This window comes from Lycium ferocissimum, chromosome 10, assembly GCF_029784015.1.
Source record: "Lycium ferocissimum isolate CSIRO_LF1 chromosome 10, AGI_CSIRO_Lferr_CH_V1, whole genome shotgun sequence".
NCBI classification, from domain to species: Eukaryota; Viridiplantae; Streptophyta; class Magnoliopsida; order Solanales; family Solanaceae; genus Lycium; species Lycium ferocissimum.
Window position 1 is genome coordinate 47642566 of NC_081351.1, and position 72089 is coordinate 47714654.

The window sequence follows — 72089 nt, forward strand, 5'->3', positions numbered from 1 at the left end:
AATGGTTGGGGTTTTTCGTAGAGTTGATGTAATTGTAGTGATTTAGATTGTTATAGCCTCAGACACTTTTTAAGTAATATGAACACACAAACATGCAAACACTATACAGTTGACTGTTGACAAACCCATAAGCTAGTTGGAGATTATTCGATTCAATCACTATATATGTAACATAAATCACATTTTAGAATTATCAGTTAGAAATCAGCCTAAATCAACAAATTCTTAATACCACCTCAACCTTCAGAGATCTGGTTTTGACTCCTCTCTGTAGCCAAAATTTCATGTCGGACAATGTTGACCATATCTATTCTCTGTCTTCCTAATACTTCTACGTCCTATACTGAACCACTCAGATGGTGATCCCCAACCAACCACTACTTAGATTCACATTTGTCTTTCCATTTTAACACAAAAAGAGGACCACCACCTTGTGTGATGACATCTAAACTTGACATGCATAGATAATACCAATATGCTTGCTTATAAATCAGTAACAACATAGAAAAAAGAAATGCAACAATAGAGTAGTGGATAAATAAAAGCTTCTCCTCAGTAAAAAACAAGCATGCCTTCGGCCACAATTATGTAGGATGATACACTGCAAAAGTATCAACTTATCATAATGTATAACACCCAACGGAGGAGAAATTACCAGACCCACCTTTCTAACAGTAAGAGAGTTGCGGTTGTGGTGTTTGTTTTTCCAAGATGATGGTGAGAGTTAAAGTGAGGAAGTAGCGTCCTCCGACGATGTAATACCAGCATTGCAGTGTTATGCTGTTTACAACACTGCCTGTGCTGCATTATTCCTCCAGAGAAGAAACTATTTGCACTCGCTGAATGGTGGAAGACATTGCGTTCTGTGTGCCGAATCTGCGTACCAAGTCCTTTATACGCCTCACTGAGGCCAGAAACTAACTGAAGCACGAGTCGGCTGTTGGTGACTGGGGCGCCGACTTGCTTCAGCTGGTCGGAGAGGCTTTTCAGACGCTGACAATAGGCAGAACCATTCGAAAAATCCTCCAGACGGGTATGAGTGAATTCTTGTTCAAGAAGTACCGCGCGAGAATTCTGATGATCCTGAAATATGTCCCGTAAACAATTCCATGCCTCCATTGCTGTGGCTTCCGGTTCAAGAATAGTGTTCAGGAGGTCCGTGGATATGGTGGAATAAATCCACTGTAGAACAGATGCGTCAAGGGTGGACCAAAGTTCGATCTCAACATCGGTTTTAGGAGCCGGCTTCTCCTTCCCTGGAGGTGGAGGGATGATATGATGGAGCACCTAAGAAATGTGAGCGAGTCATGGATTTTGACAAATCCGCCCACGTCCTCAAACAAACAATTTTCCATTTCGAGACACGATGGAGAATAAAATGGATATTCGAAACCATTAGAGCCGGATGGAAGGAAGAACCACCAGTGGACTGGCCATCAGAGTTGCCGTCAGACATGGTAACTTAGAGAAGAAGATGACGGAGGGAGAAGAAGAGGCAGTTAGGGCACAGCGGAAGAAGAGGAAGAAAACCCTAGCTCTCTGATACCATGAAAGAATTATATTCCGTGTCTCTTTCATTAGCTGAGGTATCCATATATACAAGAGATCCAACCTAATTCTAATTAGCCAATTACGGCTAATTATGCTAACAATATTTTACTAATTATGCTAACAAATCATTTACATTATTTTACACCTAAGGAATATATTTACATATATTCTAACAATAACCATGAAAATAATTCCAATTCATAGCATCAAGACAGCATACATAGCTAAATGGAAGTTTATAGATTTTAGACTTCTTCCATGTTTTTATAGTAATGGAGAGATGATGTAGAGCTTAAAAAAAAAAGAGCTGAACAGATGAGATAACCTGGTATCGCACCAATAGTGTTTTTGACTATTTCCAAAAGGGATAGAGCAAAAGTCGAGCAGCAGTGAAGATGCACACAAGCAGTACCAAAAGTAGCATCAAGCGCATTCAAAAAGCCAACCATATTGCAAAACAAGTAGTATTTACTGGCAATAAATCGAGAAATAGTAGTTGGTTAACATGTCTATAGATAGAAAAAAAACACACTTTAGTTGTAAAAGTTTTTGAGCAGGTAGTCATTTAAGTATGAAAGTAATGTTGTAAATTCTAGCTACAAACAAATTACAAAGGTACACAGAGAAACATCCACCGAAGCTTAGAAGCAATATGAAATTTTGCTAAGTTCCCCAACGGTAATTATAATTGGAGATAACTATATCCTTGAGTATACTAAATTAAAAATGTGTTTCTGTGATATTTAAGCTCATGCTGACTTACAGCAGAGAGGAAGAGAAGCGGCGACCAACCAACAAACGAAAGGATTTCAATACCTTTTAGTCCCTTTTCAGGGACTTCAATCGCATGCTCTATTTCTGATCGGAAGTATTGTCTTTCCTGGATGTGGTTCCTTCCTTCATGGCAAGTTGGTGAAGCTTGCGTTTGCTGCTTTCTGTAAGAGTCCATACCAGTAGTTGACAACGGTGGATTGTTTATTCTCTCTTTGTCCCTGAGTGACAAAATAAACAACTTTCCTGGAACGGTGTCTTGATTTCTCACAAATGATCTCTTCATTTGGATATTGAATGTGATGCCCATAAGTTTATTTCGCACATTTGTCAGGGGCAACCTTTGCTTCTGGAAGAGTAAAAATGCTAGTTATCCATCACAAATAAGAGGCAGTGCAACAAACAAATAAAGGATGAAATGTACATGATCTTACAACACAAGCAAGGGATGTAGAATACAAAAAGATCACACAAGCTAATGCAGAAAATATGTTTCAGTAAGTAGACAACAATCAGTTTTATGTTTTTAAGGCAGTAAATTAAGATAGGGCTTGATTAAAGAAAAGGATCTATATAGGTGACAACAATTAGTTGGGATATGTGTTACAGTGTTAGTCATGTTAGTACGTTTGCTTTCAGAGCTATGCATTTTAGGTGTCTTTTATCCCTTATAGAGTTGTTTATGATGAACTTAAATGTAGAAACATGGTCAACAAGGATTCACATAGTCAACCCCGACTTGTTTGGGGCTGAAGCTTTATTGTTATTGCACTCGTTATCACATCATAATCTCATTCCACAATTCTTGGTGCTTACACCAATGCCACATAAGTTCTTAAATTGACAGTATACTAAGGCTCCTTTTAGAACACTGCATGTTAATGCCTTTAAGTTTATAGCAAATGACAGTTACATATCCCTGATAATAGAGAGCTTTGTTAAGTGTACATATAGATCTTAACTTTCATGGTCTAGTGGAATTAAGCACCATATCAATTAGTAAGGTGCACAGTACTACCCTATACTACAATCATCTCCTCGGGATAGAGGAAAAAACTTATCAAGTGATAACAGGAGCAGGTATGATGGACAAACATGGCAGTCAGTATAAAAGACAGGCAAGTGACATGAGCTAAAATGAATATCCCTGAGTTGAGTCACTGTTTTGGAAAAACTAAGGGAAAAAAGGAATTGCATAATATATTTTTTTAAAGTGAGGAATAATGCGTACCTTGGCACAGCGTATGTCGTAGATTTCCTCTGGAGTGAGAGACAGCAGTTCTTCTCCAGTTTTATCCGAAATAATTGTTGTTGTAGACCCAGTGTTGTCGGTGATAGTGACTTCAAATTGGGATCTGGTATAATGCAAAACAACTGCTCAGATTGAGAAATAAATGGATAGTTTTACATTGTAAATAGTAGTTTGATAGAATACTGTGCAAATACCTAGGTGTAAGACGTGGTGTTTGATGGCAAGTTGTGCAGTAAAAAACTCTTTGTGAAAAATGCCTTGGGAACAATTTTTTACAGCTAGAGCAGGCTAAGATGCAGAATCGTTGATCCTCATTGTGTAGTGACAATCCAGCTTCCACGTAGAATATTTGATCCTTAAAAAGTTGAAGAATGCACTATATAAAACTACTGATATGTAGAATATGTTACATTAGAGCGTGTACAGCGACGATTATTGACAAGCAGTTATATTTTAACCTAAAGTAAGCAAGAATTGTCACAACCTGGCAGTGAAGTTCATAAAGTGGGTTAATACCGAGGTTAAAGTTTTAATAGCGATAATCTGGAAGATTAGAGAGGATTTGGGGTGGTTTTAGCTGAAAATAAGGGGGTAGCCCTTTATATAACGGTCCGGTGTTCGCCACTGGACCGACTTAAAAATTGCTCGGCGCGATCGCGCTGCACGCGCGCGCGTTCGCGGCTGAGTTGCGGTCTTGCCCTACGCGTTCGCGCGTGGTTAATTTCTGTACGATAGCCGATCTTAAAACGCGCATAACGTGTGATTCCGATATCATATGAGAGCCCACGACCTATGGTTGGAAAGCTATTTCAATTATCTACAACTTTCATTGTTGGTATTTTTCCAAATTCAAAAACTTATAATGGCGCTTTGGCCTCTTCAAGTCAGATCGTCCGAAAACATCTCCTTAAATCATCCTTTTGGAGGGCTTATGCCCATATTTGGCTTAAGGGTCCTTCTTAAGACTTGCTCAACTTCCCATGTACTACTCATATAATTTTTCATATGTCCTTTATAAAATCCCGGCGTGTGGGCCCCACTTAGCTTACAGTAACGAGGGCTTTTCATCAAGTAATGCATGAACTGATTCACCCCATATGGTCTCCAAATGTCATACATATTTATATATTCTTATACTCGGACCATAAAATCTTCATCCCTAATCCTTGTATGACTTTACTCTTCTCTGAGCTCGTAATAAGCCGTCTACAATCTTGGTAGCGCAAAATTTTCCGGGGTGTAACATCCTTCCTTCCTTAAAACATTTGTGCCAACCCACGACACCATCTTTGATTCCTTAGAACGGTTATTCTTCCTTTAGGGTCTGATTACCATGTACTTGGGTTATACATTGGATTGGTCCCTCCTCGCTCTCTCTCAACTTTTTCGTTGGACTCCTCTAGGCTTTCCATCACCTCTTTGTTTTTAAGTACATCATCAGGTATCAACTAGTATCTCGCTCTCGTTCTGTCTCCATTATTGTAGTCTTGACTTGCCGTACCATAACTATTTATCGTCCTGTAAGTACTCCCTTTTCCTCGCTCCTTGTTTCCCTGTTAGTGGGCAACTACCTCTCTCATATACGGCGCCCTCTTTGCGTTTACTCCTTCGGTGCCATTTGGGCTATCCTTTTTATACCCGTTGATCTTAGATATACACTGTACCGACTCCTTGTAGTTTATTTGTAGTTTATTAGTCAGGCTCTCTAATCCTTTACATTCTTATCACTATCTCTCTTACCTTTACATTCCAAACGCTTATCCAACGTTACTTTGTCGCTAGTGAGCATAATGGATATGTTCCTTAAGCTATTCTCCCCAGTTCCTTTCCAAGACCAGTTATATCAATCCAAAGTACGTATATACATAATGCTTCCACACCAACGCTTGGGGCAATCTATACCTTGACGTTCAAACTAATTTCATAGCTCACAACATCTTTGAGCTCCTGCCACAACTTTTTCTTTAACTTTCTTCCCTCACATCTCGCGATACAATCCCAGAAGCATAGGACTACGGCAATTCTTACTCCATTATGACTCTCTTGCAACGTAGGTATATTTATCTTCAATTTCCTTGTACCGGCGATCACTTCGTCAGTCGTTATTCCTTGTTGGCTTTCCGGTGTGGCCTTCTTGCAATTGTAGTTGAGCATAACTATACGTTGATGGTTCATATAATTCCATAGTATATGCTCTCATGTTCAGTATAATTAGTGATCCGTGAGATTTTTTTTTTTTTTTTTTAAATATCCGGTGGTACGGCTCTCTTTCCATTCATAAGAGCAGCGTTCTTCCTCTCTTCAGAAATTGCCAAACTACCAATCGTTGTTCCTTTTGTTACAATTGTCATCCCTTCCGGCGCTAAAATTCCCTTTTTGTTGTGATCCCAAATGTCTGTTGGATTCGTCATCCTCTCCATCATCCTTTGTGAATTTAGCTTGGAGACCTTTCTTACTCTCTTTATTACCCTTTAGGACATGTCGCTGCATACTTAGGTACGGCGTAATTTTTCCCGATACGAGGGATTCAAACCATGGTCTAGAAATGTCGTAGCTCATGTCGGCGTGAAGCGCTCTCTTGAGTTGTTTTCCATACTTCTTCCTATACCTGCCTCATGGCTTACTTATTTTCAATTCGTTTTACCTTCTTTACGATACCTTCTTGATATGTCAATACGCCTCGAGCTAATAAATTTCTTCTTCTGAAGCTTGGGAACTTCATAATTCCCTTCAAGTCTAATATGCTCTTCCCCCCTTTTTAAGAAGGTCCTTATACACCAATAGCCTTCGAGTATCCATCGTCTTTGATAATTATCTGCCGCTCTTCACGATTTTCTTAAGGCCGGAGTTCCTTTATCGTATGGTTTGACTTATCTATCTTTTTGCTAGTTACAATCTTGTATTCAATCGGAATACTTATAAGGGTCAGATCCAATTCCGATGCCTTCTTTTCCGTCTTTCCATACCTTTGTATTTTATGACTAATGATTTCCTGGACCGATAAGTTAACGGGGACGTCGGGATTCACTGCATCCTTTATGAAGTGTTCAATTATACCCTACTCTTCCTTTTTTTTCGTCTCTTTTTCCCGACTTTGCTTATAACATCTCTAAAGCTCCTCTTACCCTGCAGTTGCCAATTTCAAAAAAAAAAAAAAAGTTCCTCTTACCCTAAGTTCTCCTTCCATTTATGTCTATACCATACCATTTTATCAATATTCCACACCCTTCCATCCACTATCAATCCTTCCACCCATTTAGTTCATTTACTCGTAATTCTTCTTAACTACGCGTTTGTGTTGCAGCTGTGCATCAAGTTTTCCTAGTGTCTTGCTACTTCTTGCTCTTAGCACGGAATTCTTACAATTTACACTTTCTCCCTTCTTTGTTCATCGAGCCTTTATCCGTCTTTCTGACGTTACGGCCGGGCTATCCTCCATACCCATTCCTTACATTCCATTCTATTTCCTCTATGATCGAATCTCTCGGTCTTTACAGGAATTCTTGTTCCATGTCATTAATTTTCTAATCAATTGTGTCGACCCATCATCCTCGTTCTTATCTCGATGATTGATCGGTTTCCTACAGCCAAATCGTTAAAGTATCCTTCTTACTCCCGTGGTTAAAGATTTCCAGTTACTCTACTCCTAAGTGCTCTCCTCTTCCTTCGATCAGCCCATTAGTATACCTTCCCTACTTTCATCCTTAACCTTCCTTGGGTTCCTTCCTCCTCGAGCGCCCTTCTCCTCTTGTTATTTACAGTATCGACCCTGAGGTTCATAGAATATCCTTTTAGAGTTGCAGATCCGTTTTATTTCCAAATCACCTTTTAGGAGAGCTTTCTCCCTTTCCAAGGTGATTATGTCTGCTTGGCCGTGCCTTTATTTCTCCGATTGCCTCTCAAGAATTGGGAATCCCTTAACATCGTTACTGGGGGGGGGGGGGGGGGGGGGGGGGGGGGGGGGGGGGAACCTGCTTATTCTTCCTTATTTCCCCTTCTTATTCGTGGTTACTTCCCTTCAGTCCCATATTTACCAATATTTGTTCTTCTAATCCTGCACGTCCATCTCTTGTCCGTGCTACCATACCCTATTCCTTTCACGTACCTACTTTCAAATTTTATCCAAATAGTACCTTGCCTTGCCCGTCATCCCTCCTGGAAGCTTCACTCACTTACGACATTTTGATCTCCTTACTTCTTTTTTTTTTTTTAAGACATTTTAATCTCTTTACTTTCTATATACTCACTTTCTTCCTTTCCCTGATGTTATCGCATTAGGACTTTTCAACTCCAGCCTGTAGTAAAAATAACATCGACTTACCTTGTAACATTTGTACCACTGTTGTTTGAACTTCATTACCTTGTTCGATTAATGCCTTCAGTATATAGCAACATCGGTTGCTGGGACACATATATCGGTTGGCGCAGCCACATATGGAACGTCATACACTTATATACATATTTACTAACGCCTCGCTTACAAAGTATTTCCAAATACTATTCGAACTTATCCTAATTCTAGAGCTGTGATGCGCCTTCCTTCTCTTTAACGGGGTTTCTAACCACTCCGCATACTCCAATTTCCCTTAAGCTACTCCAGCTTCTCATCTGTCTCTTATGCCCGCATTTGTGGAACTCTTAGTACACTTCCCAAGGGGTCACCCATCCTTATATTTCTCTCACCCCAGCACGCTTAACCTTGAAACTCTGATGAAATCAAATGTGTTAGTGCTGGTATGATCGCATACACCTCACCGCATGACCTTCATCACATAACCTAGAGCAAGTTGAAGTTTTTGACAGATTCCAAAACATTCTCGTAATGCATCTCCCTCCGAATTAGAAAAGATCTCTTATTCTTCCGACTACACAAATACTATTTTTCCCTTTTTAATCCTCAATATTCACCTTTCATCTGTATGTATGACTACTTTTCATCCCAAATTTCAAGATTCCCAATGGTGGCGAAAACACCTTGATCGTAGTTACTTATAAATACTTGGTTATCGGTCCCTTTAGGATTTTCGCTCGCCGCTATTAAGTAATAATCTACAGCAAATGCACATACATAAAAAATTCCAATAGCCGATCGGTCCTCAGCCTGATCCGGCGGATTATAAAGTGAAGTGTGCTCTCCGTCATTGTCTACCCACCATCTGCTCGTCTAGCCTTCATCATCCCTCTCATCTGAGTCCGAGGGATATGGATAATTTCACGACCCAACCCCGTAGGCCATGACTAGTGCCCGAGCTGGACACTCGTACACACCCATTAATCAGAATCAACATACAAATACTCATATATAGACAAAGGTCATACGTAGTCTCAGCTGTCGCATACACAAATATACATCACAGAAGCCAGCAAGGCTATCATAAGGCGCAACGTCCCAGAATATATATACAAACGCAAGCCGACAAGGCTGCCACGGCGAATGGGACCGCCCAAAACATAAGACATACGAACACAACTGAACAGTAATATTCACAACCCACATATATGTCTAGAGACCTCTAAGAGTAACAACAGAATCATATGACGGGACAGGGCCCCGCCATACCCCTGAATAAACATATACATATGCAACGGAGGAGTCTGTACCAAAATATAGGCTCCGGAACAAAGGAGCACTCCAAGACAGCAGAGTAGGTGTCCTAAGCTGGCGGATCACCAAAGTGGGCGTCTGTACCTGCGGGCATGAAACGCAGCCCCCGAAGAAAGGGGGTCAGTACGGAATATGTACTGAGTATGCAAAGCATGAAATACAGTAAACAGGATCATAACCGGAACAAGAAGTACAGTAAATAAGTACAATATGCAAAATACCAAAATATTTAGTTTCGAAACACAAATCATGCATGGGGCTCAGGGAACATGGTCGCCACCCCGTCATTTGGCGCCATAACACATCATACTCCAGAAGATTTCATATCTCCGTAACCCGGCACATCACATAACACATCATAACGCCATACACATCATAACACCAGAATATATACGGAACTCGGCCCTCTAGCGAGGGACTCGGTGAACCATAACACATCATACTCCGGAATATAGCATAGTGCGCACGATAACATAACCGGCCCGGGACTCGGCGAAAGATATATCAACCATATGCACGAGCAGAGTCGTGAGTAACCATATGCATAAAAATCATCATTATAGACTCAAAAGATAAGTAAGTAATCGACGCTCGAGGGTTAAGACGATAGTCACATTAAGTTCTTTCAGAAAGTCGTTAGAACCAAACATAGAAAAGTCTCGGGGGCCCACGGACCAGTATTCAACCAATCCGAGCCCGCCTATGAAAGTTGGAGATATTATTCGTTATAAAATCTTCCACGAACGTTTCGAAGCGATCCGAGCCCGTCTATGAAAGTTACGGTCGTTCGTAGATACAGAATCCTTTAAGAGCAAAATTCTTTACGCAACATTTATTATCCAATCATACAAAAGACTTAAGGACCATAGTTTGACCATATTAAGAATGCGAAAGTCAAGAAGTGAATAAGTATCGTAGACATGCTCGGATCGTAAGAATAGAGTTACCCCGAGGCTCGTATCACAGCCTACTTACAACTAAGACATGCCAAAAGAAAGAAAGGTTAGGCTTTACATACCTCGTCCGCTTCCTAAGCTAATCCAACTTAAGCCTCGGGCTTCCCAAGATCTACAATAACGTCATTAGATACTAACATTAGTTATAGGCACTTAGGAATTCAATCCCAAGTTAGCACTTTATCTACGAAATTTGGGCAAAAGCATTCCCCTATAAATTCAACATCCCCGAGAATTCAACTCGGCCAAATCATCAACAACAATACCAACAATCATATTAGCAACATCAACAATCAATTCAAAACGCATTCTAACGTTAGTAACTCTTTTCTACATAATTCGACAACATTCCATTTTCATTCAATTCAACTACATACTTTCAAGCCAACATCAACGCTCACATGTTCAAGTACTAATCCGAGATCATTCAAACAAGATTCAAGAACATTTCAAACAATCCGCACAATATTCAAAACAACCCAACCAATATACAACTTCACCCGAAACCTCCCCAAACCCGAGAACAACAACAACAACACCTTCCTCTCTTCCAAATTCATGAATTACACCAACAACCCACACGTTAACAATGTCATTCTCATAAATATATAAACTACATTCAAATTACGTGAACTTCCAAAACAGCCCACAACAATTACAACTTCAACTTGAATCATTAAACTTTCATTATCATCACAAAATCCACAACAACAACAACCCAAAATACTAAATAAAATTAGTTCATTCCTTGCCATACACAATAACCCATATTCGGCCACCACCCCCAACACACAACTTTCATGATTTTCATCCATTTCCACACACTACAACATGTACAAATCATTCATAACATATGAAAAAGAAGATTAAACCTTACCTTTTCCACTTAACTCCACAAGTTGGCTAGGGTTGTAAATGGCACAAACAAATGATTTGTTGACTCCAACAACTACTCCACGTTAATAAGGACCTTCTAATTGGTTGAATTGCTAGAGGAAAATATTTTTTTGATCAAGATTTGAGGGCTTCAATTTTTGCTAGCTATGGCCGAATGGCTTCTCCTTTTTTTTCTCCAAGTTTCTCCAAACTTCTTAAGGGTGAAGATGATGAATATAATTAATTTGGTCATCTAATATACACATATATTATGCATCCATGTGGACCATGGCCCACCCACCTTGGACGGCCACTTGGCCCTTTTGTTTCATGATTTATTAACTTCCTTTAATTCACTTTTAACCCCAAATTTTCCTTGATATTCCATTCCAATAAAATCATAAGCAACTTATGCCTTAAAACAAATAAAAGTCTCTACCTCGTATCCCGGAATAGTCTTGTCCTTAACTTGTCATGGTTAGCTCGGATTGTCCCAATGTACAAAATACGGGATATAACATCCTCCCCCCCTTTAGAACATTCGTCCTCGAATGTTAAACTAGTCCTACGGGGTCTTATAAGCATTTTCGGGGGAGTTTCTTTTATAGCTATCACATACAATTCATTCATCAATCAACATAACCAATTAAGGAATTTAGATTACCTGTAGGCATAGGAAATAAGTGGGGATACTTCTTCTTCATCTCCTCCTCAGCTTCCCAGGTCATCTCCTCCCTGTTATTATTCCGCCACAACACCTTAACGGAAGCCACATCTTTATTACGCAACCTTCTCACCTGACGATCCAGTATGGCTATAGGCTGCTCCTCGTAGGATAACTCCTCTGTCACCTGGATATCCTCTACGGAAAATATTCTGGAAGGGTCACCAATGTATTTGCGAAGCATAGACACGTGGAATACTGGATGCACTGCTCCTAAATCAGCTGGTAGATCCAATTCATAGGCAACCTTGCCTATCTTACGGACAATCTGATAAGGCTCAATATATCTCGGACTGAGCTTTCCCTTTTTACCGAATCTCATAACACCTTTCGTGGGCGACACTTTCAGGAATACCCAATCGCCAATCTGGAACTCTAAATGTCGACGTCGATTATCTGCATATGATTTTTGTCGACTACGGCTGCTAATAACCTTTCCCGAATGAGTTTCACTTTATCAACTGCTTTCGGATCATATCTGGGCCAATTAACTTAGTTTCACCAACATCAAACCAGCCAATCGGTGACCTGCATTTCCTGCCATACAGAGCCTCATACGGTGCCATCTGGATGCTAGAATGGTAGCTATTATTATAAGCAAACTCAACAAGTGGCAAATGATCATCTCGGCTACCTACGAAATCAATAACACGGAGCCCGCAACATATCTTCCTAGCGTCGAATAGTACGCTCGGCTTTGTCCGTCGGAGGACCGAGGGTGAAATGCGTACTAGGACTCACCTGAGTCCCCAATCCTTCACGAAATGATCTCCAGAAGTTAGCTGTAAACTGGGCACCTCTGTCGGAAATAATAGATATGGGAACTCCGTGAAGTCTTACTATCTCCTTAATATATAACATGGCATAGTCCTCGGTGAATAAGTAGTCATTTGACGGAAGGAAATGGGTGATTTTGTCGGCCTATCAACGATAACCCATATGGAGTCATACTTCCGTGGAGTGCGAGGTAAGCCTGTAATGAAGTCCATATTAATTATTTCCCACTTCCAAGTCGGAATCTCCATCTCCTGTAACAATCCACCCGGCTTCTGGTGCTCGATCTTAACCTGTTGGCAATTCGGGCACTGAGCAACAAATTCGGCTATGTCCCTCTTCATACCATCCCACCAGTACAAGCATCTGAGGTCATGATACATCTTTGTCGATCTCAGATGAACAGAATAACGGGCATAATGTGCCTCGCCCATAACCTGTCGCCGCAGCCCGCAACCTCAGGTACACATAATCTGCCCCTGTGTAGTAGTACTCCGTCAGGTGTAATCTCGAACGGGGTCTTCTCCTTTTCAAGGGCTGCATCTCTGTACTGTGCCAGAACAGGGTCCTCATACTGACGTCGCTTTACCTCTTCCATAATAGAGGACTCAGTAACGGCTCGGACAGAAACCCCAGTATCTCCAGAATCGGCTAGACGGACTCCAAGATTAGCTAGCTGATGAATCTCACGAACCATTTCTTTCTTTTCTAGTGACACGTCCGTCAAGCTACCCACAGACTTACGGCTGAGTGCATCTGCTACAACATTGGCTTTCCCAGGATGATATAAAATGTCAACATCATAGTCTTTCAGCAACTCTAGCCACCTTCTCTGCCGCAAATTCGACTCATGCTTAAAGATATCTTTGGAGGCTTTTGTGATCCGTATAAATATCAACATGGACGCCATATAGATAGTGTCTCCATATCTTCAAAGCATGAATTACGCTGCTAGCTCCAGATCATGAGTAGGATAATTTCTTTCGTGCTTTTACGAGTCGGGAGGCATAGGCTATAACTCTGCCATGCTGCATTAATACACACCCTAATCCAACAACCGAAGCATCACAATAAATAACATAACCATCTGATCCCTCGGGAAGAGTCAGAACTGGGGCCGTGGTCAGCTTTTCCTTCAGCAACTGGAAGCTTCGTTCGCAAGCATCAGTCCACTGGAACTTAGCTGCCTTCTGAGTTAGCCTCGTTAAAGGCGCTGAAATCGAAGCAAACTTCTCCACAAATCTCCTGTAATATCCTGCTAATCCTAGAAAGCTACGTACCTCAGTAGGTGTCGTAGGTCTAGGCCAATTCTTTACGGCCTCAATCTTCTGTGTATCCACCCGGATGCCATCAGCTCCAATAATATGCCCCAAGAATGCTACCGAAGTCAATCAGAATTCACATTTAGAGAACTTAGCATATAATTTCTGGTGCCGGAGCACCCCAAGTACCGCCCTCAGATGATCTGCATGTTCCTCTTCTGACCGTGAATAAACCAGGATATCATCAATAAATACAATCACGAACATATCCGGGAATGGCTTGAATACTCGGTTCATCGATCCATAAACAACTTTGGAGCATTAGTCGCCCAAAAGACATCACTCGAACTTATAATGCCCATATCGGGTCTGAATGCTTTGTCTTTGGAATATCTCTCTCTTACCCGCACTTTGGTGGTAGCGACCGCGAGGTCTATTTTCGAGAAACACCTAGCACCTTAACCGGTCAAACAAATCATCAATCCTGGGGAGGGGATATTTATTCTTTATGGTTACCTTATTCGGTGCCTATAATCAATACACATCCGCGGCGACCCGTCTTTCTTTCTCATGAACAATACGGCGCTCCCCAAGGTGATGTGCTGGGCCGATGAAGCCCTTCTCCAATAAATCCCTCGGTTGCTCCTTTAATTCTTTCAATTGCAGTGCCGTTACGTACGGAGGAATAGATATAGGCCGAGTGTGCGGCAACACATCTATAGTGAACTCTATCTCCCGCTCGGGAGGAAGACACCGGAAGTTCATACGGAAATACATACGAAAATTCATTAACCACTGGGACTGACTGAAGAGTCGGTGCCTCTGCTTTCAAGTCATGCACACGAACCAGATGATAAATATAGCCCTTTCTAACCATCTTCCTCGCCTTGAGGTATGAAATAAACTTACCCCTCGGCGATCTTTTGTATTTCCGTCCACTCTATAACGGGTTCCCCTGGGAATTGGAAGCGGACTACCTTCTTCTGACAGTCAACATTGGCATAACAAGAAGCTAGCCAATCCATACCCATAATAACATCGAACTCAATCATATCTAGCTCTATCAGATCTGCTTTAGTGCAACGACCACATATAATCACCGAACAATCTCTATATACCTGCCTGGCTATAACAGAATCTCCTACCGGTGTAGCTACCTCGAATGGTTCTATCGGTTCGGGTTTTATCCCAATTCTACTAGCAACAAGGGGAGAAATATACGATAAAGTAGAGCCTGGGTCTATCAATGCATATACATCTCGGGAGAAGATCAATAATATACCTGTAACCATATTAGGTGACGCTCCGATCTCGTCGGCGGCTAGCGAAGGCTTATATGCGGTTCGAGGGACCGCTAGAACCGGAAGCTCCGCCACGACCTCTACCACGGCTGCGCCGTGTCGGCATACCCCCGCCCGCGGGCGCGTAGCTACGAAGAGGACGATGAACCGACAAGCGACCCGATGAGGGCCGAGCCGCACCACACGGACTACCCCTCGGCGGACAATCTCTCATAAGATGGCCCCGACGGCCACAAGTAAAACAAGCACCCGTGGCACGATAACACTCTCCGGGTGATATCTCCCACGGTGAGAACACCGAGGTATGGGTGGCCTCGGCCCGACGGAACCTCGTCCTACTCGCGAACCCGAAGCCCCGGGAGCTCGACTAGCTCCCGAATACCCCGCACTATCGGTCCTCCCGCCCGTGAAGCGAGGGGTGTACTCGTCGGCCGGGGAAGGATATCTACTATCTTCCGCCGCCGAGACTGCCTGCCTCGAGACTCCCCGGAATAACTAGCTGATCTAGCCCTCTTGGGCTAGCCCCTATCATAATCTATGTCGGGCTGACGCCCACTATGTCGGTCCTCCATACCCTGGGCATGTGCTTATACTCGAGCAATATCCAGGGTTTGGGAAGCTATCACCATACATTGCTATCAACCAAGTAACGATCCGGCCCATCACGTATCGATGCATCCTATCGGTCATATCCTTACAATAGTGGGTGCGTATACGCCAGTGAGTCGAACTCTAGACTATACTCTCGAACACTCCTGCCCTCTGCCTCTAACGCGGGGAAGATCAACTACGGCCCGCCTCGTCTCGGAGGTAGAAAGTGGCCAAGAAAGGCCTCGTAAACTCATCCCCGTGGCCCGGAGGAGCATATAGACACTCCCAGGACTCATACCAATTAGCCGCCACATCATGCAACCGATATGAAGCCAGCTCGACAGACTCAGTCTCGGAAGCCTTAATTAGCCGCAACGTACGCTGCATCTGCCGAATAAACTCCTGGGGATCCTCCGCGGGCTTTGACCCGAAGAACTCTGGAGGATTACAAGTCAAGAAATCACGAGCCCTCAAACTATCATGCCTGTGTGCCTGATCACCTCCCAATCCGTGACGCGAAGCACCGCCCCCGCCACCAACGGTCGATTTGGATCGCATCTCTCTGTAGCCCTATCCTCGCCCCTGGTGAGGAGCTAGGCTCGCTTCGGCAGGGAACCCGGGAGTCGGCGGTGGAGCCGCCCACGATGCGTTGTTGCCTTATGCTCCTCGGTAGCGGCGGTGTAGCGAGCTCGCGTTCGGGAGCACAACCTCGGGCTCGGGGCGAGTACGGGCCTAGTAACTCTCACGGCTGGTCTCTCCGCTTTGTCGACTTGCCCACGGGCGCGTCGCTTTCCTTGGAGGCATCGCTGAAAACATAACAAGTCGTTAGGGAGGAGTCATCTGATAAGACGGCTACTATCGCACGATCTAGGATAAAAAGGAAAAGGTAACATCCTAAATGTCGTAGCTTCACTTTTTTATAGATGTGGTGCACAACACACCGATAAACAAGACTCTACTAGACACGGTCTGTAGACACTCCGAGGACGAACCGCTCTGATACCACTTTTGTCACGACCCAACCCCGTAGGCCGTGACTAGTGCCCGAGCTGGACACTCGTACACACCCATTAATCAGAATCAGCATACAAATACTCATATATAGACAAAGGTCATACGTAGTCTCAGCTGTCGCATACACAAATATACATCACAGAAGCCAGCAAGGCTATCATAAGGCGCAACGTCCCAGAATATATATACAAACGCAAGCCGACAAAGGCGCCACGGCGAATGGGACCGCCAAAACATAAACATACGAACACAACTGAACAGTAATATTCCCAACCCACATATATGTCTACGGACCTCTAAGAGTAACAACGAGAATCATATGACGGGACAGGGCCCCGCCGTACCCCTGAATAAACATATACATATACAACGGAAGTACATGTACCAAAATATAGGCTCGGAACAAAGGAGCACTCCAGAGATGCGAGTAGGTGTCCTAAGGCTGGCGGATCACCAAAGTGGGCGTACGTACTTGCGGGCATGAAACGCGGCCCCGAAGAAAGGGGTCGAGTGCGGAATACACCGAGTATATAAAGCATGAAATACAGTAAACAGGATCATAACCGGAACAAGAAGTACAGAAAATAAGTACAATATGCAAAATACCAAAATATTTAGTTTTGAAACACAAATCATGCATGGGGCTCAGGGAACATGGTCGCCACCCCGTCATTTGGCGCCATAACACATCATACTCCGGAAGATTTAATATCTCCGTAACCCGGCACATCACATTCATATAACACATCATAACACCGAATATAAATACGGTACCGGCCCTACAGCAGGGGACTCACATAACACATCATACTCGAATATAGCATAGTGCGCACGATAACATAACCGGCCGGGACTCGGCGAAAGATATATCAACCATATGCACGAACAGAGTCGTGAGTAACCATATGTATAAAAATCATCATTATAGACTCAAAAGATAAGTAAGTAATCAACGCTCGAGGGTTAAGACGATAGTCACATTAAGTTCTTCCAGAAAGTCGTTAGAACCAAACATAGAAAAGTCTCGGGGACCACGGACAAGTATCAAACCAATCCGAGCCCGTCTATGAAAGTTGGAGATATTATTCGTTATAAAATCTTCCACGAACGTTTCGAAGCAATCCGAGCCCGTCTATGAAAGTTACGGTCGTTCGTAGATACGAAGAATCCTTTAAGAGCAAAATTCTTTATGCAACATTTATTATCCAATCATACAAAAGACTTAAGGACCATAGTTTGACCATATTAAGAATGCGAAAGTCAAGAAGTGAATAAGTATCGTAGACATGCTCGGATCGTAAGAATAGAGTTACCGAGGCTCGTATCACAGCCTACTTACAACTAAGACATGCCAAAAGAAAGAAAGGTTAGGCTTTACATACCTCGTCCGCTTCCTAAGCTAATCCAACTTAAGCCTCGGGCTTCCCAAGATCTACAATAACGTCATTAGATACTAACATTAGTTATAGGCACTTAGGAATTCAATCCCAAGTTAGCACTTTATCTACGAAATTTGGGCGACATTTCTCCTATAAATTCAACATCCCGAGAATTCAACTTGGCCAAATCATCACCAACAATCCAACAATCATATTAGCAACATCAACAATCAATTCAAAATGCATTCTAACGTTAGTAACTCTTTTCTACATAAGTTCAACAACATTCCATATTCATTCAATTCAACTACATACTTTCAAGCCAACATCAACGCTCACATGTTCAAGTACTAATCCGAGATCATTCAAACAAGATTCAAGAACATTTCAAACAATCCGCACAATATTCAAAACAACCCACCAATAACAACTTCACCGAAACCTCCCCAAACGAGAACAACAACAACAACACATTCCTCTCTCCAAATTCATGAATTACACCAACAACCCACACGTTAACAATGTCATTCTCATAAATATAAAACTACATTCAAATCACGTGAACTTCCAAAACAGCCCACAACAATTACAACTTCAACTTGAATCATTAAACTTTCATTATCATCACAAAATCACAACAACAACAACCCAAAAATACTAAATAAAATTAGTTCATTCTTTGCCATACACAATAACCCATATTCGGCCACCACCCCCAACACACAATTTCATGATTTTCATCCATTTCACACACTACAACATGTACAAATCATTCATAACATATGAAAAAGAAGATTAAACCTTACCTTTTCCACTTAACTCCACAAGTTGGCTAGGGTTGTAAATGGCACAAACAAATGATTTGTTGACTCCAACAACTACTCCACGTTAATAAGGACTTTCTAATTGGTTGAATTGCTAGAGGAAAATTTATTTTTGATCAAGATTTGAGGGCTTCAATTTTTGCTAGCTATGGCCGAATAGCTTCTCCTCTTTTTCTCCAAGTTTCTTAAGGGGTGAAGATGATAAATATAATTAATTTGGTCATCTAATATACACATATATTATGCATCCATGTGGACCATGTCCCACCCACCTTGGACGGCCACTTGGCCCTTTTGTTTCATGATTTATTAACTTTCTTTAATTCACTTTTAACCCCAAATTTTCCTTGATATTCCATTCCAATAAAATCATAAGCAACTTATGCCTTAAAGCAAATAAAAGTCTCTACCTCGTATCCCCGAATAGTCTTGTCCTTAACTTGTCAAGGTTAGCTCGGATTGTCCCAATGTACAAAATACGGGATATAACAGATAATCGGAAAACTCCTGGTTTACCGACGGTCAGGATAGAGGGCTAGAGCAATCCGTAACACTCACCGGGGTAGCTGGTCTGACGTAGTGCTCTGCCACAGGAGCAGCTAGTACGGCCTCGGGGATCTCCTCCTCCGGTGTCCGGACGAACCCTCGAGGGACGGGTCCGTGTCATAATCGTCCCCCTAAGGGGTCCTCCTCCCCGGAAGTCAAAACTCGGAGGAATCGTCGGCCGGGTCCTCCGAGGGATCGATCTCAATGGAATAACCGAGGCTCCTCCCGTCGGCCCCGGAGCACCGAGTCCTGGATCTACTTTGGCGGCCTTCTTAGCACCCCCATTGCCCAAGGCTGATCTCTTCATCTTTCGTCAGTCTGCACTTACCTACAGGAAAAAGGTGTCAGAAGCGATCTTTCCTAGACTCTGGCTCTATCGCACAATCTAAGACAGAAGGAAAGGTCAATGATTCCTAAATGCCCTGCAGCCTCTTGTTTATAAGTGTGGCCGACTTCACACCCATACACAAGACTCTACCGGACACAACCGTAGGACAATTCAGGGGACGAATCAGCTTCGATACCACTTTTGTCACGACCCAAACCGATGAGCCGTGACGAGTGCCCGACCACTACTGGCCAAGCGCTCCTGTACTTGCTTTTACTTCTTACTGACTATCCTGGGCCCATACACAACTTGTAACTGAGCTATATTGTCTCCCGAACAATCAACACGAGAGACCGTATCGGGAAATCATGGACAACACATACATATAAATATAAATACTGAGAGTAACAGCGCAAACCGATTTGGCCGCTATATATATACTGTACAACAAAATAAGCGCCGACGAGGCTGCATAACATCACGGCTACATATCACTGTCTACAGACCTCTATGGAAAACAAACTGTAGAAAGGACAGGACAAGGCCCTGCCATACCCATATATGTACATAACAAGATAGCATACCAAAAGGGCTGCAGCTCCGGATCAATGGAGCGACCGAATGCCGCCGAGGGGAGGTCCTACCGACGTGGATCGTCCGTCCGGCTACCCGATCCCGCGCATGAACGCGCCGTCCACAAGAAGCGGACGCGGTATGAACGGAGTAGTACTGAGTATGTAAGGCATGAATAATAACATGTGATGGAAATATAAAGCATATCATGAGATAAAAGAGTAACCTGTACATCTGAGTGCCTTTTAAGGCAGATACCATGCATGCTTAGCTTTTCATAAAATCTCTCTCATGCATATGTATCATGATAGTGCTGCGGAACGTGCAGCCCTATCCATGTATATAATATATATATAATAGTGCCGAGGAACGAACGGCCCGATCCATTTAACCATATATCTCGCGTCCGGGACGATATCATAATATACGAACTGATCAGGTGGCCATGCGTCTATAACGCCTCACCTTTCCCCATATCCCTTTTATATATATATACACACACACACACGCATATATATATACGTATATATGTATATATATGTATATATATGTATATATATATATATATATATATATATATATATATATATATATATAATAAAAGTACGATGAGAGCCCAAAGAATGCTATGACTCTATCGAGTGACATAAGGTCGGTATCCTCCGATTATATTATAGAACAATCATGATCGTCATGTCTCACCTCGAAAGAACTAGCATTATGAGGCGAGGTTATCAATGAAGAATAACATTAAGGGAAAGCATAGAATAAGATCATAAATCTCACAAAGCGTCAGTTCATATACTTTGGAATCTTTAGAAATAGAGTTATCATCCAGGAATAGAATTTAGAAATCAAGAAATAGCTCAACATTCTCATATTCACATTGAAACCATAAGCTTGGAACCTTTAAACATGAAATCATTCTCATCATAATCATCATTGAAATATCCTCATCTTTGGCATCATCGTCATTATGATAAAAACATGTCCATCATTGTCGTCATAAGAGCTTGCAAAATCACAAATCTCTGGTTTGGAAAAACACGAAAAATTTTGGAAAACATTTATGGATTATCAGAAAGGGAGTCATGCCTTTGAATCATGAACTTCTAACTTGAAGACAAGGAGACTATGGAAGCATTTATGGAATCATAACATAGGAATCATGCCTGTGAAAGGAAGGGACGAGCCTTAACATACCTGTTCAACCTCCAACTACCTACGCTTATCCGTCCGATCAAGTCTACATTTACATATAAGACCATTCATACTATGTTTATATACCTAGCCCAAAATTATAATTCAACAACAAACAGCAACAACAACAATGCCAACATTACCCATAATATTCTCAATACCAAAATACTTCATAGACATCCCGTATGGTGTTTGTCCCATATTTCCACCACATAATTATTTTATAACTATTTAATAGCTCCATCTCCGTAAATAAACCAAGATTAACGTTAATAACAAGAGATTCATACCTTTCTCTCGATAATATCGCTATATCTTCACTTCTCCACCTTGAGCATAAGCCACAATGCGCCGCTATACGATTTTGAAGTCGCAACTATACGCCATCTGGACCGGAATTTGGGAATTAATTTAGGCTAAAAAGTGGGTGTTGGAAGTTTGGAGAAATTTCTGGAAGATTAGAGAGGATTTGGGGTGGTTTTGAGCTGAAAAATAAAGGGGTAGCCCCTTTGCATAACGGTCTAGTAAAGGGGATTGCGCTGCCACATGGCGCATTCGCGGCGAGTTGCAGGGTCTTGCCCTGCCCGTTCGCGCCACCTTCTGGCGCGTTCGCGCAGGGTTAATTTCCTGCCCTGATAGCCGATCTTAAAATGCGCATAACGTGTGATTCCGATATTGTATAAGGGCCCACGACCTATGGTTGGAAAGCTATTTCAATTATCTACAACTTTCATTTTTGGTATTTTTCAAATTCGAAACTTATAATGGCGCTTTGGCCTCTTCAAGTCGATCCGAAAACATCTCCTTTTTTTTTTTTTTTTTTTTTTTTTTGAAAACATCTCCTTAAATCATCCTTTGGAGGGCTTATGCCCATATTCGAACCGAGACCTTGAAAGGGAGCACCCCAAGGGCTTAAGGGTTCCTCTTCCTTAAGACTTGCTCAACTTCCCATGTACTACTCATATAATTTTTCATATGTCCTTTATAAAACCCCAGCGTGTGGGCCCCACTTAGCTTACAGTGACGAGGGCTTTTCATCAAGTAATGTATGAACTGATTCACCCCATATGGTCTCCAAATGTCATATGTATTTATATGTTCTTATACTCAGATCATAAAATCTTCATCCCCAATCCTTGTATGACTTTACACTTCTCTGAGCTCGTAATAAGCCATCTACAATCTTAGTAGCGCAAAATTTTCCGAGGTGTAACAATAATTCTAAAGAGATGGAAGTGGAATTCTTTTGGAAAAAAAGTTCTTTCGCTAGTCATTTCTGATTCGAAACATCTCAAGTATAAACTGAGATATGTGAAGACGACAACATGTCTCTTTATACCTTTCTCTAGGATCATGAACACAAGAAGCTGATAAGAGTCTTTCGAAAATACAACACAACACTAGGGAGGCTATACGCCTCTAAGACAAGCTCTAGTCGATAATCTCGCTTTAAGAAGTTCGTTAAGCTCTTACTTTATAAAGTCTCACTGACCATAAGGCCAGACAAATCTGTCTCACTGACCCGTAGGCCAAGCATATTTGTCTCTCTGACCAAATGTTCAGGCTAAAGGAAATATATGTATATCATGCTGTATATCACGTGTAAACTGAAATATTTGAAGACGTCAACTTGTTTCTTTCTGAATCTTCTATGAAGAGTGAACTAAAAAGCAGATAGAAACCCCTCGGTAGATACAATACCACTTCTAGAAACCTTACACCTCTATGACAGCTCTAAACAATAGTTCTCTTGCTTTAAAATTCGATAAAGGCTTACTATATACGGGGTCATGCCAAGAAAAGAAAGGATAGTCATTAAATACCTCACGTCGTCCAAGCAACTCAACCACAAACTTCCCACAATTAATGTGCCAATCCTATAACAATGGAATACATATATGACTTTAGACGGCTTTCGTATATCATGTATATCGATCGATAACTTGATCCTAAAACGAAACGGGCAGCATCTCCCCTATAACACTGGTTTCTCCCAATTATCTATATCACAACAACAACCCAAAACAACAACACAAATATCAACAACAAGACATATATATCACTAACAACTTCATAATGAAGCGACAAACTCGAATTGAGACTCGTATAACCCACATCATCTTTTATAGCTTCCTTTCTTAACTTAACAACATCCTTAACATGATAACGAAATCATTTACTACTGATTCCAGCCTTATACCATATAACCAGATCAAGAAAACAGCCCACAAACTCAACTCTTTCCAAATGACAACTCTATTTGCAAGTTCATGTTTATTTCATCAATTCGCCTTAACCAACATCAAAATAATCATAAGCACAACCAGGGACATAACATAGTCACCTTATACAGTAGCCTCAAGTCGAGTTCCAAGCTTCTCCTAGCTAGTGTTCACCCTTATTAACAATACAATACGATAGAAGTGATTTCCTTTCACTTAAGTTGATTCCCAAGGTGAAACTTGCATCAAATCTTTATGTTTGGTTCTTGAATGACTATGAACTGTTGGGGAGGGTTTTAAGGAGCCTTAGGACGAGTTTTGGTTGAAGAATAATGAAAAAATGAGGCTGGAAACGAATATATTGTAAAGCAAAGTCGGCCACCACCTCAAGTGGGTCCCAACGAGGCTGATTGCGTAGTCTCGCGAAAACGCGAATATCTCTCTATTCCGACGTCGTATGAATGAACGGTTTAATGTGTTGAAAACTAGACTCATAGACCTTCGATATGGTGGGTGGATCACCCCGCAACTACAAGTACATTGGGAGAAAAGCTCGGTGACATTAGACCCAAATTTCAGTAAAATTATAAACGTAACTTGCGAAAACTTTTGCCGACTTTTGTTTTACAACTCGCTTGCCTTCAAAAAATAACATATGACAATTAAACACTTCAAAAACCTTACAATATGACCTCCTTAGAATATTAAGTACTCCTAGTTTTCATCCCGAAAGTACGGGTTATAACACTGATTCGCTTAACCCCGAAACCTTATGGCACATGCTTAACAATTGTTAAAAGTCTTTCTTAAACTTATAGGGGTTCCATGGCCTCTCCGGGCTTATGTTAGTTTACTTATGACACAAATGGCACAAAAATTTACGAGGTGTAATAGTTGTACTGAGACTTGGCACAGTTGGGTTTAGATGCTATAGCATAGGTGATGACTTCTTGTTATATGATTATGATGTACTGATTCAGAGTGGCTATTGTTGGTTTCAGTTGCTATAACCATAGGTCATGAACTTGAATCACTTATATTTGGCACTAGATGGACCTGTTGTAATGGTTAGGTTTCTTAAATTGGGGGCGAGAGATGAATACTAGAACGATAGAGAACTTTCCTTAAAAACAAGAGTGAAAATTTGTAATGGTAGTTGACTGGTGATACTTAAGCATAATTGTCTATTGTTTGTTAAATGAGCTATAAGGTGAGTGGTAATGTAGTTAAGCAATGGATCTCTAAGGAAGAGTTAATGTAATAAGAACCTTATATTTGTTGAGGCGAGCGGTAGGTGATGTGTACTGTTGACTTAGTTTTGCCTACCATGCTTATTTGTAAATTCTATTGCCGTTATGTTATTTTAACCGTTGTCAGCCTATGATGCTTACCAGTACTAGCGTTGTACTGATACTAATCTTGCTACATCCCTTTCGGGGTGTAGAGTTTTTCAAGATATTAGTTGATTGGAGTTTTCCAGAAGATGCACGGTGCCTATCTTGAAGGCCTCCATCATTCTCATTCATAGATGGAGGTTGAGTCTTTATATTCATTATTGTATTTAGTCTTCGATCTTAGTCGCTCTTGTACTAGTCTAGACTAGGTCATGGGAAAGAAGTCGGATTTATTAAATTGTTGTAAACATTTCCGCTACTTTATTTATATATATTGGTTTGATTTTCGCACTTTGATTATGTTATGTTTGAAGATTAATGACTCTCGATCTTTACTTGCAAATAATTCTTGTTTGGGGTTACGGGTTCACCTACTGAGGTCGGAATGGTAGGTGCCCACGCGATCCTAAAATGGGTCATGACAAGTTCTACAGTGCTTTATTCCGAAATTCAAGTTTCGAAACTTGTTCCTTGACTTGAATATACCAAGAATATTGACTTTCGGGTTAAAAAAATAATACGAAAACAACCCTTTTGGAATGTGGGACCTCGGGTTTTAGGTGTTAATGGTGTAAATAGTATTAAAAAAGGTGGGGGACTGATGGTGGGGAAGAGACAATCAGCCACTTTATTAAACCCCTATTGCGCACAAAATTAGTGCGCAATGGGACTTAACGGTGACCGTCACGGTTAACTCCTACTGCGCATTAATTTTGTGCGCAAAAGGCACTTTTGTAACTTCTCTTTTTTTTGTGGATTATTTTGGATCAAAATCCCACTTTTGGGATCATTTAAGTTGCGGACTTAAACTAGAACTATAGTGCCAGTGGCATTGCTAATCATTTATCAAACATCCACTCACACCAGCCTAAGTTTCATATACTTCCAAACATTTTAAATCAAGAAGCTGAACAAAAGGAGCGGCACACAAGCATACCAGCACTACAAATGCTAAGAAATCGAGAATTGAATTCATATAAAAAATGAAGAATAGCTAAAATTTGACGAGCTTCTATACAACTCTGCAAGTTTTGCATGTTAATAATTGGATCAAAGATAGAATAATTGCATAGTCGAAATGAAGAAAAGGATTGCACAGGATGTACAAATACAACTAAAAAGATGCAAGATTGTGATAAGATCATGATGGAACTTCAAAAAACCCTGCTCAACGAACAAGTAGTTGTTCAAGAATTTAATGGTAAAAAAGTTCTTCAAAACTCACTTGGTTTATCAACCCTCATAATTATTCATATAATGAATATTATTCATATTGTATGCATAAAACAACAGCAACATACCCAGTGAAATCCCACAATATGGATTGTATGCATATACTAATAAGTAATAAAATTAGTATCTTTTTTCTCCTAAAAATTAAGTTACTCCAATCAACTTCATATAAATGAGCACTTGAAAGTTCAATTTTCAAGAGGAAATATTGCAATTAGGAGGACCCAAATCACTCACATATTAGAATTCAACACATAACTTACGAAAATACCCAAAAGAAAACCAAAATTTGCAACCTAAATTATCCTAATTCTGAATGGAGAAGAGGACTCAATAATAGTAAAGGATGGAGTGTTTGTCTTCAAAATACACTGAGTCTATTGATGTTCCAACACGATAAACAAAGTTTCATGTTAATTTCAGTAGAGCGGGACCAGGGCAAAGAACAGGTAACGGAAAAACGCAAATCAGCAGAAAAAACAAATTTAAAACCCACATGCTACGATTTAGTTATGATAATTCTACTCCCATTACCTAACCAACCAAGATCCCCTGCAAAAAGTACATTTGATATTTGTATTCTTTTAATATTTTTATTATATCTGCATTTATCACCGACGAATATAGACCCTTACCGATATGTGTGGGCCTTCTTTGATAGGCTTTTCCATGTGTCGTCTTTCCTACTCCTCCAATACCCCAGATACCAACAATTCGAATATCATTAATTTTCATCCACAAGAGAAGCTTGCATAATGAAGAAATTTGGCCAAAAATCCACTTAATGCTCTTTGATTTAACCCTACAACAATAAGAAAATTGTTGACACAAATGAGATGACAAGAATTAGAAGTATTTTCGTATTACTGGTGTGCATATGAATATGATAAAAGGAGAAAGTCATTGATGAATTAAACTGAATGATTTCCAGTTGAGAAGACACATACAACTTTTCTATTTTAAAATACAAAATAATAAAATAAGCATATCTTACATCACATAATGAGTTGATTTTGTGCTGATTTGGCAATTGTGTTATACGATAGACTGAACTGGGGTTTGAGTTGCTACATTGAGAGAGAGATCAATGGTGATGATGAGTATATATGCACTGAGGTTTAAATGACTATAATACCCTGTAATTCACTTGCCTAAAATCCACTATAATATGTACGCAATGGACAGCTAAAGGTACAAGCTAATGAAGCTACTGAAATTTTCCTACTGATTGAATTTTGTTTCTATTTCTGTTTTTCTATTGTGGTTGAAGTATGGTGTTTGGTCATGCGATTTGTAATCATGATTTCATATTTTGATTCAAAATAGCATTTGTTTATGCTTCAACTTCATATCATTTCAAATTTCAAATCTTCTAAAAAATAGGATTTGCGATTCCAAAACATGCCCAATTTTTAAAAATATAAAACTTGAATTATAAGTTCATATTTTGTAAAAAAAAAAAAAAAATTCATGAGTTGGTTAATAAATTTTTAAAATGTAAAACTTGACTCAAAGTAACAATATTGGTTTATCTTCTCGATCATCTGATCGGAAATGCACGCTTGATGTGAAAAGATTATCTGTACAATGTTGGAGAAATATATATTAAAAAGTAGTTACACTACAACTCACGTTTAATTTTTCTTTTTATTGAACTAAAGTTCAATCAATAAATGTTGTATCTTTTAGAAATGTCTTATAGTAGCGTATTAACTTTGTTATGAACTATGGTTTACTCATTTGTTAAGATTGTATAAGAATTGTGAAAGTTTTGATAGTTTTCACAACTTGTAGGATTTTCATGTTTATAAGAAAAAAATACAACTTAAGAAATTCAAATTGCGTATCCAAATAAAACTTTAACTTCAAATCAACCTGATTTCATATCATGTCCAAACGGAGCCTAAATATCAAAAAGTAATTCTACAAAATAAAAAATTAACTAAACTTTACCCAACACAAAGTTGGAGATGGTAAAATATGTATGAAAATATTAGGAAAAGTGATATTTGATTAATTTCTTTATTAGTGACAACAGCTGCACGACAACTTGACTTCATTGTACTTGAAAATAACAATCAAAAATCACTTAAATCTTGCTCTTTCCTTCACTTTACATAAAGAGTGGACCTCTTCCCTATTATGTTAAAATCTTTTTGCATCATTTTCATTATCTCACTTTTAAGCGGAAACAACTTTGAAGTGGTGTTGAATTAGTTGAATTTATGTACAGCAAAAAAATTAGACTTGTTACTTCTCTAAATGTTGGAATTTTATAGGTGAAAGAAATTGCTTTCAAATTGACTTCGGGCAGTATTCTAATGAAAGTAGTAAATAAGTGACGAGGAAAAAAAAAAACTGTGGTTTCAAATTATGTCCATTGTTCAATAAATCATAGTAATAACCAAAAGTGTTGCAAATTAGATGTCCATTGTTCAATAAATCCTAATAATTGAATTAGATTTAAATAGGTTTGCATATGTGAAGAAAAAGACATGTTGTTGGAACGTTGTCATGACTAGAAAGAAGAATGCTCGAACCCAACTTTGATATCGAGCATCCGGAGCGCGAACCACCTGCCGAATTGAAGAAGTCAAACTAGTACTGAATGTCAAAAAAAAAACACATGTTTGACATCCTCCATATCTTTCAAAAATACTTGGACGTTGAAGATGAGACGACCAAAAAAAAAAAAAAAAAGACTTACTTTAACGGTTAAAATGTGAATTCCAACCCGTTTACCTTCTCTTTAGTATATTTTTCTTCAAAAAGATTCATTACCGGCTGAACATTGCCTTGTACTGATTCAAACAAGGCGTCTTGTATTATTTCAACTCTAAGAAAACCCATCTCTCTTAAATGGAGGAGAAAAATAAATATTCTTGGATTGGTACTTTGTAACTGTTTAATCTGAACGAAAGTGAAAGAGACAAGTCCTTGTGGGAATGATATACTCTTTATTACTTGTCAGACCACGTATACCTACATGTGCGTTTGGACCAACCACTCCATAGGGTAAAATAAAACCGCTTTGGATAGATAGTGATAGCTATCTAATTGAAGTTATTGTTAAGATACAATACTCGGATGTTAGAAAGGGCAAAATAAATGCAAGCAGGATCTGCTATTGAATCTGGTCTTAGATTGTTGGATTTTCTGCACTTTCCAACAGCTAATGAAAGCTTCCTTCAAGCTACAAGGCATAACCCACATCAGACCAGAAAGGGGTAAGAACATATTCCAGATGTCTCTAGCTAATCTACTGGACAATGCACGAACAAGTTGTTGGAATTCACAGTCTGAACGGCATACATGACACCTGTTGCAAAGTAAAAACAACTTTTAATTTGCATAAAACAGAACCAAGCAATCTCGACAAAGATGAACAACAATTCTGACTCCCAAAGAAATGAGCAAAAGGAGTATAATCGAGGGAGCAATAGTATTGCAAGAAGCAAGAATTTCCTTGTGTCATAATACCGCACTTTGTTTTTCTTATCAAAATAAAAAAAAATAAAAAAATATTGTATTATGTTTTTGTGCTCTTAACGAAGCAATCTCCTGAACAAAGGAACAGGGGAAAAGGTAAATGAATGAAACAAGAAACAATCAACTATAGCATGGTACAAATATTTAAGGTTGCATTAGTTTTAAAAGGAATTTTGAACCTTGTGTAGAAGGAAAAGAAACCTTAAGGCCAAGATGAAAGGTAAGTATGTTTAGTTATTAAATTGACATTTGAAGTGCACTCGAAAATTGTTTATCCTCTAATTTAAGTTTCACATGAAAATAGTTTCTTCATTGAGTAATGCCATTTTCACCCATAAGAGCCCAGATGAATCATATATGCCCAGCAAGAATACTTTGTTTTTAATCATTTTAGCTGTCTAGAATCAGATATGGAAAATGCAAATGTGTGGGACCTGCCTATCCCCTTCATTTTCTCCTCCTTTACCTCCACTCTTCAGTTCGACCTGTGCTAGTTTTTGCACCAACAGTGTTATTCACATTGTTATATACTAAATATTTAGCCTACCGTTGTGCCTTTCATCCAGCAAGGGTACCTCGACTTTAAACTTACACGATGAAAAATTTAGCTTAAAAAAAGTAAATAACGGTTATTTGGGCAAAAGCCAAAATAAGGGAAGCACCAGTCACAATAATGACTTTCCTTAATATGTCACAGTAACAACCGAAAAGTTAGGGAACTTTCAGCAGTCGATGTTAGTGAAAATGAATGGAACAGTTAACAATGTTCTAAGTCTAAGCTTTATCCAAGTGTAAAAAGGAATTGTACTCTGTCTAAATATGATTAGTGGTTCTTGACAAATTAAATCTTGAGCACACAACACGTAGTGGCCCTCAAACAGTCTTTTCGCTTAGAAACTCCAGTAATGTTGTAACCTTAGCAGCTATGAGCTATAGCACGGATGTTGTACATAAAAAAAAAGCATATCTAACACCACATAATGAGTTGACTTAGTGTTGATCCTGTTTAATCAACTCATGTCCGAGTGTTCTCAACAAACTAATGGAGACAGTATACCAGTTAAGAGTGTTTTTTTTAACTCACCCATTGAGGATATCACAGCCTTTTAGATTGACCACTTGAGTAAGGGCTGTCCTCCATCTTTGCACCTTATGTATTCCTTCAACGTCATTTTAATACTTGGATTCATGTTTGGCAAAGGCTTCAGTAAAGATATCCGGTGGGTTTCGGATGGATCCACATCACAGAACAACGATATAACATCGTATTTCCATCAAGGAACTTGTGAAACACTGGTAAAAGAAGAAGATGTCATGGTGATATAGTCATACGATCGACTGAGCTAGGGTTTGAGTTGCTACATTGTGGCCTGATAAAGAGATGTATTTGCTTAAGCGGAATTAATTCAAATTACAGACCAACTCCCTATTCCACAAAACCTTTTTCGAAGACAAAAATTGTTAACAGACAACACTAGCAGTTTCACTCCATGGAAATCATGGTTAGAGGAGACCGACTCAGTGATTGTCCGAATCAATCCTACTTCAAATCCTCTCTATGTTGTAGGACGGAAAACAAGTTGTGTGAACAAACTTATTATTTAGGTGATGGAGGTCTCTTTGGATGTCTCCCATTAATGATACCAAAGAGTCCACTCTTGCCTAGCTTTGTCCACAAGGAACTTTATTATTGGAGGTCGAGAAAATCCCCGAAATTTAGGTTGTGGTTCCTTAGTTACGAGGAGAGTTATGCTAAAGATGTTGATTTATAGCTACATTTTGCTACTAAAGTTGAAGATTTTACACTTGAACTTTGTCCAAATGGCAAAAGATATGAGTTTCCTCTAAAAATGCCTCTTTAAGGAATTGGTTCACAGAACTGCCCAATGTGTATCTCATTGCAGAACCCCAAAAGTTCCAATGTTTGTATATACTGGACTAATATTTCGAGCAAAATGTCATCATAGTAGTATTCTATGGTCAATTCTCTCAACTTCACAGAGCTGATCTCCAAAAGATGTATGCCCGAAACCCCCTCTAATTTCAAGCACTCCAAGTTAGGACAACCAGATAATACCTTTTGCATGACACCATCTGTCAATTTCAGGCAGCCAATGAAAGAGAAACAAGACTACTCCAGTTAACACTGCCAGAAGGTTCAATTAGTACCATAAAAGCAATAAAACCAATTCCTCAAGGAGGCATTTTTCTATGCAAATTGAGGAAACTCATATCTTTTGCCATTTGCAAAAAGTTGTAAAATCTTCAACTTTAATAGCAAAATGTAGCCATAAATCAACATCTTTAGCATATCGCTCCTCTTACCTAAGGCACACCTTAAATTTTCGGATTTTCTCGCACGACACGGAAGCTAGGTAATCAAAAGTGAACTCTTTGGTATCACTGGGGAATGGGAAAAAGTGATGAACTGAGAGAGACCTCCATCGCCTGGATAATAAGCTGGTTTTCACAACTTGTTTTTCTTCCCACAACATTGAGAGGATGTGAAGTAGGATCGATTCGGGCAAATAACTGAGTTGGTCTCCTTTAGCCATGATTTACCTCTGCATTTCCATGGAGTACAACTGCTACTGTACAATTTTGTATGTCTTCGAGAAAGGTTTTGTGGGTTTTGTAGAATTGGATAATTTGGGTTGATTTCTCTTAAGCAAATACATCTCTTTATCAGGCCACAATTTAAATACGACTGAGCTAGGGTTTGAGGATTAGGGAAGAACAGATCTAGAGATGGAGAAATTGTGTTTCATTCTAATTGTAGGACCCGTTTGGCCATGACAAATTCTCACTTTTATTTTTTTTTTTTTTTTTACTTTATTTGAAAATTAATGTTTGATTATACATGAAATTTGATAAACAATTAAAAACCTGTTTTCACGTTTAGTATATTTAGCAACTAAATATTTTTTACAAAAATTATTTCAAACTTTATTTGAAAATCTTCACTTTACAACTTCAAAATTTCAAATACAACTTGAAAAAATATTTTATTTTCATTGCCAAAAACAACTAAAACCTTGTTTTTAGCTTTTTCACTTCCAATACATTAAAATCAACAAACCAAATATTATTTTATAACAAACATAACCAAACCAACTCTAAAATTCCAAATAAAGTAAAAAATATTTGGTTTTTCGGTTTGGCCAAATGCCTATTAGATATTTTGACAAACAAAAATGACAATTCAAATATTCTCTCCTACATTCTTCAAATTCCAAATAAAAACAAATTGTTTTCATGGCCAAACGCCTACTAGAAATAAGTGGTCATGATGAGTATATATGCACCAGGTAATGACTAAAATAAAGAGATCTTTATTTTTTTTTTTTTCGACTTATCCAGATGTTGGGTAGTTGGATTGTCGACTATATTAACATATTCTTTTAAGGCCCCTTAAAAATAAGTAGATTAAAATTAAATTAATAATTAAAAGGTATAAAATATCTTTAATTATTTATGAAAAGTTAATATTATACATATAAATAATTATAAATTTTATGTATATAATTAAGGTTTTCCACGATCGTTATTTATCGGTTATTTTTTACTAAATATATATAGTATAAAATAAAGGGAAAATTTATCAAGTTTTCAAATTTAAAAAAATACCAAAACTTACAATTACAAAAAAATGCCTAAATATACCAACATATACAAATATATACCAATATACAAACATATACGGAGTACGGAGATGATACAAATATATATGCAGAGAGAGAGAGAGAGAGTATAGATAAATTTTGCCTAAAATTTTTGTAAAGAATTAAAAAAAAAAAAAACTGAAAATTTTCCTAGAGATTGGATTTAGTTTTTCTACCATCGTTGAAGTTCTCATCCAGCAAAAAGTTTGTCAGCAAAAGGTAATCATTGATAAATTTTGTATTCTCGATGATACATGCACAATGACTTAAATTTAGCGTAATTTACGAATAAAAATAAAAAGTCACTTCATTTTTTTATTGCGCTTTTTCTTCCTTATGCAGATTAGGAATCTTTCACCCTTTCCCTCTATTGTGTTATAATCTTTTGCGTCTATTATCTCACTTTTAACCAGGACTAATTTTAAAGTGGAGTTGAATTTATGTATGGCGATAAAATTCGAAGACTTGCTACTTTTCTTAATGTGTGAATTTTATAAGTAAAAGAAAATGCTTCCGATTTAACTTTCAGGAGCAGCATTATAGTGAAAGTAGTAAATATGCAAGGAAAATATTTTGTGATTCAAAGTTATGTCTATTGTTTATTTGCTATAAAATCATAATAATTCAAAAGTGGTGCGAAAAACTAGAAATTTTTATCCAATAAGTAGGTTCTTCGTCTAATATTTGATTTTCCATTGACTTAGTAGAATGATAAAGATTCCTCTACTTTTAATTAGATATATCATATTCAAACTTTGGGATATTCTCTGTGACAGAGTGACCAGTCATGTCAGTTTTTTTCTTTCTTTGAAGAGCTTGTGGGAACTCTTTCTTAAAACTTCTATTAAAAAAGAAGCAATGCACATGACAAATGGAAAATCTATTCGGAAAAGATGGAGAACTTGGAAGTATACTTTTTTGGTTAAGTTTGAAAAACTTAAGGGATGTTGCCTGTTAAGTGGATAACATAAGGATGTAGTGGAAGTTAGGGTGAAACCATTGGGATGATATTGGTCAAAAACTCGATAGCTATCTAATTGAAGTTATTGTTAAAATACAATAATGAGCTCAAGAAGTTAGAAAGGGCAAAATAAATGAAGGAGCAGCTATTGAATCTGGTCTTAGATTGTTGGATTTTCTGCACTTTCCAATAGCTACAGCTAATTAAAGCTTCCCTTTAGCTGTAACTCATAACCCACTGCAACCGAAAAAGTTCAAGAACACATTCAAGATGCCTCTAGCTACTCTACTTGACAATGAAAGAACAAGTGGTGGGAATCCTCATAGTCTGAACGGCATAAATAACACTTGTTGCAAAGTGGATACAACTTCCAATTTGCATAAAACAGAACAGTCAATCAAGAGAAAGATGAACAACACTTCTGGCTCCCAAAGAAGGAGCAAAGTTAGTATAATGAGGAAGCAATAGTATTGCAAGAAGCATGAATTACCTAGCGTGCCATAATTCCACTATGATTTTTCCTTATCAGAAAATAAAAATAAAAATACTGCACTATGTTTTCATGCTGAAAACTAACTTAACAAAGCAATCTCCGGAACAAAAGGATGTGGGGAAAGGTAGATGAATGAAACAAGAATAATAAACTAAAACAGGTTACAAATTGTTTAAGGTTGCATTACTTCTAAAAGAAATTCTAAACCTTGTGTAGAAGGAAAACAAAACCCTTGATCAATGACTATTCACCATTCCAGTTATGAATACTTGGAACTCAAAACACATGATGACTTAAAAGCAATCTACTGAAGAAGTGAAAGGGAGAGGGAACAACAGCAAAAATGATGGAAGATTTCTTTTTCGAGAACGGTAACAGTGACAATGTTTATTGAAAAACTTCCGCACAAAGACTGCAGGAATCCATATATACAGTTCATAGACCAACAAAAAGAAAATTCTTGTTCTTCTACAAGGCTCCTATGATGCCAAGTGAAGATTCTGCATCTTCAACTAATTCTTCTTTACAAAAAGACAACAGAAGAAGACGACTCATCTTACTTTTCTGAATACGGCTACCACTATCCTCAAAACCATCTTGAATTCCTTTCATTCCATATTGACAACAAAATCCACGCAAGGATTGTTTTCCACCATTTCTGCCCATAGTCATTAGGTGTTTCTTCACTCGTGTTATGTGCATCCCATAAACTAGCAAGAGGTGTGAAGAAAAAATGTACTCCAAATTCTGAATTACACTTTGGAAGGAAGTATAATTCAAGTTTCTTGCTCAGCTTCTCTGACTCATCATCATTAGATAAGTGTATCAATTCTACCGTGGTTCCATATGAGCTTCTACAGCAACATATAGAAAATCCGAAGAATTACATTTCTTGTGCCTTTTAAAAAAAAAAAAAAAACCACTGGCTCATTTCCACAGAATTCACCATGGTTGAACCAAATTGGGATCACTATACCAGGATGCACCATGGTGAACATTCTCCGAGACAAGGAATCAGAAGTTAAAAAGGTATTGAACACATCATACTCATCATACATGGGTGTAAATAATACAAGCTGTAATTTCTTGCACTTGGCTACCAAATACTGAATACTTTTCAGAGCAATGTTTCAATTTGCATTCACGGTAGCTATTTTTGGTGGAAGTTCTGGAAGCTTTTTAACCATCTTGCAATTTGCTAAGTCCAATTCTTCAACGCGCCATAGTATGCTATGTTCTCCGGGATCATTTTTCACATTAACAAGATATTTTCCCATAGCTTTTTATCAAATCATGCATTTCAAATGTATATTCTCCAGAGCAGGACATGAGAGATTTTTCATGCATTTCAATTGTATATTCTTCACAGGAGATCTTTAAATTAGGACACTCAATCTGATAGTAAGTTCAAATCCACAACTCTCAAGGATATTTATGATGTAATATTCATCATACCCTCGAGAGAAACATACTATATCTGGAAATATCTCTTGCTCCAATCCAAAAGAGCTATGTCTTTCCTACGCAAGAAAGCACCCCCACACTTTCACGGCTAATGAAAGCACCACCTCTAGCATTATTTTTACTACTTCCAATGAGAGGTTCTCAAAACACTTATCTGGAACTTTTTCTTGCAAGTGTGTTGATTGAACAACAGAACAACTTCATGGTTAGCTAGTATAGTCACTTCATAAATTGCATCATTCTTCCCTATCAAATGCTTGTCTTTAGTTGTTATGAATTCTACTGCCGTTACCAAACCAACTAGGATCTCCTGCTAAGTATTCCAAATGATCTATATGATCTATGTCATCAAGCACAATTAATACCTTCTTAAAATGAAGTCTACGTGCTATGATGTTGTTATGATAATTCTACTGCCATTACCAAACCAACCAAGATTCCCTGCAAAGTAATCTAAATGGTCTATATGATCTATGTCATCAAGCACAGTTAGAACCTTCTTTGATCTATGTCATCAAGCACAATTAGAACCTTCTTACAATGAAGTCTACTTGCTATGATTTAGTATGATAAATCTACTACCTTTACCAAACCAACCAATATCCCCTGCAAAGAGTGCATTCTATATTTGTACTCTTTAACATCCACAAGGAAACAAGAAGCTTCAAATTGATTAGAGAGCTAATCAAAACGGCTCTCACAACAGTCGTCTTTCCTACTCCTCCAATACCCAGGATACCAACAATTCGAATGTCATTAATTTCCATCCAAAGCAGAGATTTCACTTGCTCCAAATGAGTATCTATACCCACAACATCTTGGGGTGATGATAAAATTGGCTTGCATAATAAAGAAATTTGGCCGACAATCAGCTTAATGCTCTCTGATTCAACCCTACAACAATGAGAAGATTGTTGATACGAATTAGAATTACAAGAATTAGAAGTATTCTGTACCATTGGTAGGCATAAATCTGATAAAGGACTAAGCACATAAATATGATAAGAGGACAAGGTCATTGAGGAATTATGCCTCCCAATTGATAAGACACATATAACCTGTCCTTTGAAATATACAAAAATAAACCTGTCTAACATCAAAAAAAAAAATTTATTAATTAATTAAATTTTCCAGCCATGTTAGCTCAAGTTTAGGGTTATCCTGTTTAACCAATTTGAAAGTGTTTTTAACAAACCAATGGAAACATTAAATTATACCACTTATAGTGTTTTAAAAACTCACCTATTGAGGATATCACAGCCTTTCAGATTGGCCAATTGAGTAAGGGCACTCCTCCATCTTTGCACCTTATGCATTCCTTCAACTGAGCTGGGGAAAAAACAGATCTGGAGATGGAGATATTGTGTTTGATTCTGATTGTAGGAATCCAATGGTCATGATGAGTATATATGCACCGAGGGAAAATGACTATGATACCCTGCAATTCACTTGGCTAAAATCCATTATCATATGTACGTAATGGACAGCTAAAAGTACAAGCCAGTGATGCTACTGAGATTTTCCTACTGATTGAATGGCTTAAGTCACAGACCACTTGAACACAAATCTGATCCTCTAATAAGATGTTTATGTCAGAACCAAAAATACAAAATGTGTGTGCCATTCATACGCCAAAACAACTAATAAAACAGAGACACGTGGGTTTAACTTAAATAAATTTTTAAAAAAAGTTCATATAATATTTTCTTTCTTATTTATTATTTTTCAAAAAACAAATTCCCTTTCTTCTCCATCTTCCATGTTTGAGCCACCCTGCCACCACCACAAATCTCCATTTCCATTCATACATTTGATTAGGTATTCACAAAATCAGATTTGGTAGCTATTGAATCTAAAGAAACAGAGAAGAAGTATGGGTCATTGGAGTTAAAATGCTTGGCTGTCGTCCATCCACCATTTCCGTCAGAAATTTTTCTATCACCTCCCAAACATCGTCAATTACATCTCACCAACGACTCCACTTAAACTCAAACTAAAATAGAAACTCACTAACCTTATTTAAAACGAAGAAAGAATAATATAGTTAGAATTGTAAATTGATATATGATATGGGTGCAATCTCTCTCTTTCACCGTCAATGTCAGCATGGTTCGCGGGTGTCGATTAACTTCCATAACATTACAACAATCACTGCATTAACCTACATATTGTGTTCAATATTTATTAACTAATCTCAAATTGTTAAGAAGGAAAAGAAATGGCTGGGGGTGAGAGGACGACAGATGGCTGGTGGAGGAAGAAGAAGAAAGAGGAAACGGTTGGTGGTGGCTGAAGCGGGGGGACGGGTGTAGAATTGTTTTTTTTTTTTTTTAGTTAATTTTTTTACTTACTTAATTATTTATTTAAGCCACAAATTTTCAAACTGAAAAAGAATAGAATATTAATATTTTTATTTGGTTCACGCACTTAAGAGCAAATGTATGCATGCACTTGCCACCTCAACAAATTGTGTCTAAATGATACAATCAAGGTCCTCTTGGAGGTTTCAGATTGTATGGGGCTCAATTAAAGAGTCCAAGTGGATTTCATTTACAAGTTCGAGGGTTTGCGTATGGCTTAAATCTTCTGTTTTTGTTTTATGATATGGTTGAAGAAGTTTTCATCTAGCAAAAAAGTTTTTTGCCTTTAACAGAATATCTAAAAGTATTTCTACAAAATAAAAAAATCATCTGAAACATTACTCAACGCAAAGTTGGAGATAGTAAAATATGTATGAAACATTGATAAAAGATAACATTTGATTAATTTTTTTGTTTAGTGATAACAGTTGCACGGTGACTTGATTTCATTGTAATTCAATCAAAAATCAATTTAGTCTTGTTTTTTCCTTATGCTAACTGGAATGTTATCCACCCTCTGCCTCTGTCGTGTGAAAATCTTTCAGATCATTTTTATTGTCTTATTTTTAACCCGAACCAAATTCAAATTGTAGTTAAATTTATGTACTAAATTCGAAGATACTTTTCTTAAATGTGGGAATTTTATATGTGAAAGAAATTATTTCCTATTTAACTCTATAATTCTAATGAAACTAGTAAATAAATGACAAGAAAAAAAATTGTGGTTTCGAAATTATGCCCCTTGTTCATTTGCTATAAAATCGTAATAATTCAAAGGTGGTGCAAAATACGGGAAACTTTTATGCAAATGGTCGTCTAATATTTGTTATTCCACGAAGAGGTTTGGTGAAATGATAAAGGTTCTTCCACCTTTAACCAGATATATCATATTAGAATTTTGTGAATGATATTCTCTTTGAGAGGGACCTCTAAAACTCAGTGTGAATGCTCATATAACCGATTTTGAGACCACTATTTGAGACATATTTGAAATTTATAAATAATAATAATAATAATAAGTTCAATCACTTCATAATCAACTTACGGCATATGCGATCAAATTTATAAAAATCAACGTCCAAAGTAACAAAGGTTATCCAAAATTTTGCTGTGGAAGCAAACTTCAGACAATTTTATCTATATTTCAGACTTACACATAAAAAGTTTGACTTGTCAAACCCGAAGTTACTACTTAATTAGTAGACATATTATCAAACATATTGTCTATAAAAGTTACTTTTTTTATTATTATTATTTTCCATACGGATTTCGGAATCCTATATCCTCATTGGAGCCCCGACTAATTTAGAATTTATGCCTTGTAAGTTATGAAATGCGCTCCCTTATCAGGATTTTTTTCATGTAACTTTTTTCTGATTTGCCTATGTGTATGCTATATTTCGTGCATTTTCCTTCTACATTATCATCCGGCAAAAATATGAACTAGTAACATTATCTTTTCTTAGATTATGGTTTAGAGCTACGTTTCCGTTACGTTTCTTAAGCAATATATCCCTTATAAGTTCCCCAATTGCAATAATTAGTGGTCTTTCATTTATTTCGTACTCGACAACTTTAATGCAATTTGAAGGTTCGATTCGAAATCTCTAGTTAAGAGTGAAAGGATCATATTCATTCCACCACAATCTTTGATAACCACACAAGTATTACTTAATTATTAACATTGTCTAATATAGCAATTGAAATTGAATTCTCTAGGAATGAAACAATTTTTATTGACCAAGCACAGTTTGACTACGACTAGTCAATATGTTAGGTTGGAACAATATAAATTAGTTATTGCATTCCCAAGTGTATATATTACTGAAGTTGAATTGTGAACTCAACAAATTCGACAAAAACACCCAAATATAAATTCCAAAAGAAACTCAGAAACATATCCAAGAAATAGAAGTGAAATCAATCATCAAAATTACTTTTGGAAAAAATTGTAGATGAATTCACTGAAGAAGAAGACGATTGAATATGCCGAATTGAAGAAAATAAGGGTGTGTGTGTGTCCAGTATGGAGGACTATTTTCCAGAATTTTTTTTCAAGTTTTTCATGTTGGTTGGTCAAAATTTTTGGAAAATATTTTTTCTAGGAAAACAAGTTCTTTAAAAATGATTTTCTTAGTAAAAGTAAGTAAAACAATTTCCACAAATAGCATTTCATATTGATCGTGTCCTCTCCACCCTCCAACACACCTCATCTTCATCCCCAACCCCGTAACCCCAATTCCCACCACCCCACACCCCTACCACCAGCCATAGCATTTGTCTAGATTATATATAAAACACTTTTAGAATGATATATTTTACTTACGTACCAAATACAAAAGATAAATAAGAATGCCACTTGTTTTTCCAACATTATCCAAAAAAAAAAAAAAAAAAATCCCGAACACCATAAACTCTAGTGCTGAATGTCAAAATATTGAATCTCTTTGGGCAAAAAACACAAGTTCTATACCCCAATATCTTCACTCAATTAAGGTGTGTCAACCGTCTATCCGAAAGGGCATTCTCCATTTCATCCTAAAGTAGTTGGACGTTGAAGATGAGACCAAATTTGAAAGGGAAAAAAAAGAGGCACTTCAAAGGTTAAAATGTGAATTCAATCCATTTACCTTCTCTTTATTAATGCAAATTAAATTATTAAATAAAATCCATAGTATATTTTTCTTCAAAAGATTAAACACCATTCGGTAACTGTACCTGCTGAACTTTGCCTTGTACCGATACAGCAAGGCGTTTTGTACTACAACTCCCAGAAAACCCATCTCTCCTAAATGAAGGGGAAAAAACAACAGAGAAATTATGCATGCAGTAAATCCTCCCAAAAGGCATCTTCCTACTTAAGTCACAGCCATTTACTACATCCATCGAACTGCTTTGAGAACTTAGCGGATTGCAATTGAAAATATTAATATGGTAAAAATAAAAACCATAACCAAAAAGTAAAGAGAAAATAATATATAGGATGACATCAACAAGAGCTATGCGATTATGAGAATTTTGCTGAAAAGAAAAATCTATAATGAACTTTACAATTTTCCTTCGTCCCCGTAAAATGCACCAAAACAACGTAAAACCTTCTCTTTCCTTTTCAATTGATCACTGGAAAGGAAAAGCACAAAAAAATTTCTTTTTTCGAGAATGGTAACAGTGACAATATTATTGAAAAATTTCATCAGAAAGACTGCAGGAATCCATGTTTACAGTTCACTGACCAACAAAAAGAAAATTCTTGTTCTTCTACAAGGCTCCTATGATGCCAAGTGTAGATTCTGCATCATCAACTAATTCTTCTTTACACAAAAACAACAGAAGAAGACAAATCATCTTATTTTTCTGAATACAGCTACCACTATCCTCAAACCGTCTTGAATTCCGTTCATTCCCTATTGACAACAAAATGCACGCAGGGATTGTCTTCCACCATTTCTGCCTCATATTCCTTACCAAGCTGTCCCAGCTGGCCCAATTGATTCCCTATACAACAAAGGATATCCAAACTCATTCATTACTTCAAAGGTAGAGAACATAAGATGCTCATAGACATTTGGTGTTTATCCATTTGCCTTATGTCCATTCCCATAAAGTAGCAAGACGTATGAAGAAAAACTTAGCAAGACGTATGAAGAAAAACTGTACTCCAAATTCTGAATTACACTCTGGAAGAGAGTATAATTCAAGTTTCTTGCTCAGCTTCTCCAACTCATCATCATTAGATAAGTGGATCAATTCTACCGTGGTTTCATATGAGCTTCTACAGCAACATATAGAAAATCCGAAGAAGTTACCATTTACATACCAATTTTTATGCAACCAGCTCATTTCAGCGGAGTCCCCTATGGTTGAACCAAATTGGGATCTCTATACCAGGATGCACCATGGTGAACACTCTCTGAGACAGACAAGGAATTAGAAGTGGAGACGGCATGTTGCAGGGAGAAGATACACTGAAATAGGATTTGTGCTAAGGAATCATTAGTTAAAAAAGCATTGAACACATCATACTCATCATACATGGGTGTAAATAATACAAGCTGTGATTTCTTGTACCTGGCCACCAAATTCTGAATACTTTTCAGAGCCACCTTAAAATTTACATTCACGGTAGCTATTTTTGGTGGAAATACTGGAAGCTCTTTAAGCATCTTGCAATTTGCTAAGTTCAAATCTTCAATGCGCCGTAGTATGCTATGTTTCGGCATCATTTTTCATAGTAGCAAGATATTTACCCATAACTTTTTATCAAATCATGCATTTCATTGTATATTCTTCAGAGACGAACACAAGAGATTTTTCAATTAGGACACTCAATCCGATAGTAAGTTCAAATCGACAACTCTCAAGGATATTTATGATGTAATATTCATCATACCCTCGAGAGAAACATACCATATCTAGAAATATCTCTTGCTCCAATCCATCATAGCTTATTTTGAGTTGCGTAACAATTTCTGATCCAAAGTTATTTGTCATCGCTCTATAGCACTTCTCCATGCGGTTATGTCTTTCCTACAAGAAAGCACCCCCACACTTTCAGGGCTAAAGAAAGCACAGCCTCTAGCATGATTTTTACTACTTCCAATGAGAGCTTCTCAAAACACTTATCTGGAACTTTTTCTTCAAAGCGTGTTGATTGACCAATAGAACAACTTCATGGTTAGCTAGAGTAGTCACTTACTAATTGCTTGTCTTTAGTTGTTATAAATTCTACTACCGTTACCAAATCAACTAGGATCTCCGTCAAAGTATTTCAAATGGTCTATATGATGTATGTCATCAAGCACAATTAGAACTTTCTTAAAACGAAGTCTGTTTGCTATGTTGTTATGATAATCCTACTGTTATTACCAAACCAACCAAGATTCCCTGCAAAGTAATCCAAATGGTCTATATGATCTATGTCATCAAGCACAGTTAGAACCTTCTTTGATCTATGTCATCAAGCACAATTAGAACCTTCTTAAAATGAAGTCTACTTGCTATGATGTAGTTACGATAACTCTGCTTCCGTTATCATTAACATCCGCAAGGAAACAAGAAGCTTCAAATTGATTAGAGAGCTCATCAAAACAGCTCTTATAACTGTCGTCTTTCCTACTCCTCCAATACCCAAGATACCAACAATTCGAATGTCATTAATTTCCATCCATAGCAGAGATTTCACTTGCTCCAAATGAGTTCCTATACCCACAACATCTTGGGGTGATGATAAAAGTGGCTTGCATAATGAAGGAATTTGGCCGACAATCAGCTTAATGCTCTCTGATTCAACCCTACAACAATGAGAAGATTGTTGATACGAAGAAGAATTAGAAGTATTCTGTACTATTGGTATGCATAAATCTGATAAAGGACTAAGCACATAAATATGATGGAGGACAAGGTCATTGAGGAATTATGCCTCCCAATTGATAAGACACATATAATCTGTCCTTTGAAATATACAAAAATAAACCTGTCTAACATCAACATAAATTTTTTATTAATTAATTATATTTTCCAGCCATGTTAGCTCAAATTTAGTGTTGATCCTGTTTAACCAATTTGAAAGTGTTTTTAACAAACCAATGGAAGCATTAAATTATACCGATTATAGTGTTTTTAAACTCACCTATTGAGGATATCACAGCCTTTCAGATTGGCCAATTGAGTAAGGGCAGTCCTCCATCTTTGCACCTTATGCATTCCTTCAACTGAGCTGGGGAAAAACAGATCTGGAGATGGAGACTTTGTGTTTGATTCTGATTGTAGGAATCCAATGGCCACGATGAGTATATATGCACCGAGGGAAAATGACTATAATACCCTGCAATTCACTTGGCTAAAATCCATTATCATATGTACGCAATGGACAGCTAAAAGTACAAGCCAGTGATGCTACTGAGATTTTCCCACTGATTGAATTCTGTTTCCTACAGAGTTAAATATTTCCTATTTTTTTTTAAATTGTTTTTATTACATAGGGGGTAGGGGAAAGTAGTAAATAAATGACGAGAAAAAAATTCTGGTTTCAAAATTATGTCCATTAATATTTCCTATTTGCTAATGAAAGTAGTAAATAAATGACGAGAAAAAAAAATTCTGGTTTCGAAATTATGTCCATTGTTCATTTGCTATAAAATCGTAATAATTCAAGGGTGGTGCAAAATACTGGAAACTTTTACATAAATCGTCATCTAATATTTCTTATTCCACTGAGAAGTTTGGTGAAATGGTAAAGGTTCTTCCACCTTTAACCAGATATATCATATTAGAATTTTGTGAATGATATTCTCTTTGAGAGGGAGCTCTAAAACTCGGGCAAATGCACAGATAATCGATTATGAGACCACTATTTGAGACATATTTGAAACTTATAAAAAAAAAAAATGAAGTTCAATCACTTCATAATCAACTTACGACATATGCGACAAAATTTATAAAATCAACATCCAAAGTAACAAAAGTTATCCAATTTCAGGCACCCTCTCTCAATTTCAGGCAGCCAAATGAAAGAGAAACGAGACTAATCTAGTTAACGTTGCTAGAAGGGTTCAATTGGCAGTACCCTAAAACCAATTCCTCAAGGAGGCATTCTTATATGCAAATTGAGGAAACTCGTATCTTTTGTCATTTGTACAAAGTTCAAGTGAAAATTCTTCAGCTTTAGTAGCAAACTATAGTCATAAATCAACATCTTTAGCATAACGCTCCTCGTACCTAAGCCATCACACCCTAAATTTTCGGATTTTCTCGCAAGACACGGAAGCTAGGTAATCAAGAGTGGACTCTTTGGTGTCACTAATGGGGAATTTGAAATCGAGTGATAGCGGGAACTGACAAAAAAAAAGATTCCTCCATTGCCTGGATAATAAGTTGGTTTTCACAACTTGTTTTTCTTCCCACAACATTGAGAGGATGTGAAGTAGGATCGATTCGGGCAAATAACCGAATCGGTCACCTCTAGCCATGATTTACCTCTGCATTTCCGTGGAGGACAACTGCTACTTTACAATTTTGTATGTCTTCGATTAAGGTTTTGTGGGTTTTGTAGAATTGGATAGTTGGTCTATAATTTGGGTTGATTTCTCTCAAGCAAATACATCTTTTTATCAGGCCACAATTTAAATATGAGTGAGCTGGGGTTTGAAGATTAGGGAAGAACAGATCTGGAGACGGAGAATTGTGTTTGATTCTAATTCTAGGGACCCGTTTGGCCATCAGAATATTTCAATTTTTTTTTACTTTATTTGAAAATCAATGTTTCATTATACATGAAATTTATAAACACTAAAACCCTGTTTTCATGTTCAATATATTCAAATAACCAAATATTCTTTGCAAAAATTATAATCAGACACAACTCCATCTTCAACTCCAACTTCAAAATTTCAAACAAAGGAAAAAATATTTTGTTTTCGCGGCCAAACACCTACTAGAAATCAATGGTGATGATGATTATATATGAACGAGGGAATGACAATAATACCCTACAATTCACTTGCCTAAAATCCACTATAATATGTACGCAGTAGACAGCTAAAAGTACAAGCTAATGAAGCTATTGAAATTTTCCTAGTGATTGAATTGTGTTTCTCTACCATGGTTGAAGAAGTTTTCATCTAGCAAAATATTTGTCAGTCTTTATAACAGACTAAATATCAAAAAGTAATTCTACAAAATAAAAAATTAATTGAAAGATTACTCAACACAAAGTTGTAGATTGTAAAATATGTATGGAAACATAGGAAAAAAGTAATCATTGATAAATTTTGTGTTCGCGATGATGATACATGCACAATGACTTAACTTCAGTGTGGTTTATGAATAATGGTAAAAAGTCACTTCATTATTTTATTGGGCTCTTTCTTCCTTATGCATATTGGAAAGCTTTCATAGTTTCACCGTCTCCCTCTATTGTGTTATAATCTTTTGCGTCTATTATCTCACTTTTAATCAGGACTAAATATAAAGTGGAGTTAAATTTATGTACGGCGATAAATTCGAAGACTTGCTACTTTTCTTAATTTAGTAAATTTTATAAGTAAGAAAATGCTTCCTATTTAACTTTTAAGAGCAGTATTCTAATTAAAGTAGTAAATAAATGGCAAGTAAAATATTTTGTGGTTTCAACGTTATGTCCTTTTTTTGTTTGCTATAAAACCATAATAATTCAAAAGTGGTGCGAAAAACTAGAAACTTTTACCCAATAAATAGGTTCTTCGTTCCATATTTTGTTTTCCATTGACTTAGTAGAATGGTTAAGATTCCTCTACTTTTAATTAAATCAGTCATCATATTCAAACTTTGGGAATGATATTCTTTTTGAGAGAGAGCTCTAAAACTCAGTGCAAATGCACAGATAGCCGATTTTGAGACCACCATTTCATCCATATCCGAAATTTATAAAAAGTCAACCACTTGAGAATCAACTTCCGGCATAAGCTACTGAAGTTACAAAAATTAGCTTCCAAAGTAACAAAATTTAGCAAATATTTTGGCATATTACTTGTGCAAGCAAACTTCAAACAATTTTGTCTATACTCAAACATAAGCATAAGAAGTTTGGAGAAGTTAACAAAGAGATGTTTTTTGGTTAAGTTTGAAAAACTTACGGGATGTTGTCTGTTAAGTGGGATAGCATAAGTATGCAGTGAAAGTTAGGGTGAATCAATAGGGATGATATTGGTCAAAAACTTGATAGCTATCTAATTGAAGTTATTGTTAAGATAAAACACTGAGCTCAAGGTGTTAAAAATGGCAAAATAAATGATTGAAGAAGCTGCTATTGAATCTGGTCTTAGATTGTAGCATTTTCTGCACTTTCCAATAGCTACAGCTAATTAAAGCTTCCCTTTAACGGTAATGCATATCCCACTGCAACCGAAAAGGTTCAAGAACACATTCAAGATGCCTCTAGCTACTCTACCGGACAATGAAAGAACAAGTGGTTGGACTTCGCATAGTCTGAACGGCATAAATAACACTTGTTGCAAAGTGGAAAGAACTTCCAATTTGCATGAAACAGAACAAGCAATCACGAGAAAGATGAACAACACTTCTTCGTTTGACTGGCACGAAGTTTAAGAAAAAATGAAGACTTTTAGATCTGGTGGTCTAAAACGAATCAAAGATATTTATGTGGTTATAGATCATCTCGTTAAGCATAAAAGGTAAAGTTTAAAATTGAATTGTTCCCAAATAAGGAAATATATCTTTTTTTTTTGAACGAACTAAATAGGAAAGTGTATCACACAAATTGGGACAGAGGAAGTATAATAGAGGAAGCAGTAGTATTGCAAGAAGCATGAATTACCTAGCATGCCACAATTCCACTATGATTTTTCCTTATCAAATACTCCCTCCGGATAAAAAAAGTGTTCACTTAGCCATTTTTTCTTGCGTAAAAAAAGTGTCTCACTTATTAAATCAAAAAACAATTAACCTTATCTTTTCAGATTTGCCCCTATTAAGTGTTATGTGATCAAATCCCAAAGCCTATTTAATTAAGGATAGTTTAGTCAATTTGCATTTTTTTTTTCTTGAAGAGTAGAATTACAAGAGACTCTCTTTTTTTTGATCCAGAGGGAGTAATAAAAATAGAAATATTGCACCATGTTTTCATGCTGAAACTAAATTAACAAAGCAATCTCTAGAACAAAAGAATGCGGGAAAGGTAAATGAATGAAACAATAAACTAAAACAGGGTACAAATTGTTTAAGGTTGCATTAGTTCTAAGAGAAATTCTGAACCTTGTGTAGAAGGTAAATGAATGAAACAATAAACTAAAACAGGGTACAGATCAATGAATATTCCCCTTTCCAGTTAAGAATACTGGGAACTAACATATGATGAGTTAAAAGCAATTTACTGAAGAAGTGAAAGGGAGAGGGAAAAGCACCAAAAATGATAGAAGATTTCTTTTTTGAGAATGGTAACAGTGACAATATTATTGAAAAACTTCATCAGAAAGACTGCAGGAATCCATATTTACAGTTCATAGACCAACAAAAAGAAAATTCTTATTCTTCTACATGGCTCCTATGATGCAAAATGTAGATTCTGCATCTTCAACTAAGTCTTCTTTACACAAAAACAACATAAGAAGACAACTCATCTTAATTTTCTGAACACGGCTACCACTATCCTCAAACCATCTTGCATTCCTTTCGTTCCATATTGACAACAAAATGCACGCACGGATTGTTTTCGACCATTTCTGCCTCACATTCCTTACCAAGCCGTCCCAGCTGGCCCAATTGATTCCTTATACAACAAAGGATATCCAAACTCATTCATTACTTCAAAGGTAGAGAACATAAGATGCTCATAGTCATTTGGTGTTTTTCCATTTGCCTTATGTCCATCCCCATAAACTAGCAAGACGCATGAAGATTAACTGTACTACAAATTCTGAATTACACTCTGGAAGAGAGTATAATTCAAGTTTCTTGCTCAGCTTCTCCGACTCATCATCATTAGATAAGTGTATCAATTCTACCGTGGTTTCATATGAGTTTCATATGAGCTTCTACAGCAACATAGAGAAAATCCGAAGAAGTTACCATTTACGTACCAATTTTTACGCAACCTGACCACTAGCTCATTTCCACGGAGTCCCCTATGGTTGAACCAAATTGGGATCTCTATACCAGGATGCACCATGGTGAACACTCTCTGAGACAGACAAGGAATTAGAAGTGGGGATGGCATGTTGCAGGGAGAAGATACACTGAAATAGGATTTGTGCTAAGGAATCATTAGTTAAAGAAGCATTGAACACATCATACTCATCATACATGGGTGTAAATAATACAAGCTGTGATTTGTTGTAGCTGGCCACCAAATTCTGGATACTTTTCAGAGCCACCTTAAAATTTACATTCACGGTAGCTATTTTTGGTGGAAGTTCTGGAAGCTCTTTAAGCATCTTGAAATTTGCTAAGTCCAAATCTTCAACGCGCCGTTGTATGCTATGTTCCGGGATCATTTTTCATAGTAACAAGACATTTACCCATATCATTTTATCAAATCATGCATTTCAATTGTATATTCTTCAGAGACGAACACAAGAGATTTTTCAATTAGGACACTCAATCTGATAGTAAGTTCAAATCCACAACTCTCAAGGATATTTATGATGTAATATTCATCATACCCTCGAGAAAAACATACTATATCTAGAAATATCTCTTGCTCCAATCCATCAAAGCTTATTTTGAGTTGTCTAACAATTTCTTATCCAAAGTTATTCATCATCGCTCTATAGCACTTCTCCATGCAGTTATGTCTTTCCTACAAGAAAGCAACCCCACACTTTCCGGGCTAAAGAAAGCACCGCCTCTAGCATGATTTTTGCTACTTCAAAACACTTATCTGGAACTTTTTCTTGAAAGCGTGTTGATTGAACAAGAGAACAACTTCATGGTTAGCTAGTGTAGTCACTTACCAATTGCTTGTCTTTAGTTGTTATAAATTCTACTGTTGTTACCAAACCAACTAGGATCTCCTTCAAAGTATTCCAAATGGTCTATATGATCTATGTCATCAAGCACAATTACAAATTTCTTAAAACGAAGTCTATTTGCTATGATGTTATGATAATCTTACTGTCATTACCAAGCCAACCAAGATCTCCTGCAAAGTAATCGAATTGGTTTATATGATCTATGTCATTGAGCACAGTTAGAACCTTCTTTGATCTATGTCATCAAGCACAATTAGAACCTTCTTAAAATAAAGTTTACTTGCTATGATGTAGTTATGATAATTCTGCTACCCTTACCATTAACATCCGCAAGGAAACAAAAAGATTCAAATTGATTAGAGAGCTCATCAAAACGGCTCTTAGAACTGTCGTCTTTCCTACTCCTCCAATACCCAAGGTACCAACAATTCGTATGTCATTAATTTCCATCCATAGCAGAGATTTCACTTGCTCCAAATGAGTATCTATACCCACAACATCTTGGGGTGATGATAAAAGTGGCTTGCATAATGAAGAAATTTGGCAGACAATCAGCTTAATGTTCTCTGATTCATCTTGGGGTGATGATAAAAGTGGCTTGCATAATGAAGAAATTTGGCCGACAATCAGCTTAATGCTCGCTGATTCAACCCTACAACAATGAGAAGATTGTTCATACGAATTAGAAGTACTCTGTACTATTGGTAGGCATAAATCTGATAAAGGACTAAGCACATAAATCTGATAGGGGACAAGGTCATTGAGGAATAATGCCTCCCAATTGATAAGACACCTATAACCTGTCCTTTGAAATATACAAAAATAAACCTGTCTAACATCAACATAAATTTTTTATTAATTAATTATATTTTCCAGCCATGTTAGCTCAAATTTAGTGTTGATCCTGTTTAACCAATTTGAAAGTGTTTTTAACAAACCAATGGAAGCATTAAATTATACCGATTATAGTGTTTTTTAAACTCACCTATTGAGGATATCACAGCCTTTCAGATTGGCCAATTGAGTAAGGGCAGCCCTCCATCTTTGCACCTTATGCATTCCTTCAACTGAGCTGGGGAAAACAGATCTGGAGATGGAGATTTTGTGTTTGATTCTGATTGTAGGAATCCAATGGTCACGATGAGTATATATGCACCGAGGGAAAATGACTATAATACCCTGCAATTCACTGGGCTAAAATCCATTATCATATGTACGCAATGGACAGCTAAAAGTACAAGCCAGTGATGCTGTTGAGATTTTCCTACTGATTGAATTCTATTTTGGCTCTCGTCATATGCAGACGGGCAATTCGCAGGAATGATCTTACTTTGGGTGGTCTTTAATTTTTGGCCATTAAATTAGTGGTCTTTTATTTTTGTTCTTCGTTAGAACCTTTTGGTATTGCATTCGAACTCCCGCTCAATCAATAATAAAAAATAAAAATATTAAGGTAGAGTTTGTAGTCAAACTCTACCTGATCAGGTAGAATTTTGTCTTGATGCCAAAAACGCTATAAGCAAGTAGCACTTATATTCTGAACGCAAAACCCCTCCTGCGAAAAGCGAGAGTTTTGCATGTGAAGCAGAGTTTGAAAACTCTGCCTACAGGGAGAGTTTTACATTCAAAATTCTGCCTGAGGTAGAGTTTTGCATGCAAATCCAAACCTCTGCCTTGCGAAATTCCTCTTCTTTTTTTTTTTTTTCTTTTACCGAAATTTTTATTCGAACCTAACCTCGTATTGCGCGAAGGGCAAAATTAAAGATCACCAATTTGAGGGGCAAAAATTAAAGACCAGTTGCTTTTGTAGGGCAATCCGCCCAATAAAATGTACGCAGACCCTCGAACGTGTCCGTGAAATCCATTTGGACCCTCCAATTGAGCCCGGTATCACCTGAACCCTCCGAGAAGATGTAGTAAGCCTTCTGTTTTTCTTTTATGATATGGTTGAAGAAGTTTTCATCCATCAAAAAAATTGTTAGCCTTTAACAGAATATCTAAAAATATTTCAACAAAATAAAAAATTAACTGAAACATTACTCAACGCAATGTTGGAGATTGTAAAATATGTACCAAACATTGAAAAAAGATAGCTTTTTGATTAATGTTCTTTTTAGTGATAACTGATGCACGATGACTTGATTTCATTGTAATTCAATCAAAAATCAATTAAGTCTTGTTTTTTTCCTTATGCAAAATGGAATGCTATCCACCCTCTAACCCTGTTGGGTGAAAATCTTTTGGATCATTTTTATTATCTCACTTTTAACCAGTACCAACTTCGAATTGTAGTTAAATTTATGTACGGTAAAATTCGAAGACTTGTTACTTTTCTTAAATGTGAAAATTTTATAGGTGAAAGAAATATTTTCCTACTTAACTTTCGGAGTTGTATTCTAATGAAAGTAGTAAATAAATGACGAGAAAAACAATTATGATTTCGAAGTTACGTCCATTCTAACATGTGCAACCAAAGTTATAAAAATCAACGTCCAAAGTAACAAAGGTTATCTGAAATTTTGCATATTTCTTGTGCAAGCAAATTTCACAAAATAATTTATCTAAACTTTAGACGTACATAAGAAGTTCGACGTGTCAAAGCGAAACTTCAGACCCAAAAATTACTACTTAATTATTAGACATATTATGAAACATATTGTCTATACAAGTTACATTTTCTATTATTTTTTTCATATGGTATTCGGGTTCGATAGCTGGAATGGAGTCCTGATTAATCGGAATTCATGCCTTGTAAGATAAGCAAAGTATCCATATTTTTACATTCCTGAGACTCAAACACAAAACCTCTTATTAAGAGTAGAGAGTTCATATCCATCTCATTATAACAGCTGGTGGTTACACAAGTTATTACAGTCAAACCTCTCTATAACAGCATCGCTGAGTCTGAAATTTTTTAGTTGTTATAGAGAATTGTTGTTATACACCTATAACAGCATTTGTCATTTAAATAATAGTTGGCACTTATAGGCAAAAAAAAAAATGCATAAAATCTAATTTTTTATTTTTTAATGTTATAAATAATTAACAAAATTATTTAGATTTTAAATCTCAAAGATATGCATACTTCAGTACTTAGACATTAAAAGAAAGATAATACAATTTCAATAAATTCATAATTGAATGTATAAAGTTTTAAGCTCTAACTAGGGGTGTTCACGGTTTGGTTAAAAAGCGATCCAAACCGAAAATCAAAATCAAACCGATTAAATAAACCGATATCTACTTAGGTTAGGTTTGGTTTTGAATTTTTAAAAATCGATAATATTTGATTTGGTTTTGGTTTTACTAAAAGCAAACTGAAGAAAAAACCGAACCGAACCGACAAATTTTATACATAATTTTTATAATTATGTGTATACAATATATTAGTTTTTATAAATACTTTTAAATAATTTATATACTTTTTAAGCAATATTTAATTAATCTCTAATAGGCTAATAAACTTTATACTATAAGCAATTTTTCAGTAGATGCTTTACTTATTTACTCAAACAAACTTTTTTCTTCCTACCTTAATATTTCAGTGATTTCTTTTCACTGAAAGTCCTTATAATTTCTGGCCTACCTCTTCTATTTCTAACATTCTTACACTGTAAAATTAATTCGTTTTCTTAGTAATTTCATCATTTTTCAAAGACACTTAAATTCATCAAATACTCTCCCCAAAAAAAACAAAGGAAAGATCACACCGGGATCCTGACAACTAATTACGTAAGTTTTGGCACTGTTTCCATGATCCTGAAATGAAAAGAAGTCATAAACGCCTATATAAAAAATAAAAAAAACATACACCTTTCACTTCAATTTATGTGAAATATTTTGTGTTTCAAGATTTAAATTATGTGAACTTTGAAAAATATTTTAGAATGTATGTTTTCATCATATTAAGATGAAAAAAATTGCAACTTATGGAGTAGTACTTTTTGTAAAGCTTTTGAATATTTAAATTTTAATCTTAAAATATTGAGTTGATCTAATCTAATTTAGTTTCGGAAATTAATTAACTTAACTTTCGATAAATGAAGCTTGGCATTAAATTGAAACGGGTATGTGAAAGATGCTCCATCTAGATCGGTTTTGGTCAAGGATTTTTTCTGTTCACCAATTTATTTATTTTTAATTTTCATGCATATATTCGTCTTCTCCGTTTGATGTTTGATAGTCAGAGGTGCATATAAGATTTAAGTTTTATGCGTTCACTTTTAAGGTTCTTAGTATTGAACTCATTATATATTTAAAATTATGGGTTTTATCTACTATTTGTTGTAATCTTTTAGTTGATTCTTACATATAAATTTATACTTTGCGTAAAACATACTGAGTTAAAAGGAACTCAACATTAGAAAGCTGCATCTGCATCTGCATCTGCGTACAATGACACTTCGATGCACTGCGTTTGCATAATGACTGGAAGGTTACTTTAGTGGATGTTTATTCTTGCTCAGATATAACTTATACTTAAGAGTAATTCAATATTTTTATTCTTGTCATTATCCTTTTTCCTTTCAAATGACTTTCATTAATTAACTGCGAAAATACAATTTTCAGGAAATTAATACTTCTTTCAATGTATTAGTGTGTTTTTAAATTTGTGCAATTAAATGACCCGTGTTAACAAGCTAAATAACATAAAAAGTTATGTTTTGTTAAGCTTTAGGCAAATGGAGATGAGTAATCAAGGATTCTTGGTGTAAGTTATGGGGTGGGTAAAGAGAGAAGGAGAAGTAATATGGAGTGGGACCCAAAATGTACACTTGTTAATTAATGAAATCCTCATACAACTATGACATGACATGCCTCACCCACCATAAAAAATTTCGAGCTCATCTTTGATATCGAGCATCCGGAACCAGAATCACCTGCCGAATTGCAAAAACTAAAAGGACAGTAGTGCAGAATGTCAATTTTTGAAGCTTGTCGGGACAAAATCCCAATTTCTATACCCCAATATCTTTACTCTATTGACATGCCAATTGTCTATCCAAAAGGATATTCTGTATTTCTTCAAAATACTTGGACGTTGAAGATGAGACCACATTTAAAAGGAAAACAAAAAGAAGCACTTTAAAGGTTAAAATGTGAATTCAATCCATTTACATTCTCTTTAATATTCCAAATTAAATACTTAAATAAAACATGTAGTATATTTTTCTTCAAAAGATTCACACCATTTATTACAAATTTGCCTTGTACCGATTCAACGAGGCGTTTTGTACAACTTCAACTCTAAGAAAACCTATTTCTCCTAAATTGAGGAGAAAATACATTCTCCAAATTTTCTTGGATTAATACTTTTTAACTATATAATCTGAACGAAAGTTAAGCGACAAGTCCTCAAGGGAACGATACTCTTCATTACTTGCTGATCAAGTATAGTTGTGTGTGCGTTTGGACCAACCACTCCATAGGGTACCCAAAAAAAACAGCTTTGGATAGATAGTGATATAGAGTTTTTTACCAATAGCATCCCCATTGTTTCTTTCACCCTAACTTTTTTGAAATTGAATTGTTTCACCCTAACTTCCACTACATCCTTATGTGATCCCACTTAACAGGCAACATCCTTTTACGTTTCTCAAACATAACCAAAAACACCCCTCTGTTAAATTTTTCATCTTTTTCTAACAGACCTTTTGTTGTATCCTTCTCTCTCTCTCTCTCTCTCTTTTCTTTTTCTTTTTTTGAAATTACCACAAGCTCTCTAAAGAACAGAAACAATTGCTGAACGACGTAAAATATACAACACTCTGACAACTTCTTCTCCCAAAAAAAGTTCACTCTTGGCTCTTGTACAGTTGTACTTCAAAATAATTACAAAGGTGATTTATCTTATGTGTCGTTGGGTGGCAGAGGGTTTTGCCAAAAGGACAGCAGGAAAAGACGCCAGGGGAGGTTGCAGAAGCATACCTAAGTAAGCTCTTTGGGGTTAGGAAAAGATGGAGAAGTTAAGAGAGGGAGGTTTTTTCAGTTAAGTTTGAAAAACTCAAGGGAGGTTGCCTGTTAAGTGGAATAGCATCAGGATGTAGTGGAAGTTAGGGTGAAACAATAGGGATGATATTGGTCAAAAATTCTAGCTATCTAATTGAAGTTATTGTTAAGATACAATACTGAGCTCAAGGTGTTAGAAATGACAAAATAAATGCATGAGCTGCTATAGAATCTGGTCTCAGATTGTTGGATTTTCTTCCAATAGCTACAGCTAATTAAAGCTTCTCTTTAGCTGTAATGCGTAACCCACTACAATCGAAAAAGTTCAAGAACACATTCCAGATGCCTCTAGCTACTCTACTGGACAATGAAAGTATTAGACCATGTCCTGCACCAACTGGTACTTCACCCGACAAAGGTTAGGCTAGCAGTAGTTGATTGTAATTAGAACTCCTAAGTGTTGTATACTTCCTTGTGTATATATACACAACCAACTGTAGCTTTGAATGTGAGGCAGCATAATAATATATTCTTGAGCCTAATATATCTCTTGCAGTATTGAACTATTAGAAAGAACAAGTGGTTGGAATTTTCATCGTCTGAATGGCATAAATACTTGTTGCAAAGTGGAACCAACTTCCAATTTGCATAAAACAGAACAAGCAATCACGAGAAAGATGAACAACACTTATGACTCCCAAAGAAAGGAGCAAAGTTAGTAAAGTTGAGGAAGCAGTAGTATTGCAAGAAGCATGAATTGCCTAGCGTGTCATAACTCCACTATGATTTTTCCTTGTCAAAAAATAAAAATACAAATACTGCACTATGTTCTGCTGAAACTAACTTAAAAAGCAATCTCCAGAACAAAAGAATGGGGGGAAGTAAATGAATGAAACAAGAACAATAAATTAAAATAGGGTAAAAATTGTTTAAGTTTGCATTAGTTCTAAAAGAAATTCTGAACCTTGTGTAGAAGGAAAAGAAAACTCTTGATCAATGACTATTCCCCATTCCAGTTAAGAATAATTGGCACTAACATATGATGAGCTAAAAGCAATTTTCTGAAGAAGTGAAAGGGAAAGGGAAAGGGAACAGCAGCAAAAATGATGGAAAATTTCTTTTTCGAGAATGGTAACAGTGACAATATTATTGAAAAACTTCAGCACAAAGACTGCTGGAATCCATGTTTACAGAATTACAGTTCAGAGTCCAACAAAAAGGAAATTCTTTTTCTACTACTAATTCTTCCTTAAACCAAAAACGACAGAAGAGAACAACTCATCTTATCTTCAAACCGTCTTGAATTCCTTCTTTCCATATTGCAAACCAAATGCATGCAGGGATTGTTTTCCACCATTTCTGCCTCACGTTCCTTCCAAGCTGTCCCAGCAGGCCCAATTGACTCCTTATACAACAAAGGATATCCAAACTCATTCATTACTTCAAAGGTAGAGAACTTAAGATAGTCATTTGCTGTTTTTCCACTTGCCTTATGTCCATCCCATAAACTAGCAAGACGTATGAACAATAACTGTATTCCAAATTCTGAATTACACTCTGGAAGGGAGTATAATTCAAGTTTCTTGCTCAGCTTCTCTGACTCATTATCATTAGATAAGCGTATCGATTCTACCATGGTTCCATATGAGCTTCTACAGCAACATATAAAGAAAATCCGAAGAAGTTACCATTTACATACCAATTTTTAGGCAACCTGACCACTAGCTCATTTCCATGGAATCCCCTATGGTTACCCCAAATTGGGATCTCTATACCTGGATGCACCATGGTCAACACTCACTGAGACAGGGAATTAGAAGTGGAGAAGTGGAGACGGCACGTTACAGGGAGAGGATACACTGAAATAGGATTTATGCTAAGGAAGCATTAGTTAAAAAAGCATTGAACACATCATACTCATCATATCTTTTTATCGAATCATGCATTTCAATTATATATTCTCCAAGAGCAAGACAGACAATTTTCATGCATTTCAATTGTATATTCTTCAGAGACGAACACAAGAGATTTTCCAATTAGGACACTCAAACCGATAGTAAGTTCAAATCCACAACTCTCAAGGATATTTATGACATAATATTCATCATACCCTCGAGAGAAACATACTATATCTAGAAATATCTCTTGCTCCAATCCATCATAGCTTATTTGGAGCTGTCTAACAATTTCTGATCCAAAGTTATTCTTCATTTGCTCTAGAGCACTTCTCCATGCAGCTATGTCTTTCCTACGCAAGAAAGAACCCCCACACTTTCAGGGCTAATGAAAGCACCACCTCCAGCATTATTTTTACTACTTCCATTGAGAGCTTCTCAAAACACCAGAACAACTTCATGGAGCTAGTATAGTCACTTCATAAACTGTATCATTCTTCCCTATCAAATGCTTGTCTTTAGTTGTTATGAATTCTACTGCTGTTACCAAACCAACTAGGATCTCCTGCAAAGTATTCCAAATGGTCTATATGATCTATGTCATCAAGCACAATTAATACCTTCTTAAAACGAATTCTACATGCTATGATGTTGTTATGATAATTCTACTGTCATTACCAAACCAACCGAGATTCCCTGCAAAATAATCCAAATGGTCTATATGATCTATGTCATCAAGCACAGTTAGAACCTTCTTTGATCTATGTCATCAAGAACAATTAGAACCTTCTTACAATGAAGTCTACTTGCTATGATTTAGTTATGATAAATCTACTACCTTTACCAAACCAACCAATATCCCCTGCAAAGAGTGCATTCTATATTTGTATTCTTTAACATCCGCAAGGAAGCAAGAAGCTTCAAATTGATTAGAGAGCTCATCAAAACGACTCTCACAACTGTCGTCTTTCCTACTCCTCCAATACCCAAGATACCAACAATTTGAATGTCATTAATTTCCATCCATAGCAGAGATTTCACTTGCTCCAAATGAGTATCTATACCCACAACATGTTGGGGCGATGATAAAAGTGGCTTGCATAATGAAGAAATTTGGCCGACAATCAGCTTAATGCTCTCTGATTCAACCCTACAACAATGAGAAGATTGTTGATACGAATTAGAAGTACTCTGTACTATTGATAGGCATAAACCTGATAAAGGACTAAGCACATAAATCTGATAGGGGACAAGGTCATTGAGGAATAATGCCTCCCAATTGATAAGACACCTATAACCTGTCCTTTGAAATATACAAAAATAAACCTGTCTAACATCAACATAAATTTTTTATTAATTAATTAAATTTTCCAGCCATGTTAGCTCAAATTTAGTGTTGATCCTGTTTAACCAATTTGAAAGTGTTTTTAACAAACCAATGGAAGCATTAAATTATACCGATTATAGTGTTTTTTAAACTCACCTATTGAGGATATCACAGCCTTTCAGATTGGCCAATTGAGTAAGGGCAGTCCTCCATCTTTGCACCTTATGCATTCCTTCAACTGAGCTGGGGAAAAACAGATCTGGAGATGGAGATTTTGTGTTTGATTCTGATTGTAGGAATCCAATGGTCACGATGAGTATATATGCACCGAGGGAAAATGACTATAATACCCTGCAATTCACTTGGCTAAAATCCATTATCATATGTACGCAATGGACAGCTAAAAGTACAAGCCAGTGATGCTACTGAGATTTTCCTACTGATTGAATTCTGTTTTGGCTCAAGTCATAGGCACATACCCTCGAACTTGTCTATAAAATCCATTTGGGCCCTCCAAATTGAGCCCAGTACCATTCGAACGCTCCGAGAAGATGTAGTAAGCCTTCTTTTTTTGTTTTATGATATGGTTGAAGAAGTTTTCATTCAGCAAAAAATTTGTTAGACTTTAACAGAATATCTAAAAGTATTTCTACAAAATAAAAAATTAACGAAAACATTAATCAACTCATAGTTGGAGATTGTAAAATATGTATGAAATATTGAAAAAATATAATATTTAATTATTATTTTTATTAGTGATAATAACCGCACGACGACTTGATTTCATTGTGATTCAAAATAACAATCAAAAATCATTTGTTTCCTTTTCCTTGTGCAAAATGAAATGTTATCCATCCTCTACCCCTGTTGTGTGAATATCTTTTGGATCCTTTTTAGTATCTCATTTTTAACCAGGACCAACTTCGAATTGTAATTAAATTTATGTATGGTAAAAATTTGAAGACTTGTTACATTTCTTAAATGTGGAAATTTTATAAGTGAAAGAACCTACTTAACTCTCGGAGTTGTTTTCTAATGAAGGTAGTAAATAAATGACGAGAAAAAAAATTATGGTTTCGAAGTTATATCCATTCTAACATATGCAAAAGTTATAAAAATCAACATCCAAAATAACAAAGTTTATCTGAATTTTTGCATATTTCTTGTGCAAGCAAATTTCAAAAAAAAAAAAAATCGAAACGTTGGACGTACATAAGAAGTTCGACGTGTCAAAGCAAAACTTCAAACCCAAAAATTACTACTTAATTATTAGACATATCATCAAACATATTGTCTATGCAATTTACATATTTTTTTTTATTCGGTGTTCGGGTTTGATATCCGGATGTAGTCCCGATTAATCGGAATTCGCACCTCGTAAGTTAAGCAAAGCTATCCCAATATATTCCCGAGACTCAAACATAAAACCTCTTGTTAAGTAGAGAGTTCATATTCATCTCACTATAACAGTTGGTAGTTAAAAAAGTTACTACTTAATTATTAGATACAGTATCAAACACTATGTCTACTAATAGTAATTTAATTCTCTAGCAATGAAACAACTTTTATTGACCGAAAACAGTTTGACTAATCTATTTGTTAAGTTGGAACAAACATCCATCAATGTTAATTAGTTATTGCGTTCCCAAGAATATAGTATATCACTGAAGTTGAATTATTGAACTCAACAAATTTGACAAAAACACACAAATATAAATTTCAAAGAAACTCAGAAACGTATCAAAGATTGAAGTGAAACCAATCATGAAATTAGTTTTGGACAAAATTGTAGATGAATTCACGGACGAAGAAGACGACGACTGAATATGCGGAATTGAAGAAACTAAGGGTCTGTTCCCCATAGAGATTGGAAAAAAAAAAAAAAAAAATCTCCCTATAGAGGAAATAATTCTCCAGAAAACATTGAAAAAAAAAAAATCATGTTTGGTTGATCAAAATTTTTGAAAAAAATTCTCTACAAAAACAAGTCCTTTTGAAAATGAAAAAAATGACTTGATAGTGAAAGTAAGAAAAACAAGTTCAACAAATAGCATTCCACATTGACCGGGTCATCCCTACCCTCCAACACATCTCATCTTCACCCCCGCCCCACCTAACCTCCATCCCCACCACCCCAACCCCCATAGTATTTATCTAGATTATATACCAATGCTTTGATGATAATATGTTATGCTTACATATCAATACAAGAAAATAAGTAAAAAACCCATTTGGAAAAGAAAACATTTTCCATCACTAAATTGAGGTGTGTCAATCGTCTATCCAAAAGGGCATTCTCCATTTCATCCTAAAATAGTTGGACGTTGAAGATGAGACCAAATTTGAAAGGAAAAAAGAAAAAAGAGGCACTTCAAAGGTTAAAATGTGAATTCAATCCATTTACCTTCTCTTTATTAATGCAAATTACATACTTAAATAGAATCTGTAGTACATTTTTCTTCCAAAATTCCAACACCACTCATTACCTGTTCAACAAGGCGTTTTGTACTACTTCAAAACTTTAAGAAAAGCCATTTCTCCTAAATGAAGGAAACAGTACATGCTCCAACAACAGAGCAATACAGAAATTATGCACGCAGTAAATCCTCCCAAAAGGCATCTTCCGACTTAAGACACTGCCATTTACTACATCTATCAAACTGCTTTGAGAACTTAGCGGATTGCAATTGAAAATATTAATATGGTAAAAATAAAAACCATAACCAAAAAGTAAAGAGAAAGTAATAGATAGGATGATATCAACAAGAGCTATGCGATTATGAGAATTTGGCTGAAAAGAAAAATCTATAATGAACTTTGCAATTTTCCTTCTTCCCCGTAAAATCGACCAAAACAACGTAAAACCTTCTCTTTCCTTTTCAATTGATCACTGGAAAGGAAAAGCACAAAAAAATTTCCAAAAAGAAGCAATTTGCCCAGCATCATCAACTGCAGACTAACATTTTCCTAACTTCTACTTATAAAACGCTACCTTAGCTTTCTTTTGAGCCAGCAGGACAGCAGCAGACTAACTTATTTCTCTTCTCTGCACTTCAAAATTCCAAAAGCCACCCTCTACTTGTGAACATGCATCAGAGATCCTCCAAAACGAAAAGAGACCATATAAAAGAAGCGATGTATCTCTTGACAAACCAAACTGTATGCATCCCATATACGAGAAAAATCACTATATTCAAGCATCAGATTTAGATGAAGTAGTCCCGGAAGAAGCAGTTCCAGGATTAGTAGCAAAGTGCATCTCAGGCATCATCAAACACTTTGGCTGGGCACCTTTGTAGACCTTCAACGATGGCTTCAGTTTCATATACTGCAATTGCAGGGATTTCATTAGAAAATTAGTCAAGCAGATAGTCAGGGGAAAAAGAGCTTTCATTTTCAATGTAGTTTATAAGTCAAATAAAGCAAGTCTAGTTTCAGAGGTACTAGACTGCAGGATAGCATCTGTCAAGAACTGTAGACAAAATACTTTCTATAGGTCATGTTAAGGTACAGTATGCCATGAATATTCTCCACGAAATCTCACTGGTATCAAACCTCACTAGTATCAAACTCACAGGCTTCAAACTTAATCATGGATTACCTTTTAACATTAACTAAAGTGACACTGGAAGTGATCTCTTACCAATAACATACAAAAAAAAGCTAGTAGAGTTAGTTACCTCCTCATAAAAATTATTAATTTCTTCCTCGGTCAGGCCTTCATCTTCCCCGGCATTTTCCTCCCAACCAAGAGAACGTAGGAAGGCAGCCTCTTCTTCATCTGGATATAGCGCTCCATTTATGGACAAGTTGTTCTCCTTGACATCATTATGTCTTTGAACATGGTTTTGAGCTTCATGAGGGTCTCCATTGCTGGTTAGCTCACTTCCATTTTCAGAAACACAAGGACTCAATGAAGCACTATCCTCATCTTTAGTTTTAAGACCAGATTGCTCCCTAATGTTAGATGAAGCCATACCAGAGTCTGGAAGGACAGTAGAAGAATTTACAGAAGTCTTCTTCCTCATAAGATTGAAAAAATCACTCCTGCTTTGGGCTTGAGACAGGGAAGATCTCTTCTCCACAGTAGATCGTGGCTTCAGTGACAATGCGGCAGCCTTGGTTTCAAGGGAAGTCACCCTTGAAGTTGGACTAGTCACAACAGGAGCTGAAGGAGAAACAGCAGGAGGGCAATTAGCTAGTCTACTGCCAGTGTTGTTAGCTGGACTCAATGCTTCTTTTGACAAAGAGGTGACCCCATTTTCCCGTCCTGGCTTCAGAACCAGAAGAGTTTTGCCATGAGAGGTAGCTGGAGCTTCCGCTCTGACTTGCACGTTACGGGGCTGATTAGCAAGTTGAGTGTTAAAAGGTTGTTGTGTACTCTTAGCTATTCCAACCATCTCATTTGTCCTAGCTGTGGATTTTGGCTGCTTTGATTTATCAGCAGAACTGGAAACCTGGAAACAATTACTTCCCATTAACATGGATATCAACCATCCATCAAGCACAACCCTTTGTATGTAAATTCTATATTGAAAATACTAAACGAGAATACAAATAAAATTGAAAACAAATTGCTTCCTCAACAGAATTAATACGCGACATAGTTTCAGCCTTTTTCATTTTAAGTAGACATCCTGCCTCCTCTTTTTTACCTGAAGATGCATAAAAACTACAACGAAGTGTGGGTTCATGAAATAAAAAAAGGCTAAATGTAGCTCAGTGATTTGGTTCCCTATGTGCCAGCGAAATAACAAACAAGTTGTGGAAAACCAACATTGGAAGGAAATACAAAGAATTGGCCAAGAGACGTGCACAGAGAAATTCCATCATGTCTTATGCCCTTATATGTGTTTTAGTGTGTTAACCTTTTTAAAGGAGGGTAGGCACAATCTATGTAACAATAGTTAGCTGACGATGTGGTTCCTTTGTGTCCGTTCTCTAGTATTGCTTTCCCAGTGAAATAGAACTAGGAAAGCAACAACAGTTCGCAACAACAGAAACACTCATGACACAAGCTCCATTAAGCAAGTTTAATTTATTCATGGTTACCCTGTTACCCACTCCCTAAGAGAGAGAGAGAGAAGATAATGTCACATAAATAGGTGAAACATAGTCATGTAACCAGTTAATTTCTAGTACTTCTATATTTTGTATGTGCCAAAGAATCATTAAAGAGACCAAATAACTCACCAATTAATGAACGCAATCAATCAACCACAAGGCCACAACACTACAATAGGGAAAAATTAAAAGCCCAGGGACAGGACAAATTCACATGCAATGCAACTTCCAAATTCCATTACACATAAATCATAATTCATGATCATATACTATAAGCCATCTGTTGTCCCCAAGATGAATTAGCAGCATTATCCCGTTAATCACTACCCCAGAAGTTCCCCTCCCCACTAAACTTTCAGTAATTTGGACTCCTGCAGCTCATCTTATAATTGACATTTTTTTCTTTAGATCTTAGAATAAGCTAGGTCTCTAGCTTCATCAGTATACTCATGTATATGTACAAGCACATCAGCAGGTGGCTAGAAGAAAAGGCAATCATAGACATGATTCTACTCAAGCACCCAGCCAATAACTAATATGCGGAGTCAAATACATTAAAGGCAATGCAGAAGTACTAACAACATTAAAATTGACGCACTTCAATCAAGAGATTAAAGTACTTCAGAGAAAAATTAAAGACAAGGTCTAGAAAGCAAGAGAATGACACACTGGTTAGGGAAATTTCTGGATCATAATGATAGCATTGTTTGTCAGATCAGTAGAATCCAAATAGGACGGAAGTCCTTGCCAACAACAATAGGGAAAAAACTCACTTATATCAAGGCAAGTGTATAACTTATAGCTATAGTTATCACAGAAATCCATACATCCAAAGATCCGTGAACATATACGACTATTTGTAAACACAGCGTAATGATGATTTATCTTGTAAGAGGAAATTTTCACAATTTTTACGTATTTATTCAGGTGTAGCCACACCCTACAATCATCTAAAGCTTGTCTGTTGAAAAGAAGCTCCTGTATGAAATGTTACAAGGAAATCTTGAACACCTTAATGGTCCTTAAATTTTGCAAAGCCTATGCGTAGCTAGCTATATAGCCATCAATGCTTGTTATACACGTACAGGTTAAGAAAATTGAGAACATGGAAAACAGGGTATGCCAACAATGCTTGACCACCACACCACAGCCCTTCCGGGAAAAAAAAAAGGGTTAATAACCCCCTGGGACTCATCAAAGACCTATAACCAGCACAAGTTAGTTATACTTCTATTCACATGAAACCTACAAAACAAGGCCATCATAATCATCTGTGAAGCTACTTGTTTCGTAATGCGACTAATAACCTAGATTACAGAGACATGGCTATCAAAATCATTTGTTAAGCTTCTTGTTTTGTAATATCAGCTAATAACCTAGTCTACTACAACAGATTATTAGCATCTAATCCCTATGCAACAAACAGAAAAGTCTGATGGAGCCAATGCCTAACTGCAAAAGGATAAAAACCAGAAATGACCATAGAATTCTCAGTTGTATCATGAATGTACTCATCTAGATTCACTTCTATAACTACATAAAACAAACCAATCAAAAAGACGCCTTTGAATATGTACCGAGGCTTTAGGCATTGAGGGTATCACAGGTATCAACTGTCTGGATTGCTTTATAGCTAATTCCTCGAGCCTCTGTGTTTTGTCAGGGATCTACACATGCAAAACACACATAGATGAACATCTCTTCCAAAATTATCAGAATAAGTAGTAAGTAGCAATAAAAAAAGAAAATTACCTGGGTGGTGGCACGGGCGCGTGGCGCTGCTTGTGACAATGCTTCAGCCATGTTAAGGCTAGCCGTCCCACTTGAAGCACTAGGTGTTGGAGCTGCAGCAACACTTTGTTGAGAAGCTGAGCTCCCCATACCAATGCTGCCAATTATAGGAGGCACCTCTGCCAATGCGGAGGTCCATTTATCAGCACCACCAAGCAAAGCCGAGTTTCCAATTGGCAAACTCTGAACTGCTGAGCTCAAACCAGGCGATGAAACTCTGGTTACCTGCCTCTCTTCAATCCCAAGAGAAGGAAAATCCTTCTCAAATGTTGTCTTCTGGTTACCGTTAAAACTGCTTCCCCCAGAATGAATACCATTGCCACTATTATGGGTGCTATTAAATCCACCTTTTGATTCCTCAGTTCTGCGGGGCAAGAGCTCGCCGGGTTTCCTGGACACCAGCGACTGAGAGCGCCTCAAGCTGTTCTTATCAACTCTACCAGCTAAGATGTTCCCCAGAGGATCAGACACATCATGATCCCATAGATCAACAGTACCTGATCTTTCTTTCTCTCTTTCACGATTTTTATCACGATGATTTCTATTAAAACTACTGTACGGATGCTTCGAATTAGTACCACTAGAACTACGCCTAGAATTTGATGATGAACTGCGATCCAAAAACACAGAACGTGGGCTATCTTTGTCACTTACACTCCTAGGAGATCTATTGCGAGAAGACAGCGCGGATAAACTAACATCTGCAGCAAAAGAAACACAAATTACAACGACGCCATGCTTAAAGTAAATAACAAAAATTAACAACGATCCCTCAATTATTCTTGTATTCTCTTATTCTTAGATTTCTATTACTATATGTTGTTTCTTTAGCATCGATTATCTTATTATCTTGTTGTTGTTCATGTTGCTACTGCCTCTTTTTCTTTATTCTTTGAGCCGAGGGTCTCTCGGAAATAGCCTCTCTACCTTCTCAAGGTAGGGGTAAGGTCTGCCTACACACTACCGTCCCCAGACCCCCTTGTGGGATTACACTGGATATGTTGTTGTTGTTGTAACAACTATCCCTCAATCCCAAGCTAGTTAGGCCAGCTATATAAATCCTCGAGATCCATTATGCTTTACTTGTCCTTGTGCTGAGGGTCTACCGGAAATAGCCTCTCTACCTCCAAAGGTAGGCACAAGGTCTGCGTACATTCTACCCTCACCAGACCCCCTTTGAGTGGGATTTCACTGGGTATGTTGTTGTATTATCCATTATGCTTTACTTAAACGTGTGCTTATTAACGTGAATATGACCGAAAGGAAATCAAGAAAGTACCTGAATGCAAAGAAGAGGATGCAAAGTGGGGACTTGAAGAGCCACCACCCCCAGTAACACTTCCAGTAGTACTTCTCAACCATTCTGGAACTAAAGCTGGTTCACTCCTTTCCATTGGCGCAGAACATGATCAGATTACTCTACAACCAATACTCTTTTTATATTCAACTCACCTTTTCCTTTCCTTTCTCAACCAAACAATATGTTCAGATTTTCACCCCTCTATCCAAAAATCCCAATAACCAACCACATTACTCTATCTAAATAATCCCCCAAAAAGAAACCAAACTTTCTTCACAGATTTTAGTCCAAAAAATCAGGTTTCTCTCACTAAAATCAACCATGCACCTTCCTTACTCTTTATATTTGAGGCAATTTGACCTCTTTACCCTTATTCCATCTCTTTAAGCAAAAAAAAGATGGATGAGGAAACAATTTAGAGCAATAATCAGACTATCATTATTTCAATTACTGAACCAAATACCCGTTTTTTCAGTTTCCCAACAAGATTTCAACCAAACAGAACCTAAACTCACCGACCCACCATGCCAAATGGGTATTAAAATTCACAAAATCCACAAACCCTAGACCCCCAACAACTTAGGGTTTCTACACCACCAACCCAGATAATAAAACTAGATATTCCCACACAAAAAAAAAATCAGCCCCACATACCAAACATAGAACAGAAACAAACGATGAACATGGCAATAATAAAGATCGTCAACAAAACCCTAACCGCTCTATTATAACGCCAAACCAAAAAAAAAAACTCGGTATATATTTATATATATCCGTTTCAGTCCCCAGGTTTGGCTTAATACCAAATTTGTTAACAATAGATGGAAATAAAATCGTTTTTTTTTTCTCAATATATGTAAAAGCGCAGTGCTAAACAGAGAGAAAAAGAGCAGCGAAGAGTGGTTGAAAGAGACTAGGGCAAAAAACAATTGGGACTGTGGTTATGGTAATGTTGTTGTGTTGTGTGTGTGTGTGTGTGTGTGTGTATTAGGGCAGATGTAGATTATAGTGCTGCGTGTATGTGTGTACAAGATAGGGAAGGAGAGGGTTAGGGGAAACTGGGAAGCCTATTTTATTGCAATTAATGAAATAATAAATGTTCTTTTCTTTTTTTTATATATTTTTTTGTTTAGTGTTAATGAAAAAAAATGGTTAATCCTATTTGATAATATTGTTAGTTAATGAGTTCTCTTTTTTGCCATTGTGTTCTTTTTATACATGTGTTATACCGTGTGCCTTCATGTTTGTACTATTCTCTAGAAAGTGAGGCAATATTAGTCCCTGAATAGTAATAGTAATCAACTAAGAGGGTGGGGTGAGGGGATGAGTAAACTTCCTTTGAAGTTTGGCCTAATTTCAAACTATTGATGCAAAAACATTTCCATCAAGGTTAATAGTGCCATGTGTGCTTTGATGGTTGTTCAATTTTACTATTCTCTTAAAAGATGAGGCAGTACCAGTCCCTAAATAATAAGGGATTGTTTGGTTCGTGGACTAAGTTATTCCGGAATTATAGTTATGAATTATAATCCTTGAATTAGTTTATCTTATTGGGGATGTGGGATAAAACAACACCTAATTTGATATAGGATAAAGGACTTTGGATATATATTTTGATTAGTTGAAATTTGGAATAATTTTGGATATAAAGTATAAATTTAGTCCCAAATTTAATCATGAGATATTCCACCTTACCTCATGAACCAAACGACCCTAAAAATAATCAGTTAAGGGAAAAGATAAAACTTACTTTGAAGCTTGGCCTAATTATGAAAAGGATTCAAACTATTGATGCAAAAATATTTCCATCAATTGTAAAGAATGTTGATTTTTTTGACAACTTATAATGATTTATCTAACTGTTTATTTATTTTCTTTTTTCTTTTTTAAGAAAATGTGAACAAGGTTAATACAAAGGCAAATGAAAGAATTGGGAGTCCAACATTATCCATCAAAGAGTCTTTGGATAAGCTTAAAAGGTGATCAAATCAACCTTTAAAATGTGCAAGGTAAGAACAGTTGAACTCTCATTAAGTCCTTCATTTTTTAGTGGTTTGAATGATTTTTTGAAAAATATTTGTATTCTTATCTAGATAGAATGTTAATATACAAATAGAGTTAGAAGGTCTTTTTTTTTTTCCTTTTAAAAAAGAGTTAAAATGTTAACTAATTAATCAAATTGTAGATAAATTGCATGGAACCGAGCATGTATGAGATGAATTTTTGAATATTGAAACACAAAAATAGCATATAAAGCTCATATTTATTCTTACATAAAAGAAATAGAATATTGTTATGAAACAATATGAAAGATGCCATGTACACGACTATTAACTATTTAGGGGGTTATGATAATGAAGGATTATGGGAGTAATGAAAATAAAGACTAAAAATTTATTCCTCCAGGAGTTATGGATGCAAATGAAAATCCACTCTTAATTTTGTCGTAATAAACACAGAGACATTTAATAGTCATGTTATTTAGAAGGTGAAAGATTGACGAATAGTGACGAGTTAAATCTTTATTTTTACGGGACAATTACTTGGCATGCTTATATATTCAAATTCTTTATTCTATTTTATATTATAGTATTTGTCAAACATAAAATTTAAAATACAAATTTGACTTGTATATTATATTATGGTAATAGAATATAAATGTAATCGAATTGACATTTCAAAGAAAAAATATTAGCTCCAAGTTTAAAATTTGAATAGTTAAATGAATTTGTATTCTTATAAATTATTAAAAGTTTGTAGAATAATAATGTTATCAAATAATAATTTAGCAATTTTAGAATGTTCAGAAAAGGATTGATCAAATTAAATACGATCGATATACCACATGCATGACCCAAATCACGTAATTGGTACTCGAGACAATATCCGATCCGAGCAATCCAAACTCAAATGGGAGTCTCATCTATACGTCCTAAATCATAAATGCAAAAACCCTTGGAAAACCCAATCATTTAAGTACGAAAAACCAAACATGAATACAACCATTAAATAAACACATTCCCTTTTAAATGAAAATTCGTGAAGGTAATAAAAATTTATTCATGCATCCCATGTGAGTTACCACATTTTGCAATTCAAAAGAATAACTGTTGTCTATGGAATCTCTATGATACCGAATGAAATTGTCTACCGAGACAAGTCCCGTTGACTCAAAATAATAAATGCGACAATTTCCCCACGATTACAAGTGTAAAGTCTCACCAAAATAAGGACAGAGAGAATGTGAAGCTTCTTTAGGTATGTAGCTAACGTTGCTCAACACCTGTTTCTGAAGACAAAAGTTGAATGGCCAAACGGCTAACATTTATTATTAACTGTTTCTCAAAAAGTGAAATAAGATTTAAAGAAATCATAGAATATATGAATATTGATATAAAAAAACAAAGCATTTATATCAACTCCTAATATAGACATTTGAAATGTTATAATCAAGTTAAAACAAATTTCAAAGTCATGTTTTGGCTTAGTATCTTCAATCATAAATATGTAAGTTTATCCTTGAGCCAGGAGTTGATGGTTGAATAACTTTTGATATTTGTAGATCTTATTTGATGAGAATTGAGTGTATGATTGGAGGTTTTATGTATAGAGTGAATGAAGTAGATGAATAATTGACTTTGAGACCAACTGTGTCACATCAGCTGATGATTCGAGGCTAGCCAAAGCGTCTACTTCAACATTTTTCTCATGAGGGATCTCCGTCACTTTCCATTCTTTAAACCGGGATAAACGGATCTCAACTTTTGCTAGGTACTTTTGTATATATTTTTTCTTAGCTTTGTAAATTCCAAGGATATGATTGACCACAAGTTAGAGCCACACTTGAGCTCTATATTTTAGACTCAAGCCCCCGAGATAATTCAAGCCCCGCAATTGACTATTCATACTCGAATTTAATAGATTAATCTCGGGACGAGGCGGTAAGAATTATGCCAAGACCGGTTCCTTTTATGTTGGAGGCACCATCCGTGTACAAGGTCCATACTCTGGGCATGATTCCGGAAGCCAATATGGCTTCATATTCCACATCCGACAACATTCCCCGACTGAAGTCAGCCACGAAATTAGCTAAGCCCTATGACATGATGGCAATCTGGGGCCTATAAGTCATATCATATTCACCAAGTTCAACTACCTATTTGGCCAGTCGTTCTGATAGCTTCGATTAGTGCAACAAGTTCCGTAACAGGAAAGTTATGAACACAAAACAGGATGACATTGAAAGTATGACCTTAGCTTCTGAGCAACAATCATAAGAGCCAAGGCCAACTTTTCTAGGTGAGGATACCTAGTCTCGGCATCCAATAAAGTTTCACTAATGTAATAAATAAGAGATTACATACCGTTTTCTTCTCGAACCAAGACCGTGCTTATGCTGACACGACCAAGTACATTAAGAGTTGCTCATCGTATTTCATCTTTGCTAGCAGTGGGGGATTGGACAGGTAACTTTTGAGGTCTCTCGGGTCCTA

At 36.8% G+C, this 72089-nt stretch overlaps 3 protein-coding genes and 1 long non-coding RNA gene across 10 annotated transcripts; all 4 read right to left on the reverse strand.

Moving 5' to 3' along the window:
* Positions 1 to 1829: 1829 nt before the first annotated feature.
* On the reverse strand, positions 1830 to 27466 carry LOC132034123 (uncharacterized). The gene is made up of 5 exons (XM_059424374.1): positions 27371 to 27466; positions 27012 to 27178; positions 3769 to 3929; positions 3554 to 3677; positions 1830 to 2671 (listed from the first exon to the last, which is right to left on the reverse strand). The coding sequence occupies exons 2-5, from the start codon at positions 27045 to 27047 to the stop codon at positions 2267 to 2269; spliced, it is 726 nt and encodes a 241-aa protein (XP_059280357.1). The 5' UTR covers positions 27048 to 27178; positions 27371 to 27466; the 3' UTR covers positions 1830 to 2266.
* Positions 27467 to 29236: 1770 nt separating this feature from the next.
* Positions 29237 to 32129, reverse strand: LOC132034125 (uncharacterized). The gene is made up of 2 exons (XR_009408956.1): positions 30950 to 32129; positions 29237 to 29695 (listed from the first exon to the last, which is right to left on the reverse strand). It is a non-coding gene; the product is annotated as an uncharacterized LOC132034125 (long non-coding RNA).
* A 3761-nt stretch (positions 32130 to 35890) lies between these two features.
* LOC132034124 (TMV resistance protein N-like) lies at positions 35891 to 59923 on the reverse strand. Of its 7 annotated transcripts, none has more exons than XR_009408955.1 (5): positions 59598 to 59923; positions 59179 to 59264; positions 50762 to 50911; positions 42951 to 44085; positions 35891 to 36149 (listed from the first exon to the last, which is right to left on the reverse strand). XR_009408955.1 is itself a non-coding variant. In XM_059424375.1 (4 exons), exons 1-4 carry the CDS (start codon positions 59669 to 59671, stop codon positions 43814 to 43816), a joined length of 582 nt encoding a protein of 193 aa, XP_059280358.1. In that variant the 5' UTR covers positions 59672 to 59923; the 3' UTR covers positions 42435 to 43813. The 7 variants fall into 7 exon arrangements, 3 of the variants coding, with proteins under 3 accessions (XP_059280359.1, XP_059280358.1, XP_059280360.1); XR_009408952.1 differs by lacking the exon at positions 35891 to 36149 and adding an exon at positions 41822 to 42300 and having other exon boundaries at positions 42623 to 44085; XR_009408954.1 differs by lacking the exon at positions 35891 to 36149 and adding an exon at positions 42435 to 42715 and having other exon boundaries at positions 42874 to 44085.
* Positions 59924 to 62161: 2238 nt separating this feature from the next.
* Positions 62162 to 68677, reverse strand: LOC132034127 (uncharacterized). The gene is made up of 5 exons (XM_059424378.1): positions 67576 to 68677; positions 66258 to 66997; positions 66083 to 66172; positions 63122 to 63898; positions 62162 to 62769 (listed from the first exon to the last, which is right to left on the reverse strand). Exons 1-5 carry the CDS (start codon positions 67688 to 67690, stop codon positions 62635 to 62637), a joined length of 1857 nt encoding a protein of 618 aa, XP_059280361.1. The 5' UTR covers positions 67691 to 68677; the 3' UTR covers positions 62162 to 62634.
* Between the last annotated feature and the right edge of the window lie 3412 nt (positions 68678 to 72089).

Coding starts and splice junctions, on each gene's coding strand:
- LOC132034123 (XM_059424374.1), bottom strand. CDS start 27,047: ATGGAAAAGCCTATCAAAGAAGGCCCACACATATCG. Junction 3,930..27,011: donor AAGAAGGCCCACACATATCG/GTAAGGGTCTAT, acceptor CAACTTTTTAAG/GATCAAATATTCTACGTGGA. Junction 2,672..3,553: donor ACGACATACGCTGTGCCAAG/GTACGCATTATT, acceptor TTACTCTTCCAG/AAGCAAAGGTTGCCCCTGAC.
- LOC132034124 (XM_059424375.1), bottom strand. CDS start 59,671: ATGCATAAGGTGCAAAGATGGAGGACTGCCCTTACTCAATTGGCCAAT. Junction 59,265..59,597: donor GGCTGTGATATCCTCAATAG/GTGAGTTTAAAA, acceptor TCATTGTTGTAG/GGTTGAATCAGAGAGCATTA. Junction 50,912..59,178: donor ATCGCCCCAACATGTTGTGG/GTATAGATACTC, acceptor GGGTTGAATCAG/CGAGCATTAAGCTGATTGTC.
- LOC132034127 (XM_059424378.1), bottom strand. CDS start 67,690: ATGGAAAGGAGTGAACCAGCTTTAGTTCCAGAATGGTTGAGAAGTACT. Junction 66,998..67,575: donor ATCCTCTTCTTTGCATTCAG/GTACTTTCTTGA, acceptor CTTTTGCTGCAG/ATGTTAGTTTATCCGCGCTG. Junction 66,173..66,257: donor GCGCCCGTGCCACCACCCAG/GTAATTTTCTTT, acceptor TTGCATGTGTAG/ATCCCTGACAAAACACAGAG.